This window comes from Elaeis guineensis, chromosome 3 (genome assembly GCF_000442705.2).
Source record: "Elaeis guineensis isolate ETL-2024a chromosome 3, EG11, whole genome shotgun sequence".
Classification (NCBI taxonomy): Eukaryota; Viridiplantae; Streptophyta; class Magnoliopsida; order Arecales; family Arecaceae; genus Elaeis; species Elaeis guineensis.
The window spans coordinates 76620576-76692664 of NC_025995.2; the positions used below are offsets into that span (position 1 = coordinate 76620576).

Here is a 72089-nt window from a genome sequence, read left to right on the forward strand (position 1 = left end):
AGGAATAGGAACACACGCCTGAACCAGAAGAAGAAGAGAGGCCAGAAAAGCTGAAGATGTTCATACTGGTGATTCTAAAATGGTAAGTATTTCAGCCTATCTAGATCGTGCAGCAACTATAGAACACTATGGAAGGTCAGTCAAAACAAATGATGTTGCAAGCATCCTTGAACAGAAAGTAAGAAAATCTGGCTCTTGGTTTATAAGATAAGTTGCAGCAAGAAGGTTCTTCGTGTCCTATCCAAATGAAAAAATGATATTAATTATGATGGTGGAGGGACATATCAGAGGAGATGGCTTTACAGCAATTGTAAACCATTGGAACCAGTTCAGCGAAGAAGTTTGACACAAATTAAGGTACAAAGTTTATGCCACTTTGAAAGATTCGCCTCTTTTCTGGTGGACGGTGGAGGCCGTTGCAGGTATTTCAAGATTCATAGTGCCTCATCGAGCAAGTAGGTCTAGCTTACATTGGAAAGACCTAACTAGCTTTGACATCATGTTCTTTTGTTAGGATATCTCGAACATCCCAAAGAAGTTAGAGGTAACTGTAGGTCCAGGTCCTTGCATTTACACAGTTGGAATTGTTATAAACTATGTCACAGAACAAGTGCCACCATTCAATGGGACCACCCCGAATCAACAAGGGGGAAATGATGATATGGATGATGATGAGTGGGAGTTTTGGAATGGACCAGAGGGTGGTCTCCTTCGAATGGTTCCTGGTGCCACCATCAACAATCATCGGACAACAGTCAGGCAATAGAAACTGAGAACAAGGGACAAAACACAAGACAAAGGCATCACAATTAAGACACGATAGTTCAAAATCAGAACCAACCTCTGATGATTTGGATGAAGCCAACTACGTGGAAACCAAAGGTAAACTCAACAGAATTTGTAAGAAATAGGATTCTATGAACTTTTCTTAGACTTATTCTCCGAGAGTTCTCTGAACAGATAAGTAAGGTGGCTCAGATCATGCCCCTAGGGCCAGATAGGTATGTAACTATGATCTCAAATTCAAACAAAAGTCTGCCATTACTGGAATACCGAGAAAAAACTACGGAGGCATTTATGACTCTCTCAAATGGTGGAGATTCTACCACAAATCATGGGATCACAACTGAGGTTTTCATGGACTCATTTATGGTCAAGAGGAATGCTATAGAGAAGCTATACCCACTTGGAAACCACCTAATCCTAGTGCAGAAGGTTTTCACAGGTATTTTGATGGCCCTACATGACAAAAGCCAGTGAGAGGGAAACAACACCACTTTGAGCACCGAAAAAACTCGGCAAACTACACAATTCGAGGCCAAACGGAGCATCCGCATACATGCAAAAGAGATAAGAATGTTGGGTTTATAGGAAGATATGTTACATAAAAATGAGTTCCTTTGCATCAACTCTCTCACAACAACAGAAGTCAAATATCTAGGCACTCTCTCTATGGAATCAAATTCAAAGGCAAAAAAGAGATCATCACTAGCAAACTGAAAAGATTGGAATTAACTAGATGCTCGTTGGCAAAATTATGGAAGGAATAGTCTTCGGGAGGGTGAGAAAAGTTTCTTTTTGTATAGACAAGAATCTTGGGATTCTATGTTTTGGGGTAAGTTCTACCACATGATCTTTTGTAAAGAGAGGAGGACAGCAATATTTTGTTTAACCCTCCATTTAAATATCATATGTATGGCAGTACTTTCGAGCACCCTTATAGTATTCTATATGCAAACGAGGTATATTGCTGGAATGAGAAAAGGACACTTCTCAATCAACAGTCATATTCATTTGGGTACAACCAAGTTACAAAGAGATGCTACAGTAGGCCAAACATCAAAACAGATGAAACTCATAGATAACCAATAGACCAAATACTTTAAGTAAGCAGAATGATATATAGGCAGTAAAAGACCACAGACGAAAATTAGATTAACCCAAATGACAATCCTTTCATGGAATGTAAGAGAGCTGGGCAAATCAAGAAAGAGAAGGATGGTGAAAGATCTAATACAATAAATCAAAGAAAAAATTATCCGCTTGCAAGAGTCCAAACTTAACGACATGAACCCAAGAGTAATTCGATCTATCAGGGAGACAGCCTATGACAGATGGACATGTGTTAATGCAGAAGGGTCAATAGAGGAAATAGTTACAATGTGGATGTCAGGAGAGGTAGAAGGTACCATATTTCATGAAGAAAAATATCCTGTTAGCATCGAAATCAGAGAATTCAATGAAACAAATGCTGGAAAATGGATGCTAACAAATGTCTATGGCCCGTAAGACATTAAAAGTTAAATAGACTTCCTCCATGAATTAAATCAGATAAAACTCAAATGGACAAGTCAATGGATGGTTATAGGAGACTTCAACATAGTCAAATTCCAACAAGAAAGAACTGAAAAAGGGAGGGACAAGAAGGCATCAAAACTCTTCAACACTTTTATCAATGATAATCAACTTATAGAAATTAACTTATAACAAAGGCACTTTACTGGATCCAACCACAGGAAAAATTTGATCATGGCAAAATTAGATCGGTGTTTAGTGTCAATGGAGTGGTTGGATTCACATCATGATAATGCGTATTGTAGCACACCAAAATTAATCCTACTCACTAATATGTAGATAGGATGAATCGAAATCGTATCCACAGAAATTTTAGACTGATTATTTCATAAATATAAATAAAAAAATAATAGATTATAAGAAACTAAGAAAGAAACAAAAAGATTGCAATAAAAATATTTTTATTGATTAAATAAAAAAATATATAATTAAAAAAAAATAAAAATTTGATACAAGAACAACGAAACCAAGTTGATCTTCTAGCTGCACCCGATAGTGGATATGTCTCCTTGAATCTTTCATCTTCCTTCATGCAGACAACGGCAGGATGGCTGGAAGGCTTGGTTTAGAAACTCTAAGGAAGAAAGGTAGATGGAAGAGGATATGTGGTAGAGAAAGGATAGTGGCACTATGATTAGGATCTCTCCTAAATTTTTTGAGATGTAGAAAAAAAATCAGTGGAAGAATATGGTGTCGTGCTAGGGTTAGTACCTCCCATAGACTTATGGAGAAGAGATAGAGGAAGAGAGAGAGAGAGAGAAAAGTTTGAAGAAAACTTAGAATTTGCTTGATTGGAGAAGATGGAGACTTTGGAGTTCTATTTATAGAGTGAAGAAGCTAGGATTTCATGAAAAGAGAGGTGAGAGCATGAATAAGGATCCTTGGATCTTCATGAAGAGTAATCTTTTAATCTAAGCCTTTGAGATTTAAGTCGTGTTCACATTTGGTTCTATTTATCTTCTAATCTGGGCTCTTGATTGGAGAGGCTGCTTCTTGACCCTTGATCTTTAAGTTGCGTTCATATTGAAATGAGAGCTGATTGCCTGGTTCACTCAAATCTAATCTGATTTGAGTCTAATTTGAATCGTATGAACCCAAACTCCTTATCACCTGCAAAATAGACTAGAGAGCATCAAATTTTAATAAAATAACATCAATTATTATAATATTTAGTACCTTTAGTGACTTAAATTAAGTATTTATCATACCTTCCAACTTGAACTTTATTCATCCTCGAGTAAAATAGATAATTAGCATTGTGCATCAAATTATCCTTGAATTGAAAGTTATCCTAGATATTCCTAATTGTAGTGGATATCTGACTAGATCATTAAAGAGGTACTTCATTAGATTATCAATTCGACCCAATTAGTGATTGAGTATTAGACATAAAAATTTTTAGAGATCTTCTTTCACTAACTTTTCACTCTACTTTTTAAGTCCTCTAACTGATGTGAGCAGGATTTATTGTCTTCTTATAATTTAATCTCTTTATTATCTACTTTTTTTCTCTTTCTTTTTTTTCAAAAAGAATATAGTGCAATATCTTAGTCTTTTGAGCCTTCTAACTGATCCTTATAGCAAGCTTTCAGTCAATGACTCCCAAACTAATTGGCTTTAGGGTATTAGAACACCTCTCAGATTTATTGATTCAAGTTCAAGAAAAACTACGAGGTGAGACAGATTCTATGACAGTCTTTTAGCATCCCCATCTTTTGATGCGGACTACAATGCTTACTTAAGCAAAGAAGCCCGATTACTCAGTGAGATAATACTAAATTTTTTTTTATTTTATATTTTTTTAATAATTAAAAAAAAATTTACATACCTCTATCTTTCCACCCATACCCCCATGAAGCAGATTCTTCATTGAGATGGTGGAAAAATGATTCTAAAATCGTTCCAAAATTTAGTATGATCTAAATTCTCTCATTAATTGGATGTTCTTAATAATTTTTTTCTTGTTATCTCTAAAATTATCTAGACCGTTAATCACTCATTGATTAGGGTCTCTAGTTAACTTCAAATCGAGATAAAATTTAGATACATAAAACTAATTATTTCTGACCATACTCGAGGACTTAATTAAATTAGTTATTCTTCCTTCAACTTAATTTTTATTGTCCCTAATGTAAGAAAAGGAAAAAAAATACAAAAAGAGGGATACCACCTGATTTGCTATTATTTGCAGGTTCTTTCATGTTTTTCAAGAGCCCTCATCAGATGTTGATGATTTTCTCTCCTCAACTTAGCTAGTTGTCCTTATTAGATTCCTACAAGATAAAAAAAAATCTGGATAACTGAAAAATAAAATATTGGGTTGCCTTCCAACAAATGCTAAGTTTAAGGTCTTCAGTCAGATCAAGCCAAAGTTCAATTGTAGACTGGATCCTGCAATTCAATTGAGTCAACTTGTTCGTCATCTCTGATTTCATTCACATAATGTTTTCATTATTGGCCATTTACTTTGAAGGTGTTTCTCTATTTCGGATCTTTGATTTCAATTACTCCATGAGGGAACACCTAAGTTACGACATATAGTCCATCCCAATGTGAATGAAATTTTTCAGAAAATAGTTGCAACCTCGAATTATAAAGCCATACTTTTTTATTAGATTCAAATATTTTTCATGAAATATATTTATCATTATAAGCCTTAGTTCGAGCCTTATAAATTCATGAACTTTCGTATGCTTCATTGCGTAGCTTTTTTAATTCGTTCAATTATAGTCTCCTATTACTATCCATATTTTTTATGTCAAAATTGAATTACTTTATAGTCCAAAATATGTAGTGTTCTAGGTCTACTAGTAGATGACAGGCTTTTCCAAACATGAGTCGATAAGGAGATATTTCTATTGGAGTCCTGTATGTAGTGCAGTAGGCCCATAATTCATCGTCTAATTATCCAAACCAATCTTTTCGATCAGGCCTAACCGTCTTCTCGAGAATTCATTTGATCTCCCTATTGGAGACTTCCACTTGGCCACTAGTTTGGGAGTGGTATGGTGTGGCAACTTTATGAGTGATTCTGTATTTCTTCATTAAGCTTTTAAAGTGTCTATTTGTGAAGTGTGCACCTCCGTCATCAATAATGGCTCTTGGGCAATCGAATCGACTTAAGATGTTCTATTGGATGAATTTGATTACCACCTTGTGATTATTTATCCTAATTGCGGTAGCCTCAACCCATTTAAATACGTAATCTACCACAACCAAAATGTATTCATATCCGTAGGATGGAGGAAAGGGACCCATAAAATTGATTCTCCAAACATCAAAAACTTTCATAATTAAAATGGGGGATAAGGGCATCATGTTTTTTCTAGAAATGTTCTCCATCTACTGACAGCACAAGCACTCAAGGTAAAATTTGTGTATCCTTAAACAATGTCGGTCAATAAAATCTACTTTATAACACTTTCGCGGCCGTTCTCTTTCTACTGAAATGTCCCCCGCATGCATGAAAGTGGCAAAAGATAAGTATACTTTGATACTCACTCTCAGAGATACAGCGTCGAATCACTTGGTCAGGGCAATGTTTGAACAATTCAAGTTCCTCCCAATAATAATATTTGATCTATGAGAAGAATCGATCCTTCTCCTATTTTGTCTAATAGAGAGGAACTTGTCTTGTTGCCAAATAGTTAATGATGTGGACAAACCATGAGATTTGGTCAGAAGAGATTGTAAAAAATTGTTCGTCAGAAAATTTCTTGTTAACTTCATCTGTACCCATCATATGATCAACTAAGATTCTAGAAATATGATCAGCGATCACATTTTCGGAACCCTTCTTGTCTCAGATTTTTAGATCAAATTCTTAAAGCAAAAGGATCCATTTGATCAATCGTAGTTTAGTATCTTTCTTTGAGAGAAGATATTTTAGAGCCGTGTGATCAAATACACTAGAACCTTAGACCCTAACAGATATGAACAAAATTTATCAAGGGCAAATATTAATGTTAGTAGCTCTTTTTTTGTCACGGTGTAGTTCAATTGAGCATCGGATAGAGTTTTGCTAGCGTAATAGATCACATGTGGCTCCTTGTTGATTCTTTGACCTAAGACAACCCCTATTACGAAATTGAAAGCATCACACATGATTTTAAATGGGAAGGACCAATCAGGGAATTTTATTATGGGTGCTATTGTTAGAGCTATTCGTAATGTGTAGAAGGCTTGTAGACATTCTTTATTAAAGATAAATAGTATGTCTTTAGCTAGCAGATTGCATAAGGATCATGATATTTTGCTAAAATCTTTGATGAAGCCTCTGTAAAATCAAGCATGACCTAGGAAGGATCGTATTTGTCAAATCGAAGTGGAGGGTGGTAGTTTTGAAATGACCTCGATTTTGACTTTGTCTACCTCAATCTCGCTTTGAGAAATAATATGTCCCAATACAATTCCTTCCCGAACCATGAAATGACTCTTTTTCCAACTTAAAACCAAATTTATCTCCGTACAGCACTTAAGAACTTTGGAGAGGTTATGAAGACAATCCTCAAAAATGATTTCAAATATGGAGAAATCATTCATAAATACTTCGAGATATTTATCCATCATATTCGAGAAAATACTTAAGATGCATCATTAAAATATAGCAGGTGCATTGTAGAGCCCAAACGACATACGTTGAAAAGCAAAAGTGCCATAAAGGCAAGTGAAGGTGATCCTCTCTTGGTCATCCGAGAATACAGATATCTGATTGTACCCTAAATAACCATCCAAAAAATAAAAAAAAAATATTGATCTGCTAACCATTCTATGATTTGATTTATAAAGGATAATGAAAAATGGTCCTTCCTAGTTACGGTGTTTAGTTTTCTATAATCAATGCACACTCGCCAACCAGATGGTGTGTGAGTGAAAAGTAATTCACCTTCTTCATTCTCCACCATAGTAATACCTAATTTTTTAGGTACTACTTGGGTAGGGCTGACCCATTTATTGTCAGATATGGGGTAGATGATTCCAACATCTAACCATTTTACCACCTCTTTCTTCACTACTTCCCGCATGTTTGGGTTCAGTCTCCTCTACATATCTCGATGGAGTTTGGCATCTGGCTCGTAATGAATATGGTGCATATAGATGGAGGGGTCAATTCTTTTTAGATCAATAATAGACCAGCTGATAGCCTCTTTATTTTCCTTCAGAACACCAACCAATTGTGCTTCTTGATCTAGGGTCAAGTCTGATGCAATGATCACTAGGAGGGTGTCATTAGATCCTAGAAATGCATACTTGAGTGCAGCTGAAAGTGGCCTTAATTCTAGTACAGGTGGTGATTCTGATGACGGGACTGTGGGTGTATTAGCTAATGCAGACAATGGCTAGTACTGGATTATCCAAGGGAGAGTAGTTTCAGTATTTGATGTATCAACTAGAATGTTTACTTCTTTGCTACCTCTCTATATCATAGTCATCCACTCCAAAGTGCGTCAAGTGGGTGTCTCGAAAATCATGTGCAAAAATCGTTGAAGTTGCTTCCTCTATAATGTCCTCGAATGTATCTATCTCGAAGCAACTATCCATTGATGGTCCCTAGGATATACTAAACACATTCAGTCTCAATTTTTTATTCTCAAATAATACGTCTATGACTCCTGTCCTACAATTGATGCACGTGTTTGCCGTAGCTAGGAAGGATCTGTCTAGGATAATGAGAATTTGCCTTGGATTGCTACTCAATTCTATGTCAAGGACTAAAAAATCAACTAAAAAATAAAACTCATCTATCTTGACCAAAACATCCTCGATCATCCACGTAGTACCTTAATTGATCTATCAGCTAACTGTAAAGTGACCGACATGGATTTTAGTTCTCCAAATCTAAAAAGTTCATATACCGAGCTAAGTAAAAGGTTCACACTGACCCCTAGGTTCAGGAGAGCTTGTTTTATGTGAAAGTTCCCTATAATACAAGAAATGGTAGGGGCACCTAAATCTTTAAGCTTTGGAGGGGTAGCATGCTGGAAGACAAAGCTAGCTTGTTCGATTACGCATACTTTTTTTGAAAGTTGTGATCGAGATTTATGTTTTTGGGTGCATAATTTTTTCAAAAATTTTGCATAAGCTGGGATCTGGTTGATTGCATCAAGAAGAAAAAGATTAATTTGACTTGCTTAAATAATTCCAACATCTCGTCGAGTCTTCCTCCCTTCTTATCCATAGGAGTAGGGCTTTTAGGGCACTCGAAAATAGGGCTTTAGGTAAGTAAGGTGATTCTGGTGCAGTTGGTTCATTATCTACTTTTGGGTCCTCCTTGTTATTAGGTGATTCGAACTTGGTCCAAGATCTAGGGTTGGTCTCATTGGTTTTACTCATGTGTTCAATGACCTTCCCACTTTTAAGAGTCATGATTGATTTGGTGTATTCAGAAAAGATTTTTGGAGTATTGGAGCTCTCAACCATGAATTACCCTCTCGGATTACTCTCAGATTGGCTAGATAATTTTTCTCTTTCCCTCCTACTGACTGCGATTGCTAGTTGACCTATTTGGATCTTTAGCTTAGCAATGGATTGCGTGTGGGAGTTAAGGATCTAGATGTTGACTTCTAATCATTCTAGTACTTTTAAAATCTTCTCTCAAAATTAGAGCTATGACCAGTGGTAGACGGTTGAGAACTATTTTGGAACTAGTAGTATGGTCCATGCCTATATGTCGAGTTCTGATAGTTGGGTCTAGCTATAGCAGAGCCAACCACTAGTTGTGGTCTCTAAAAAAATTTGGATGGTTTTTCTAGCCGAAGTTATAAGTGTTTGAGTATGGATTATTTTTTGATCTACGAGCTTGTTGGATTTGAGCTTGCTGGACCTGCTCGTGTATAAACTCAGAAAATTGAGGTGCGGTTGGGCATTTACTAACAAAATAGGTCGGACTTGCACACAATGTACAAATATCTTGGACTAGGTTAGGTAGAATTGGAGAGTGTCCAGTTTTCAAAAGATAGTCTAATTTTTGGAACAACTCATCTACCTTACTGTCGATATCCATAACATTTTCAATCTGATAGATTCCATCTTTTCTGTTGAGATATAGGTTATTCTCTAGAGGTGGCAAATATGTGATACAGAGAGTTCTCACTAAGTATTTCAAAAAGCTGCCAAGCCTCATCCTCACTCTTTAGTATGAATATCATACCACACGATGCATCAATCATTTATTGATATTTCTTCGATAGACTATCATAGAAATATTGAACAAGTTGCAATTTGGGAACAGTGTGGTGGGGGTATTTACGAATAAGGTCTCTTAACATTTTTCATATCTCATGAAAAAGTTCATCATCCAATTGAAAAAAACTAATGATGATTTTTTTAATTTGATTTATTTTTCTAATTGAAAAGTATTTCTTAAGAAATTTTCTCTGAAGATGGTCTCAAGTTGAAATGGTTATGGAATCTAAAGAGTTTAACCAATGCTTGGCTTTGTCCTCAAGTAAAAAGAAAACAGTTTCAACCTGAGGGCATCATCGGAGAAGTTTTGAATTTTTACTGTGGAGCATATCTCAAGAAATTCATTCAAGTATTTGTACGGATCCTCGTTCATTAGTCCATAGAATGATGGTAGCATTTGAATAATGCTGGACTTAATTTTGTATTATACCACTCCACAGAAGGAGGCTGGATACATAGCGAGTAGGTGTAAGATGAGGAAGTAAAATACTCTCTCAATTATTATGGTGGGTCAGTTTCGTATTTTGGATCCATAGTTTTGATTCGGTTTGTTCGAATCATTCTTTCTAGCTCTTGGTCTAATGGATGTAAATCAGGTTGTAATGATCGACATCCTAGCATGCATCCAAAAGATCTCACCAAGTTTTAATTTCAGTAAGTTTTTTTTTTCTTTTGAAAGAGAAGAGGAGAAAAAAAAGGAGGGGGAGAGAAAAGAGTTCTAAAGAATAGAACCTAAAAAGTTCTAAGGCTAAGAAGAGAGAGAAGAATTAATTAGGTTTGATATTTTTAGTTAACAATCAAGTAGTTCGATCAATCCTGACTATGGATTATCTTAGATCTAGATAGCTCCTAACTATCAAGATCACCTTCAAGCACTCCAAGTAGCACACTAGCCGCTCAACTAGCCACATAAATGTAAGGTTGGTGGGGGTCCCCTATTGCTTTCTTTAGACACCAACTGTGTTAGCCAGGTAAGCGAATGAAACCAATTAATAAATCACTTTCCTTCAGGATGTAATTCTTGAACTATTTTTCTAGATGCCAGTTAAACTGACTAACCTGAATCCGATCCAACTTTTAGGGTTCCTTATCCTACTGAGCTCGAGGATCTTTAGGGATCAATGTTTAATCGATTTTAAATTAAAAGTTTAGGTCAATGTAATTACAAGATGGTGATTTGTGGGTCAAGAAAGGATGATAAAATTCTCACCTTATGTTGATTTGGGTTTTGCCCTTAAGATTTTTTATAAAAATATGCAATGCAAAAAGAAAAAATATCCAAACATGTTAAGTAGCTTTTAAGATTTAATTGATTTATTTATATTAGTCAAGTATTATATGGTGTCTTTGTATTCTTTTTATATTTGTTATCTTTAAGCAAGAAGGAATAAAAGATAAGTTTTTAAATTAGATTAATTAGTGTGAGAAGATCTAGTTAATCTAACTAAATGAAAAGTAAATAATGCTAAGATTAAAAGGCAAGTAGGTAATCTACAAATAAAGTAACAAATCAAATCTACTTTTAGGATAATAAATTATTCTAAGTTATGAAAAGTAATAAATCACTAGGCTATAGAAAGCAAAAAAATTTTTTATGCATGTAAATAAATAAATCTAAATATAAAGTAGTAAATCTACCATATATGAAAAGCAATATAAAACAGAATTTTCCAAAAGAGTAAATAGAAGGTAATTAAATAATTAAATTAAATTAATTAATAATAATAAATAAATTATCAATTAGCAAAATAAAGTATGAAAAGAAAGAGTGCAAGAGAAAGAAATAATCAATTAGAAATATAAAGTAGTAAAGCATATAAGGCAGTCAAGCAATCTAAAGTAAGAAATAAAAATCTAAAAAGCAGTAAAATATTTTATTATTATTTTATTATTTTTTTTATTTTTTTTTAAATCATGTCAAGATCTCCAACAATGGTACTAAAATTTGATGTGTATCGTAGCACACCAAAATTAATCTTACTCATATCCACAAAGATCTTAGATCGATTATTTCGAAAATATAAATAAAAAAATAGATTGTAAGAAATTAAGAAAGAAATAAATAGATTGCAATAAAAATATTTTTTATTGATTAAATAAAAAATATATAATAGAAATGAAATAAAAGTTCGATACAAGAACAATAAAACCAAGTTGATCTTCGAGCTGCATCTGATAGTGGATATGTCTCTTTGAATCCTTCGTCTTCCTCCATGCAGACAGCGGTAGGATAGCTGGAAGGCTTAGTCTAAGAACTTCAAGAAAAAAAGATAGATGGAAGTGTTGTGATCTAGGTGGTGCTCCCAAGGCCCAGGGACCAAGGCTAAGGCCAAGGTCCATCATTCATGAGGGCTTCATGGAGGCTCTAGGGCTAGTTGGGCCCTACGTTGAAAGGCTGTGGGCCTTTCGGGTTCTTGAGGTCTAGGTTATGTGGCCTCAAGGGACCAACTCTTTATGGGCTAGGTCTGGGCCCAGGATAGGTGAGATTAGGTCGAGTCATGGGTGTACATGGGCTTGGGTTAACCTAATCTCCCATAGAGTTGGTCAAGGGAGTTTTGGGTTTGGGTCACTTGACCCTGTGTTTATATATACATGCACCGTATAGGTTTGATTAAACCAAGGAATACAAAAACTCTTTATTCTAAGTCTCTCTCTCTCTTCTCCCTCTCTCTCCATCTATTCTCCATGCCCCAGGAGCAAGAAACCCTAGGGTTTCTTGCCGTCAGGTCCCAAAAAGGCAGGAGAAGAAAGGGGAGGCGCTAGAGTTTTGAGCCCCCTCCCCCTTTGTGCCGCCATCCCTTTTGTCTCTCCCTCTCTTGCAGCCATCTAAACATCAGGTCCAGGATCTGAAATCTCTTGCAAAATGGTTGATACAAGTTCCTCTCAGATCTGGAGTTGATCTGAGGTCGTTTGAGATGCGGATGAGATCTCCATCAACAGATCTACAGGAAAGGCTGCAGCAGGACAGATCTGTAAGGTCTGGTTCTATCTACCTTTCTCCCTATCTAGAATATCTCAATTTGAGATCTATAAATTAGATGACCTCAGTCCGGGCTTGATCTGGTTGGGTACCAGATCTTGAATTTTTTAGAGGTGATCTTAAAGGCGTTCTTCATCTGGAACGAAAGGCTGATGAAGAAGACAGCAACCAGGCTGATTTCGTCAAGGGCCTTCGATCGAGTCCAGAAGTCTCCAAATTTGTTCGTTGCTGGTTCTACTGCACCCAAGGTCTGTGGGAGGAGCCGGGATCGTGCTCCAATAGTTGGTATCAGAGCCACAGTGGTGAGGAAGTGGTTTCAAGCACGAGAAGTTAAAGATCCCAAGTGCTAAAAATTTTCAGCAAGGTACCATCAAGGTATATTCTACACTTCTTGATTTTATATTGCTTGTTTGGCTTAGATCCAATCATGGGAAATAATATGAAGGTCGATTTCGAGAAGTTTGATGACAAGAAAAATTTTTTAATGTGGAAAATCGGGGTGGAGGATCTTCTGGTGCAAGCAGATCTGGATCAGGCTTTGGATGAGAAGCCTGAGGGAATGACAGATAGACAGTGGGCATCGTTGGAGAAGAAAGCATGCTCGGTGATCAGAGGATATTTGACGGATGCAGCGTTGTATTCAGTGCTGGAAGAAAAGACCCCGAAGGGCCTTTGGTCGAAGTTGCACACCATATATATGGGGAAGAATATGTGCAACAAGCTAATGCTGAAGAAGAGGTTGTACAGTCTTCGGATGCCAGAGGGATCTGATGTGATTGGCCACATTCAGAGGTTCGATCAGTTGTGCACGGAGTTGATGAATATCGGGGTGAAGCTGGATGAGGAGGACAAGTCCTGTTGCTTTTATGTTCGCTGTCAGGATCATATGACTCTTTGGTGACTACACTGCTCTACAATAAGGAGACTCTAGAATATGAGGACATGGTCTCGATGCTGAGGTCTAATGAGCAAAGAAAAAAGTTGACCAGAGATCGGGCTCCCCAGGAGAGTTTGGCAGTAGGAGAGAGGACAGATAGAGGCAGAGGCAAAGCAATCCAGGGGGTGGTCCAAGTCCAGGAAGGGAAAAAAGAGATGAAATACTTCAAGTGCAACAAGTTCGGGCACTTCAAGCGAGAATGTCCACTATGGAAGAGCAAGAAGGGAGAAAGAAGTGGCTCAGAATCAGTGAGTGCAGTTGCTGGGCAGCAGGTGGAGGATGATCTACTTGTGGTATCAGATGGTCACAGGCATTACACAGAGGAGTGGACACTAGACTCTGCATGCTCACATCACTACACACCACACAGGTCTTGGTTTGCAACATACACCAAGACAAATGAGGGATCAGTGACTCTAGGTGACAATCATCCTTGCAAGATGGCTGGGATAGGGACAGTCAGGATGAGGATGTTTGATGGGATTGTGAGGACATTGACAAATGTAAAGCACATCCCGGAGCAGGAAAAGAATCTGGTGTCACTGGCTACTTGAAGTGCAGTGGATACAGCTTCAGCAGTAGGGCTAGAAGTGGAGTACTGAACATCTCCAATGGAGCTATGGTAGTGATGAGAGGCAGGAGGTTGGACAATAACCTCTATCGCATGGAGGGATCTGTGGTGACCGGAGAGTCTGATGCAGCAGCTGCAGCACAGGACCAGCAGGGGGCTTACAGGATATGGCACTACCGCCTAGGCCACATGGGTGACAAGGGGCTGAGGGAGTTGAGCAGGAGAGGACTCATCTCTGATCTGGAGGATGGTGCTATAGGGGAGATCTGTGAGTCTTGCCAGATGGGAAAACAGAGGAGGATTCAGTTCAACATCAGTACAGCCCGCAGTGCAGTCCCTCTGGAGTTAGTACACACGGATATGTGGGGACCAGCTCCAGTTTCAGCTAGGAATGGGGCCAGATACTTCATGATCCTGATTGATGATTTCTCAAGAAAACTCTGGATTTATTTCATGAGAGAGAAGTCAGAGGTCTTCACCAAGTTCAAGATCTGGAGAGCTGAGGTGGAGAAGGAGCAGGGAGGAGCGTGAAGTGTCTGAGGTCAGATAATGGCGGGGAGTACACCAGCAGAGAGTTTCAGGACTACTATGATGAGTGTAGGATCAGGAGACACTTCTCAGTTAAGGAGACTCCACAACAGAATGGGATGGTCGAGAGGATGAACAGAACACTTCTGGAAAAGGCACGATGCATGAGGCTGCAGGCAGGGGTTCCAAAGACATTCTGGGTTGACACAGTTGACGCAGTGGGTTACTTAGTCAATCGGTCACCTCACACCAAGTTGGATGGCAGGCTTCTAGAGGAGGTGTGGTCTGGGAGGACAGTTGGGCTGGCCATCTACGGGTATTTGGGTGCACGGCCTATGTGCACATTGGAGCTGGTGAGCAGAACAAGCTAGACGCCAGATCATGCAAGACGGTGTTTTTAGGTTATCCGCGAGGAGTTAAGGGATACACACTATGGGATCCCTTGGAAAAGAAGGTCATCATTAGTCGGGATGTGACTTTTGATGAGGAGTCAGTCCTAGGAGGCGAGCAGGCATGGAGGAGCAGCAGGAGCAGGAGGAGGTCCAGCAGGACGCTGCTGGACAGCTTACCTTTTGATTTTGACTCTTGCAGGTACTACGACAGGACATGACATTCAGGTGGAGAATCTACCTAAGGTGTCTCCATAGGTGGAGAGGACTCGGACGGATGATCGAGGCGGAGAGGTCTAGCAGGAGCAAGCTGGACGAGAATGATATCGGTGTTGCCCTACACAAGCCCAAGAGGACCATCAGGCAACCGGACCGATATGGCTTCGAGGAGATGCTATCATATGCCCTGGTGACAGCGAATGGAGATCCATATATGTATCAAGAGGCTATTGAGAGCCAGGACAGAGAGCGGTGGGTCTAGTGATGTCCGAGGAGATGCAGTCTCTCCACCAGAACCAGACGTGGCGATTGGTGTAGTTGCCACAGGAAAGAGGCCCATTGGCTGCAAATGGGTCTACAGTCGCAAGGAAGGCCTTCAGAGTAGGGAGGTATCAGATTCAAGGTGAGGTTAGTGGCCAAGGGATACTCCCAGAAGGAAGGCATCGACTTCAGCGAGGTCTTCTCTCCCATCGTCAGACATACTTCCATCAAGTATTGCTGAGCATTGTAGCAGCTCAGGATTTAAAGCTAGAGCAGATGGATGTCAAGACGGCGTTCCTCCATGGGCATTTGGAGGAGAGGATTTACATGGAGCAGCCATCTGGTTTCAGGGATCCAGGATCAAAGGGAAATGTTTGTTTGTTGCAGAAGTCGCTGTACGGGCTGAAGCAGTCGTTGAGGCAATGGTACAAGCAGTTCGACTCCTATGTGCGCAGCATTGGACTTTTCAGGTGCGAGTTTGATCCCTGTGTTTATGTTCAGTCTCTTGAGGATGGTTCTAGGGTGTTCCTACTCTTGTATGTGGATGACATGCTTATAGCATGCAAGAGTAGGAAGGTTGTGCAGGATCTGAAGGCATCCTTATCTCGGAGTTTGAGATGAAGGATTTGGGCCCTGCAAGGAAGATCCTAGGCATGAAGATTTTCAGAGATCGAGCCCGGAGGGTGCTGCATCTATCTCAGGGGGGCTACATACAGAAGGTCTTAGAGAGGTTCGGGATGAAGGGAGCAAAGCCGGTGGAGCTACCACTTGCCGGTCACTTCAACTCTTGAAGACCATGGCACCACAGACTGAGGTGGAGGCTCAGGAGATGGAGATGGTTCCTTATGCTTCAGGAGTTGGGAGCTTGATGTATGCGATGGTCTGTTGTAGGCCAGACATCGCTCATGCAGTGAGTCAGGTTAGTAGGTTCATGGCGCAGCCTGCAGGGAGCACTGGAGAGCTCTGAAGTGGATATTCAGATACCTGACAGGTTCAGTTGGAGTTGACATCTGCTACAAACAGCGAGGAGGTGCAGTGGGATACTCTGACATGTCCAGGAGGCTCAGGGGCTGATTGGCGTTATGTAGATGCAGACTTTGGTGGAGATGTGGATACTCGGAGGTCTACGACAGGCTTCATCTTTAGCCTGTATGGAGGTCCTATTTCTTGGAGATCGAGTCTGCAACCTATCACGGCCCTATCCACTACAGAGGCAAAATACATCGGGCTGACAGAAGTAGCTAAGGAGGCAATTTGGTTGAAGGGTTTGTTGACGGAGATGGGCCTTACTCAGGAGGCCATTAGAGTGCACTGTGACAGCCAGAGTGCACTTCCATTAGCACAGAACTAGTCTATCATGCAAGGATAAAGCACATCAACATTCGTATCATTGGATCAGGGAGCTTGTGGAGGATGCGAGGTGGAGCTGGTAAAGGTACACACCAAGGAGAACCCAACTGATGCACTTACGAAGGTACTTCCACGGGACAGCTTTCAGAGATGTGTTGAGCTGATTCGGCTGATGGACAGAGTGGAGCTGGTTGAGGCCTTGGGACACAAGGTGGAGATTGTTGTGATCCAGGTGGTGTGCCCAAGGCCCAGGAGACCAAGGTAAGGCCAAGGTCCATCATTCATGAGGGCTTCATGGAGGCTCTAGGGCTAGTTGGGCCCTAGGTTGAAAGGCTGTGGGCCTTTCGGTTCTTGAGGTCTAGGTTATATGGGCCTCAAGGGACCAACTCTTTATGGGCCAGGTCTGGGCCAGGATAGGTGAGATTAGGTCGAGTCATGGGTGTACATGGGCTTGGGTTAACCTAATCTCCCATAGAGTTGGTCAAGGGAGTTTTGGGTTTGGGTCACTTGACCCTGTGTTTATATATACATGCACTGTATAGGTTTGATTAAGCCAAGGAATACAAAAACTCTTTCTCCAAGTCCCTCTCTCTCTTCTTCCTCTCTCTCCAGCTATTCTCCATGCCCCAAGAGCAAGAAACCCTAGGGTTTCTTGCCGCCAGGTCCCAAAAAGGCAGGAGAAGCAAGGGGAGGCGCTAGAGTTTTGAGCCCCCTCCCCCTTTGTGCCGCCATCCCTTTTGTCTCTCCCTCTCTTGCAGCCATCCAAACATCAGGTCCAGGATCTGAAATCTCTTGCAAAGAGGTTGGTACAAGTTCTTCTCAGATCTGGAGTTGATCTGAGGTCGTTTGTGACGCGGATGAGATCTCCATCAACAAATCTACAGGAAAGGCTGCAGCAGGACAGATCTGCAAGGTCTGGTTCTATCTACCTTCTTCCCTATCTAGAATATCCTGATTCAAGATATACAAATTGGAAGACCTCGGTCCAGGCCTGATCTTGTTGGATACCAGATCTTGAATTTTTTAGAGGTGATCTTAGAGACGTTCTTCATCTGGAACGAAAGGCTGACGAAGAAGACAGCAACCAGGCTGATTTCGTCAAGGGCCTTCGATCGAGTCCAGAAGTCTCCAATTTATTCGTTGCTGGTTTCGCTGCACCTAAGGTCCGTGGGAGGAGCCGGGATCGTGCTCCAATAGGAAGAGGGTATATGGAGAGAAATGGTAGCAGCACTAGAATTAGGATCTCTCCTAGATTTCTTAAGATGTGGAAAAAAATTTATAGAAAATATGGTGTCGTGCTAGGGTTAGTACCTCCCTTAGACTTATGGAGAAGAAAAGAGGGAGAGAGAGAGAAGCTTAAAGAGAACTTAGGGTTGGCTTGATTGGAGAAGATAGAGGCCTTGGGGTTCTATTTATAGAATGGGGAGGTTAGGGTTTCATGAAAAGAGAGATGGAGCGTGAATAAAGACCCTTGGATCTTCATGAAGAGTGATCTTTTAATCTGAGCCTTTGAGATTTAAGTCATGTTCATACTTGATTTCATTTATCTTCTAATCTAGGCTTTTGATTGGAGAGGCTACTTCTTGACCCTTGATTTTGAGTCGCGTTCACACTGGAATAGAGCTGGTTGCCTGATTCACTCAAATCTGATCCAATTTGAGTCCAATTTAAATCGTATGAACCTAAATCTCCATCACCTACAAAATAGACTAGAGAGCATCAAATTTTAATAAAATAATATCAATTATTATAATATTTAGTACCTCTAGTGACTTAAATTAAGTACTCATCATATGACACATCCCTATATGTCTTACTAGAACAACCTCAAACCATTGCCCATTGTGGCTGAATGGAAGAGAAGATAAAACTACAATAAATCATTTTGAGTGCAAGTATTCTGGTACAAGCTGTCGGGGTTCGACGATATGATTCAGCAATGGTGGGATACTGTATCTATTAAAACCGATGCTACAGCCAATTTAGTTGAGAAATTGAGATTTTTTAGATCAAAACTAAAAACTTAGAATGAACTATAAATGGGAACATAATAACCAAGAAAGAAATGATAAAAAGAGAATAGATTGGCTAGACATGCAGGAGGAGATTAGAAACTTGAGTGAAGAAGAAACAGAGGAGCGACAACAAACAAAAGAGTCCCTGGAGAATATACTCCAACAGGAGGAAATGCTGTGGCGACAATGGTCCAGAATCCAATGGCTAAATTGTGGAGATAAAAACACAGAGTATTTTCATCACTATGCAAGTGCTAGAAGAAGAAAAAATAATATGAGTCTTAGAATGGAATGGGGATGTGGGTCCAACTCATGATCAAATGAAGGATATGTTGCTTAGATACCATTCATCCCTTTTCAAGAAAGATGAACCAGCTGAATTAGAGGCTGACTGGAACACCCTATATCCATAACAAGCTACGTATCTATGAGACCTAGACAAATAGTTCACAGGGGAGAAAATCAAAGAGCGCATTTTCAGCCTAGCAAAAAACAAAGCTCCAGGCCCAAATGGATTCCAATGTCATTTTATCAAAAATACTGGGTAGTGATAAAACAAGACATTTGCAGAGTTTTTGAAGTGATATATAGAGGATCAATAGATTTGTCAAAGATCAACTATGCATATATTTGCTTGATACCAAAGAAACAAAAAAATAGATCAGTGAAGGATTATAGACCAATCTGCTTAGAAAATGGTTTAATGAAGATCTTCACTAAAGTTCTTAGCACAAGACTATCAAAATATTTAGATAGCTTGGTAACTGAAACACAGTCGGTTTTTATTAAAGGAAGACAAATAAGTGATAATTAGCTAAGTGCTTCAAAAATTATATCAACCTGCAAAAGAAACAAAGATAAGGGCCTTGTTTACAAGCTAGACTGAAAAAGCCTTTGATAACATCAGATGGGATTTTCTTTTTTTAATGCTCACAATCAGAGGATTCAGTTCATGATGGTGTCACTGGATAAAACAAACACTCAAAAATAGTCAGCTAACAATAAATATTAATGGAGAGATGTCAAGCTAGTTCAGAACACACAAAGGGCTAAAACAAGGAGATCCTTTGTCATCACTGCTATTCATCCTGTCGGTGGATATTTTGCCAAGGATTATGAAAAAAGCAAGAGAAAATAACATAATCAAAGGTATTGGAGAAGAGGAAATAGTTAGTAGGATACAATGCTTACAGTACACGGATGACACACTGATATTCTACAAAGCAAACTGAAAATATGTCAGAAACCTCAAATCAGCTTTATTGTTTCGAAATAATAATAGTGTTGAGAATCAACTTTGATAAAAACTCAATGGTGGGAATCGGACTTCATAAGGAGGAAGAGAAGTGGTTTGCCAGAGTTATGGGATGCAAACAAGTAAGTTTTCCAATAAGATATCTCAACCTTCTCCTATACTATAAAAAGACATGAGCATCAGATTGAAACTTCTTAATTGAAAGGATCGACAAAAAATTAAGCTCATGGAAAGGCAAACTGTTGAGCATAAGAGGATGTCTAATTTTAGTCAATGCAGTTCTAGGATCCATGCCAACTTATTGGATGTCATCAAGAATACTATCAACACAGGTCATTAAAAGAATAGATTTAATAAGAAAAAGATTTTTGTGAAGAGGTCACAACAAATACAGTATAGGTCATAGTTTAGTTAAATGAGAAAAGGTATGCAGACCAAAGAAAAACATGGAGGATTGGGAGTAATAAATCGGGAAATGATGAACAAGTGCTTAATGTTAAAATGATGGTGGAGATACTTTTCAGATAGATAGAGGCTATGGAAAAAAATAATACAAGAGCTATATTACAAAACAAATCCACCTAACACTAAAAAGGCAGCTAGTCAAGCTTCTCCACCCTGGAGAGACGTAATGAAAATACAAAGATGGTTCTTTCCGAGCACGTGATTTCAAATTAGTAATGAAAATCAAGTTAGCTTTTGGAATGATTATTGGCATGAACTAAGCCCACTATATTCAAACCTTCCTCTGAAATTTATACTGAGCAATAAAATAGATGTATCTATGGCAGAAGCGATCAATGAACCCAATAGAAATTTGAAAAGTATTGTAAAAACAAGCAGAAACCTGCAATCTTTGCTTGAAATATAACTGGATAGAAAGGATGATGAAGTAGACTGGAAATGGTCATTAGACAGAACCTTCACTGTTAAAAAGGCATACCTAGTCTTCCTGAATGGGGAACATTTTTGCAAAGACGAACTGGAGGTTACCACGACCACCAAAAATCAAAATTTTCAATTAGTTGGCATATCATAACAAAATACTAATGGCAGATAATCTAAACAAAAGAAAATGGCCAGCTCTAGTAAAGTGTACTTTGTGTGATGTAAGGAGGAAACAATGATACACATTTTCCTCGAATATATCTTCGCTAGGATGGTTTGGAGATAGTTTAGCAATGTTGCTGTTTCTTCGTTGACAATGAACACCATGGAAGAACTATAGACATACGGAAGATAGAGAATATAGAGTATGGAAGGACGAACGGCATGGTATTATTTTACATCTGCAGTGATGTGGTGTCTGTAGAATGAACAAAACAGAAGAGTTCTTAGAAAAGAAGCTAAAGTATCTATTAAACTAGTGGAAGAAATTACCACCTTACTGCAAAATTGGATATCATACAAGATGTCAAAAGGCAGGGAGAAAATTAGAAGCATCATCAATACAGCGATAAGACAATGAACCAAATAATCAAGACAAAGTAGCATAATTGGCTAAATATATGAGTAAATAACTCACTGAAGAGTTGCACAACCAAAAGGGATAGCTACAATGATACACCAGTGAATGATAGAAAAAAGCAAGAAAAATTTAAAGTTTCAGACTCTCTACTAGAACCTCCAGCAGCTCTGATGTTCTATTTTGGATGCCCCTATAGACTCTTTATAGACTCAATTAGGCAATGATACTAGATGTTTTACAGACTCCCTGTTGCCCTGTCTATCACTAAAAGGTGTTCAGAGCTGTCTACTGCTAAAAGGAGCTGCCCTATCCACCACTTTACAGACTTCCTGTTGCCTATCCACCGCTGAAAGGTATTTATGGTGTATCTTACTAACAATGTTCTAAAATTTGTATAAACTCAACTAAATTTTCCTGCCTAGGCCAACTTGGCTACAGGCAATTGTTGGGTTTACTGGCAAACTCTATAAACCACACTCCTGTATGATTTCTTTATATATATATTAATATATATCCTAGGTGGTCCTCCTCTCTTTACATCAAAAAAAAAAATTTGCTATTTAGAAAAGCACTCTTTACATCCATTTGGAATAATTTAAAGTTCATGTAATAAGCAAATACAAGCAATAACCTAATTGCTTCTAATCTTATTATAGGAGCATAAGTTTTATCAAAATTTATTCCTTATTCTTGGTTATATCCCTTAGCTACAAGTTTTGCCTTATTTCTTACCACATTACCTTTCTCATCTAGTTTATTCCTAAATACCTATTTAGTGCCAATAATGGGATGGTTAATTGGTCTACTTACTAATATCCAGACATTATTTCTTTCAAATTAATTTAACTCTTCTTGCATGGCAAGCATCCAATTTGGATCATTTTCAGCTTCTTTTATGTATTTAGATTCAATTTATGAAATAAAAGCAAGATAATCATAAATTTCTCTAAAGATAGATCTAGTTCTTATCTCTTGTGAAGGATCATCAATTATAAGGTCTTTAAGATGATTGTGGGCTTACCTCCATTCTTTGGGTAGATCACCATGCTGTTTGCTCGTACCTTCATCTTAGATTTCTTTATGATCATCATCTTTTGAATCTCCCTTTCATTATGATTGGGTTTGTCCTTTAGGTTGAGTTTCTTTATTCTTTTTTTTAAGCTTCTTACATTATCATCAAGAACACCTTCCTTTCTTAAGGATAAATTGTTAGTCTCATCAAAAATTACATAGATAGACTCCTCAACAACTAAGGTATATTTGTTGAAGACTCTATATATTTTGCTAGATGTGGAGTATCCAAAAAAAATATCCTCATCTGATTTAGCATCAAATTTACCTAGATTATCTTTTTCATTATTCAAAATAAAATATTTACCTCCAAAAATATGAAATAACAAATATTTGGTTTTCTTCCTTTCCAAAGTTCATAAAGGATTTTCTTAAGAATTGGATAAATTAAAATATAATTTAAAATAAAATAAGTAGTATTTATAGCTTAGTCTAAAAATATTTTAGAAGATTTTCTTCACACAATATAGTTCTAGCCATTTCTTCTAAGATTCTATTCTTTCTTTCAACAATATCATTTTATTGAGGTGTTCTTGGAGCAGAAAGGTTATGTTCTATGTCATTTTCATTATAAAATATTTTAAAATTTTAATTTTTAAATTCAATGCCATGATCACTTCAAATTTTAATAATAGTAAAGTTTTTTTCATTTAAAATTTTTTGATAGAATTTTAAAAATAAAGAAAATACTTCATCTTAGTGAGTTAAAAATAAAATCCAAGTAAAATGAGAGAAATCATCTATAATCATAAATCCATATTTCTTTCCTCCTAAGCTTGTGGTCCTAGTAAGTCTGAATAAATCCATGTGAATCAACTCAAGTGGTCTAATAGCTGAAACTATAGTTTTGGATTTAAAACTCCTCTTAGTTTGTTTACCAAATTGACATGCATCACAAACATGATCTTTTTTAAAATTTAATTTGGATAAATCCTTAACTAAGTCTCTTACAATTAATTTTGATAAGATATTCATGTTTGTATGTCCCAACCTATGATGCCATAACCAACTAGTTTCTTTGATCTTAGCATCCATAGTAACAAGACATTGATCACTTTTCATAGCTATCTCATCAAGATCAATCATATAGATATTGCCATACCTATGTCAATAAATTTGATACTATTATCAAAGAGACTAGTAACTATGCATAAAGATGATTCAAATATTACTTTAAACTCTTTATCACATAATTGACTTATACTCAATAAGTTATGCTTTAAACTATCAATTAATAATATATTTTCAATAAAAATGGAGGGAGTGATTTTGATTTTACCAATCCAATAATTTTTTCTTTGCCGTTGTCGTCAAAGATTACTACTCCATGCTCTCTTTCAATGGTGATGAATTGATCTTTGTCATCCATCATACATCTTGAATAGTCACTATCCAAATATCATGCTCTCTTGTTCTCATTGGCTACAAGATATTTCTGCAAAATAATCAAGTAGCTGATTTAGGTATCTAAATTTTTTTGGATCCTTTAGGGTTAGTGATTGAGATTTCTTTTGGAATTTAGATTTTCTTCATAGTTTTACCATTAGATTTGATGAGATTGCATGCATAGGTTTTATATCCTATTCTACCACAACTGAAACAAGTAATGTGAGAACTCATATTCAAGGAAGATGGCTTTGTAAAGAAATTTTTCAGCATCTTTTGCTTGTTGTTTGGTTTATATCCAATCCCGACTTTATCATAGACATCTTTTTGATTATTTAGTATCATTTATAGTTTTTTGGAATTGCAAGTAAATTTGTTAACTAATGGTTTCAGATTAGTTACTTTATTTTTTAGAATTAGATTTTCTTTAAGCAATAGTTTATTATTTTATAATGTTTCATCTTTTTTTTTTTATTAATGATGCATTCTTATTTTTAAATATTTATACTTAGTACTAATTTTTCTGAAATCATTAAGTAGCTCATAGAATGAATCCTGAAGTTCTTCAAATATAAAATCTGTAGATAGTTCAGAGGTTACCTCTTCATCTAGTGTCATAAGACATAAGTGTATAATATCTTATTTTTCTTCATCTAAAGAGGAATCATCATTGTCACTTTATATTGCTATCGTAGCCTTTTTCTTGGATTTCTTAAAGGTTTTCTTAAGGGTTGGACAGTCAACCTTGAAATGGCCTGACTTTTTGCATTCATAGCATAGTGGTACTTCCTTTCTTTATTCCTGTCTTTGCTTGATTCTCCTTTGTTTAGTGATTTTTTCTTAATCCTTATCTTCTTCTCCTCATAAACTTCTTAAATTTTCTTATGTGAAAACTATATCCTCATCATCTTCATCATCTTCCTCCTCAACTTCTTCATCAATTGCTACAGATTTAAGGAAAATAATCTTCTTCTTTTGACTTTTATCCTCATTGTTAATTCATGCATCATCAAAGATCCAATGAGCTCTTTCAATGACAGTTTGTTTAAATCTTTTGCCTCCTAAATTGTTGTGACTTTTACTCTCCAAGATTTTAATAAAAATCTGAGAATTTTTCTCACCAAATCACTGTTAGAATAAGCCCTATCAAGATTTTTAAATCTATTTATAATATCAGTGAAGTGTGTGAACATATCGATGATTATTTCACTAGATTTCATTTTAAAAAGTTCATATTGGTACACAAGTATGTTAATTTTTGATTCTTTAATTTGGTTTGTGCCTTCATGTGTAACTTCAAGTCTATCTCAAATTTTTTTTGCTAAATTACATATAAAATTTGATTAAAATCATTTGCATCCAAGGTATAATACAGAACATTCATAGCCTTGCATTTAGTTAAATTGATCTTTTATCCTCTTCATTCCAATCCTTTTTAGATTTGAGAATACTAATACCATCGACTACAATGGTGGATGTGTGCGGTCTATTGATTATGATACTTCACATATTATAATCAAGTACTTGAATAAAAATTTTCATGCGAGCTTTTCAATAGGTATAATTTGTGCCATTGAAAAGTAGTGGTCAATTTATGGATTGTCCTTCGACAAGTGAATCTCTCAATTATGTTATCATGATCTTTTTTTCTTGATTGTTAGATCAATATCTAGTTGAGAACCAAGCTCTGATACCACTTGCTACCTAGCTAGACAGTCCAAGAGGGAGGGTGAATTAGGTTATTAAAATTTTAACTGAGAAGTGTAGTAAATAAAAGTTGAACTAAGAATAGATTAAATAAATGAGAGAGCACACACACAAACAAAGCAAGTTTATAGTGATTCGGTGTACTTCAAGTACCTACGTCCACTTTCTAAGTGATCTCTTGAGAATTTCACTATGATCACTTGATTACATTGAGTTTATTTTATTCGAACTCATAAATAAATCTAATTGATTTTAGCTCAGATCAACTAATCAAAAACTTTACATGCCTTATCCTAAAGCTCCCAATCCAATTCAAGATTTGGATTAATCCAATCATTCAAGTTTCAGCTCCCACTGAAACTATTATAGAAATTTCAAAATGAAAGCAGTGTAACAATTAAAAACTCTTTGAATGGTTGATTTATTGTCATTGAAGCTTGCTCGAAGAAGCCTTGAATGCTAGCAATGAATGTACTTAACTTCTCTTTGATTGCACTTAGAAAATGTCAAGAGGAATTTTTTTGAGGTAAGTGAATTCTCTTGAAAGCTAATGAATGCTCAAAATGCTCTTTCTCTCTTAAATAGTGTCATCTTTTTTGTTCTCTTTTTTTCTTTTTAAGTCATATTAATTTCCTCCAAGTTCTGAATGATTTAAACCTAAAAGTAGCCATTTTTGATTGTTAGATGTGGACAATAGCTGTTGAAAATAAGTTTGGACAAAATTGGGCTCGTTGCAGAACTAGCCATTATACCTATTAGAAGCACTCAAGTTGGGTCGAAATGGTTTTGAGTCGGTTTGGTTTGGATTTGAGTTAGCTCCACTACTTTTTGAGTCAGCTCGACTTTGGCTCTTAAAGATATAGCATTCTGTTTCTCCAAGAGAGCCAGCTCTGATTTTAGATTGAGTCAGCTCAGTTCTCAGCAACCTAATTTTCAACCTTTTGTTCTACTGAGAGAGTTGGCTCCGATTTGGATCGAGTCAGCTTGATTCTCAGAACTTGAAATTCAATCTTTTATCTTTCTAAGAGAGTCAAGTCAAATTCAATCCAAATCAGCTTGGCTTCATGTCAAACCAATCATGCCAGTCCCTGTTTGTGTCGAAGTTAGCTCGATTCACAGGTGAGTCGACTCCGAATCTTCAATGAAGCTTTTCTTAAGCCGTTTGTCTCCAAAACTGATTTTTCTTAATTCAATTGATCTTCAAACATATTTTGAGCCTTCTAGTAGTATTTTCTTTATACAAAAATATTTTTTAAAATATTTGAGAGATATTAGTATCATTTTATACTCTAATATTTTATTATTAAATTATTAAATAAATTTATTTTATATAATTATTGCTAAGGATATCAACCACATACTTATATTCTATTTCAGATAGCTTGACTTGAGGATTTTGTATGGCAAAATGAATTAGAAGCAAACTTGATATCTTTATTTTAGATTAGATTTATTGAAGTTGATGAAAAACTACTAAATTTTATTTTGTAAGATATTTAATTTAATTATTTGAATTAAAGTTAAACATTAATTATTTAAATTTTATTCCTTTGTTGCTTTACAATATTACGATGAGATACCTTGAATACTTGTGGAGGGAGTTCTTCATGAGTATGCATAATTGCCATGACCTCTGGCTCACGATCTCAGATCAGGAGCATAATAATTTATATAGTGTTAGAGCATAAGTGGATAAATTATGACATATAAAATTAGATATAGATATGAGTATAAATAGATAGACATTAGAGATATTGGGATGATAACTTATATTATTTATGACATAACTTAGAAATCCTAAATTTGACACAAGTGTATTGATGGATTTGAATTAGAGTGTGCAACAGAAGCATAGTGGTCTAAATTATTTTTAAGTTAATCAAATTAAGCATCTAATTTGAAAAATATTATGATGAAAATTTAATTTTGAAAGTAGAGGATGACTATGAGTTGAGGTAAAAGTAATCTTGAAATTTTGAGAATCTAAGCAAAAAAAATTTTGATGATGAAATTTCTTTTAGAAGGAGAGAATATAATATCCCAACCCCAGCAACCACAAAAATCTCAAAGCACCAAAAAAAATAAAAAAAGGGGAGAAAAATAGAGAGAAGACTCCTAATGGGAGTCTTCTTCCCTTGTAATGGTAGACTCCTGATGTACTCAAAATTAGAGGCTAGGAGAGAATCTAAGTTCTCCCCCTCACCTCTATTTAAAGGACCAAGTCTCTTATGAAATCCCCCACTGCCAGCCTTCGGATCATCATTGGAGAAGCTCTCTTCTCTTTCGAGTTTGTCGTGACCTCTCACTATGCCTGTCGGAAATAGGTTGGAGAGCCTGTTGGCCCAAAGTAAGCCTCATCCCTCCTTCGTCTCTCTTTTCTGGTTCTTCCCATCACATTAGATAATGCCGCCAACCGCCAATTTCATCGAAAAATCTAAAAAAGAAAATCTCCTATTTTTTCTTTGCTTTTGCTCCTCCTCTTTCTGGTTTTTACGATGCTAATGGTCATCGCTGACTATCGATCTAGAATATTTGGGCTGTGCTGTCGTGGCCCTAGCTGCCGTCGACCATAGCCATCAGCAATGCTCCAATCTAAGGAACAAATGGGGACCTCCCCTACTCCATTAAGAAAAAAAGAAGAAGAAAGAAAAAAAAGAAGAGAAAAGAAAGAAAAAGGAAGAAAGAGAACTGTTGTGGTCAAAGGGTCGAATGACTTAGATGGTTGGCTTATGCCTCCGTATCTGCATACGTGAGGTATTGTCCGTTTTGACTCATGACCATCTTTAGGCTTCAGTAGGCCTTTAGGCTTCAATGGGCCTTGATCATTTAGAGCCTCACGGTTTTGTCCTTTAAAAAGTGCCTCACTTGGGAGAGAAGGTTTCAATCTATATAAGCCATATTTTCTCTTGACTCATAATCGATGTGGGACTAAAGAAGCCCTCTCTACACCACAACACAGCCCCCCAGTCAAAGGGAGTATGTGTGGATATGAGGCTTTTCCACAGACGGTGCCAATGTTGTGGTCATGGATCAAGGGGTTGAATGGCTCAGATGATTGGCTTATACCTTTGCTTCCGCATACGTGAGGTATTATCTGCTTTGACTCATGACCTTCTTTAGGCTTCAGTGGGCCTTTAGGCTTTAATGGGCCTTAATCATTTAGAGCCTCACGATTTTATCCTTTAAAAGGTGCCTCATGTTAGGAGAGAAGGTTCCAATCCATATAAGTCATATTCCTCTTGACTAATAACCGATGTGGGACTAAAAAGCTCTCTCTACACCACAATAGGAACAAATGAAAGAAAGGAAAAAAAAGAAAAGGAAGAGAGAGTTCTCTCTGTTCCTTTTTTTCTCTCTCTTTCTCTCTTTAGGATTGTTTCTCTCTCTATGGATTTTCTCTTTATAGAATTATTTCTCTTTCTAAAATTAATCCAGTGAAGGATTTTCTTTTGATGATTTTTTTCAAGCTTAATAAAGGATTCTGGTCTGCAGTGATGAGACAATATACTGATAACCACCTTGGCTAGATTAAATTCTTCTAGATTCAATTATTTGTGATTGCTGTTGAACTATATATACATTAGTTTATTCGTGATTTGATTAATTTGCTTTCATCGAATGGACTGGGATTTGGATTAGTTATGTTCTATTTTGATTAATTTCTTTCTTCTCCAAAATTCTCTATCTACTTGATTTATGAAATCAGTAAAAAGTCTGAGTTTTGTAGCTCTGAGTTCAAGTTGACCCAGTAGAGAGACTTCGAACCACCTAATTTGATCATGAGCGAATAAAATTATAATGATCAGATCGATCTAGACTGATGGATGCAACTACAATTCATTATGTTTACCTAGATTATTTGTATCTTTTTTTATTATTGAACTTAATTATGTATAGGGATGTAGTTGTCTCAATAAGAAAATTTTGAAAATAAATTTATAAAATTATGTGAATTTATTGAATACATATGAGATAAGTAATGCGACTCTTTTTTTCTAGATTTATTGGCAAAATATATAGTATTTATATCATTGAATTTTAAATAATATTATTTGTGATTTATGAATATGAAGCATAATATTTTTATTGGTTAAATCTATTATAGAATATTATTGATGCATTATCGAAAGCATTGATTTCATTATCGAGTTATGATCTATTGATTTTGATTTTGGATGGTTTTGTATATTATTCGATTGAAATATAAAACTGATTTAATCAAAAGGAAAGATTTGAATTAAGATGAATTTTGATTTGCACCAAATATCAGGATCAGCCACCTCATCAGCTTTCAATCGGCCCTTTGCTCGAACACCAACCAAGCTCGAGGTCAGACTTTACCGACCTTGTGATCGGATCTCACCAAAGACAGAAGACGAAGCCCTATGTTTGATGATGGATGGCACTCCTGAGCCTCGAATGCAGTCATCAGCATAAGGCCTTAGTCCAATTTTGGACCTCCAGCTCATTCGCCCATATGGGCAAAATTCACAACGACCTAACAATTTTGATGGGAAGATTCCCTATCTAAACAATCTATCAGAACGTGGCCTAATGACCTAAAGAATCAGGCCTAACGACCTATGGATTTCAGCTAGCGGCTGTGGCTCCACCTCAATATAAAGAGGTATGAAGATGACCTTCAGGTAAGCCAAATCGGAAAGAAGAATATCACACCTCCTACTCTTGCACTCATCATTCTCTCTCTTTTCTCTACTATTTTCAAGCTTAACGATCGGAGGGTCCTCTACCGTAGAACTCTCAATATGAATAGACTTGTTTTGTAAATTTTCTTTTAGTGCCTCCCTCCCTGATTGGCATCCTCTCTCTGCTGCATTTGCCTCGGACTGGAGTCTTGCAGCAACATCTTATATTATCTTGATTTGTTACGCTCTTCCAACTTTTGTTTCTTTTTTAAGTTTTTAAGAGAGATTTAGTTTTATATTACAAGTGAAAAATAGTTGAGAGAGTAAGTTTGGCTAGTACGTAATTTACCCTCTAATTGCATGAAAGAAAGAGAGAATTTTATCAAACAGTTCACGCCTACTTATTTTACTCTGTAAATAGGTCAAAGGAACCATTCTTATTCATTGGCTTTTGGGCTTCTACCCTCCGCTTAGACTTTGCAACAACGATATTGATATGGGCTACCAGGAGCTAGTTGCACACATTCAGCTCCAGCAAAGTAACCTTGATTGTTGCAAGCCGTGGTGCAATCCCAATGATAGCTTTTACATGGTCCAATGCAGAGTTCGTTTGGAGGAGGTCCAACACCATTCACAGCTCCAGCTGCAGCTGATGAGATATAAGCAAGCACTTTTAATTATCTAATCCATTTATAAGCAATATAAAAGAATTTTGTGAAAATGATCTGCTTTAGTTCACCTTTTGTAGATGTAGACTACTCATAATTTTAATCAACAAAAAAATGTAATATAAAAATTTTGAATGCTTTTGCCCTTCACTCCATTAACAACTCTAGCCACTCAAACTATTGAAAAAAAAAAAAAAAAATCATGTATGTATCATAAAATTATGTCGGTTCACTATAAAAAAATACATTCATTATAAATTACTCTACTTAAATATACATCTGAAGTCTATCCACCGGGTGGGCAGGGTGGGGTTTGTGAGGAAGGCATTTGAAAATTTTTAAAACAGGGCTATTATTTCCAAAAGGAAAAAATTTATTTCATAATTCCTATGATATAAAAATGTTCTTATGCACATAAACTACAAATATAGAGTTCAGTGGTTCAACAATATTCTAGACAATTCATGATTATTAAGCAGATAATTCCTAATAAATTCTCTCATCATAAATTATTTCATAGAACTAGTTAATCAATCATTTGAATCATTTAATATTTCTTGAAAAGTATTTTGATTAATTTGATAGCTAAAGTGCTAATAAATCACAAATTCAAATAATAGGAGTTGGCATGAAAAGTATTAAAAAAATCATACAATCCATGTGCAAGACAAGATACTAACCTGATGCTACAAGGAAGATAACTAACACAACAGCAAACCAGAACTTTATAGAGGCAAATGTAGGATTTTTGGGCCCCATTTATGACCGTCCTCCACTCTATTCGAATTATGGTGCAGGACATGGTAGAGGCCCGACTATATATACCCCTAGAAATGTTTTGATGTGATAAGATAGTAAATCTTCTAAATGTATACTCATATACACTCCAGTGGGCATGGTACATTTTAGCAGATTGCTGGTAAATCTTTTATAAATTCTTAAAATTAATGCCGTGCAATGGTAAATATAGTATTGGATCTTTTGTAGATTCTCAAAAGCTCATGCAATGTTAAATATGGTATGAGATCTTTTATAGATTCTCAAAATTAATGTGCATGAAAAGGTAAATATGTTATTAAATATTTTATAGATTCTTGAAAGTAATGCCTATGCAATGGTAAATATGGTGTTAGTTAAGTTATTGGGACTGCAGTTTTGATTATAATTTTTTGTGGTTTGGGTTCGGCTACTTTACTAATACATGCCTCTTAGTCTCTACTTTTCTTCTTTTCTCTTCTTTTCATGCTGGTGGTTTTTGCTTTATTGTCTAGCTGTATCTAATATGGTTTCTAATCTAAATAAAAAGGCATAAGACTCACCAAGTAGCTACCCCATAATTTCTACAATTTTACCTAATTTACTTTTCTATTTATTTCCTAGTATATTTTTGCTTTCATAGTAGAAGTAAGATGTTCTTCAATTCCAAGCATACCAAGCACATGAAATGCATATCAAAAAATTATAATAAAAATATAAGTACTCCACTGAATTCAACTCACCAAAGTTTTGGTCCCAAACTAGCTAGATTAGGTATGTAAATTTTATCATCCATCTTACTCTATGTAGGACCACAATTTCTTAAAAAAGGAACAATATCAAATCCTTTCTTACTATTTCTTTCTATGTGATTTTTGTTTTTCTGTACCCTATTGTCTTCTATATGTATCAAACTACCCCTTCATACTGGTGCATTCTTTAACCCATTTATATATATTTGAATTATCTACGTTATTATTTTTTCAATTTATCATCAATTGCTGTCATCTCGACCTTTTAAAAATGACTTCATTTCTATTATATCTTTTCTCATATTATTACACATGCATCTAAGATTTTAATTTTGATGACATTCATCTTGTGCACATATTTTTATTTGCCTAACATTTTGTACCAAAATGCATAGCTAGTTGTATTACTATCATATAAAAGTTTTCCTTCAACTTGGAACATATCTTGTGATCATATAATGTCCTAATTTTAATTATCTATTTTATCCATCCTACTTTTATCCTATGTATATGTATAACATCCTCTTTAATCTCCCTTTGTTTATGAATAATCAATTCTAAATAATTAAAATGATCATTATTAGGAATTTCATGATCCTCAACCTTAATGCTACCTTTATCTTTATTTTTAATCCACTTATAAGTTATACAAAAGAATTTTATAAAAATAATTATTTTATTTTACCTTTTGTAGATATGGAGTACTTTTAATTTTTATCAAGAAAAAAAAATGCAATCTAAAAATTTTTGAATGCTTTTGCCCTTCACCCGATTGACAACTCCAACCATTGAAACATCAAAAAAATGCATGCAACTATCATAAAATTATGTTGATTTGCTATAAAAATATACATTTATAATAACTCACTCTACTTGAATATTCATCTAAAGGGTTTCCACTGGGTGGGAAGGTTGGGGGCTGTTAGGAAGCCATTTAAAATTTAAAACTAGGCTATTATTACAAAAAATAAAAGGATGGTTTTAGATTCCCATGACATAAAGATGTTCTTATGCACATCAACTACAAATACAAAGGAATTTCAATGATTCAACAAAATTTCAGACAATTCACCTAATAATAGAGACCAGATACATCAAAAAAAAAAGAATAGAGATATTTAAATTTTGAAAAAAAAGGAAAAAATTTGGCCACAAGATCTATTTGATCATGGCTTTACTACCACAATCAGCAGCAATAATAGCATTATATATTAACAATCAAGATTATTAATATTTATCACATGCACATTAAATGATTCATTAAAGAGATCCAACATTTGGATGAAGATAGTAAAGATAAAGAATACATTTAACCACAAGATCTATTTGATTATAGCTTCACTTCCGCAAATGCAAAATTTGAATGGAGATAGTAGAGAGAGAGGGAGAGTTCTTTGAGTAAGTCTATTTAACACATGCACATTATTTTATATATTAAAAAGAAAGAAAATTTGAATAGAAACCATAGAGGCAGAGGGAGAAAGAGATCCTTTAGTACGTCATTGATAGCTCATGATAAACCTTCAAGATTATTAAGTAGATAATTCCTAAATCAACTACCTTATCATCAAGTATTTGGGAGAACTAGTTAATCAATAATTTGAATTATTTAATATTTGTTGAAAAGTAATCTAATTGATTTGATCAAGTCTTTCTATTCCCTAATTCCAATAGAGAAAAGGATTCTAGTGCATATTGGTTTTAGGCAAAACCCTAGGAGTTTGTCTATAAAATCGATCTTATTGCCCGCTCTAAGCATTCCACTGTTGAAGCCTCCTCCATTACCACCAATCATCGTGTTTTCTTGATTTTCTATTATATATTTTCACCGAATTGCCATAAGATCTCGCTCAAAATTGAGGGAGCCATCACTTGGATGAGAAGATGCCCTAGTTCTCAGATCAAGAGTGGATTGGTATATTAGTATTTGAGTTAATCATTAATAGAAGAAAAAATCCTTCAAATAATCATCTACATGATTATGTATATCTTATATACATCGACATGTGTATTATGCATCACTAAATTGATGCTGCATGGATTATAATGTTATCGAGTCTAATTTTGTATGAAACTTATTAATTTGTACTTAATTATAAAAATCATGTAGAGTAAGAAAAATATGACTTTAACATAATTGATAGGATACGTGAAACATCTAGTTGGTAGGTCATGCAAACAATATGGTGTACGTGCTAAGACAGCTCTGGGTTGAGGTGCAGTATTAATTTCATCTATCAAAGGTTGGAGCATGACTGTAACTAGTTTAATGCCAAAAAGTTAACTCTAGATAATAAACTGTATAATTTTTAAGTAATTACAACTCTTTATATTTATTATAATATATGATTGAAGAAGAAAAATATCTTTCCATGTAACAACAAGAATTCTTTTAGTCTAACTCCAAATGTGGCTCTATTTTTTACCATATCCAAACTATTTTTACTTCTATTTCGTTGCTGTTTGTTTTCATTTGCTACAAGGTGATTGCAATGCCCTAATCACAACATCCATACCACCTCCTAGATGCATCATATATATATATATATATAATATATATATATATATATATATATATATCCAATTCCATCATCTTTTTAGATTTTTTTTCTTTTTCGTCCCAAGAAGACTTTAGATTTTTTTTTTTTTTTTTTCCGTCCCAAGAAGACTTCAATCTTCTTGATTTTTCTATTTGCCTTCTTAAAACTCATCTAATGCATGCCACTTATGGAATACTAATAAGTAAAATATAGGTCTACTAATAAATCACATTCAATTATTAAATATTTATTTTATTGTAAAAGACCCTTTCTACCTCCCAAATAAAATAAAAATGACGCAAGAAACATTATAAAACAGTTATAACGGCTCCGCTAACACCAAAAAACAGCCGACCGTCTACAGTTATAACGGCTCCGGTAGCACCAAAAAACAGCCGACGGTCGACAGCATGCACAACGGCGATGCTCCTGAAGACTTGAAAGGTAATTTACATGAATATAATAACATGAAAGGCCGCCCATTCCCACTCGTCCCACTGAGAAGAACAGAAGGAGAAAGAAAAGAGAAACATAGGGTTCCCTTCGCTCCATTTTCTCCTCGATCGACGAATCGAAACCCTAGAAAAAAAAGGAGAAAAGAAAACTTCCCTCGGCCAGAAAAAACCCTGTGCCCGCCAAGTAGGAGCGATTTTACTCCGTTCTTGAACCGCTCCCACTTTTTCCCCCAATGGCGGATCCGAGAAGCCGTGGGGAGGGATCCTCGGCAGAGGCGGCTGGCGGCAATGCTGCGCCATTGCTTCTGGCGTCGGGGATGTTCAAGGGGGAGAATAGGTCGGCGGGGGCGCCCTGGCGAAGAGCGCCGATCCGGGCGAGCTTGGATGCCGAGGAATTCATAAATCTGCTGCACTGATCGGATCCGGTCAGGGTGGAGCTCAGTCGGCTCGAGAATGAAGTCAGAGGTGGGAATGTGGTCCGAACGCGTGGATTTCGATTGTCTCGTCTTAGTTTCGTCGCCTCGTAGGCTCCGGAATAATTGGATTTTTTATGTTTGATTTAATTTTTATTCAGATAAGGAGCGGGAATGGGGGGAGGTTCATGCGGAGATTAAGGCGCTGAAGTTGTCAGAGCGAGCCAGAGAGAAAGCGGTGGAAGATGTAGTTCTCTCTTACTTCCTCTTTATTATATTGGGCATTCAAACGAACATAAACTTTACTGAATATTTGTTCCCTTCTCTTATCATTACCTCATTTTTTACGGAAGTCTCTTTCGCTTGTTTATTTATGCGAGTCTTATGTGAATGACGATTAGTTTAGGCCTTTTTCTCTGGTATCATTGTCAAAGTTCCTTCTTCCTTTTTTTTGTTCTTCTTTGTAGATTGAGTTCGATTTGGAAAGTTCTCAATTTTCTGTTATCTTTTATAATATTTAGTTTTATTGTCTAGCATTTTATCATGAAAATTTTCATTTAGATATGGCGGAACAAATTGATATGCTTTATGATCAGGTTCCTCTATGGAGATACTTCTTTGCATATTTCTCTAGCTGTAAGAACTGGATATAATGCATGTTATTGTTCCATCTATCTAGATCAGAGAGATCTTATTTAATCTCAACAATTCAGTAGGAACTAGTCTCTGGAAATTTAAGCTGTACTTATTGACTCCAAGAAATAAGTCATAACTTGATACAATTTATTAAATTGGTACTGAAGACTTCCTTTAGTTCATGTTTGTCTAATATTTCTCCTATTTCCCCCAAATTACCATTTTTGATATAGGTAAATAGCAAACTTAGGTTTGGTTCATTGTTATAAGCCTTGCTATAAGAAAAGTTGTAGAAAGCTGAGTTTTGCCTATTCTTGGATGCAATTATGCTATCTTTTCTGCCAGCTTATGGAGCAATTGGCAAAGATGGAGGAGAAGCTCAAGTTAATGGAATCTCTTCTAGAAAACAAAGTACCTACAGGATATCTTATTTTCGTTCCCACTATTTTTAGTTATCATGTGGAGATAGAGGTTGATGAAACACAGAATTCCACAGAATCTTGAAATCAAGAAGATAAATGATGAGAAGAAAGCATCCATGGCTGCCCAGTTTGCTGCAGAAGCTACTCTTAGAAGAGTTCATGCTGCTCAAAGGGAAGATAACATGCCTCCTCTTGAAGCCATTCTGGCACCAGTTGAGGCAGAATTAAAGCTTGCCTGCCAGGAGGTATTACATACCATGGTCCTGTACATCAAAGCTTTCCATTTTGATCCCCCTGGTTATCAGAAATTAAAATGATGCTGGAGTATGCCATAGGATATATTTTCTTACTAAAATGCTCTTGGTTTTAGAAATTTGTGGACCGTTCAAGAATTGCTTGCAAGCTTTTAAATGTTATGCTGAATACTGCTTTTCTTTTTCTCCTAACGTACATATTAGTATATTACTATTTTTTTTTTACTTCATTTATTTGTACAACATTTCCAACCATAGTAGTGAAACTGGACTTTCTTATAAGCGTCACCTTCGCCAAGCTATGTAGTGAATGCTGGTACAGTGGCTTAATTGGTGCTTTTGTCTCCTCACTAGAAAATATACACAGGACCCTGTTTTTGTTTTATTGTTCATCTGATATAATATAAAATCTAAAACAATCTGTCTGTTAAAATAATGCCAAATAGCAAATATATGAAGACAGTTTTGATTTCCCTGAGTTCATATATGGCATTGCTCCAAAAGAGCGAACTGCAAATGGGGAAGGACTGCCAAAGCTTGTACCCACACTTGTTGATATGCTCTTCGTGCATGACCATGAAGTGATGTCAGGGCATCTTGCCTTCTTTAGTAAATCATATGTAGCATTGTGAGGACTACTTTTGGCTAGCAATGTGACAGCTCTGATGTGCTTTTCCAGCGAACTAAAAGATGTCCTGTAATTGCTTATAATGGTTTTACTATTTGAGTTTGTCTTTTTACTGCGAATAAAAAGTACAAGACAGCACAATTCACTAGAGCTACTATTTTGCAGATTGTGAAGCTGCAGGATGACAACAGGGCATTGGATCATCTAACCAAATCACAGGAGGCAGCATTGCTAGAAGCAGAAAGAACTGTACAGATTGCTTTGACAAAGGCTTCCATGGTGGATGATCTACAAAACAATAACCAAGAGTTAGTGAAACAGATTGAGATGAAAGGATGACTGAGCCTATTTATTATAGAGATGAATTTGGTGTTCGAGTTGCCTATCTTTTGCATTTTTAGGAAGACAACAAGATATTGGACAAATTACACCGTCAAAAAGTTGCAGAGGTTGAACAGCTTAGCCAGACTGTTCAAGAGCTAGAAGAGGCTGTTCTTGCTGGAGGTGCAGCTGCAAATGCTGTGAGAGATTATCAGCAGAAAGTTCAGGAGATGAATGTGAGCCATTTTCCTTTCATGCAGATTTTGGAATTTGACACAGTTCTTTACGTTACCATTTTAGTCCCTGCCAGGATTCAAGAACCACCTGTAGTGCTCTTACTCATTCACAACCTACCATGTTCCTCAATATGCATTATTTATTTAGGAAGAGAGGAAAACCCTTGACCGTGAACTTGCCTTTGCAAAAGTTACAGCAAATAGAGTTGCAGTCATAGTAGCAAATGAATGGAAAGATCCTAATGATAAAGTCATGCCTGTTAGACAGTGGCTTAAAGAGAGAAGATTCATGCAAGTAAGCTGTAATTTTTTACTGTATCTCTTACTGATCCGTTCCATTCAAATATATGTCATAAGATACTTCTTTATGTCATTGTTATTTTTCCTGGTTATATATTTATTATACTATTTTCTTGAGGGCGGGTCTTGGTGCCACGATAAAGTTGCTCTAACATGACTTGGGTGTCACTAGTCAGAGACATGGAAATATCCTGTCTGTATATAGAAGTAAGGCTGCATACATCTGACCCTCCCTAGACCTCACAGTGGTAGGAACCTTGTGCACTGAGATGCCTTTGGTTTTTAATATTTGTACTACTTTCTTGCAGCCCACCTGTGTACTTTTAGTGTGAATAAGGAATTATTCTACTTCAAAATATTTTTTGCAGGGAGAAATGCAGCAGCTTTGGGATAAGCTTTATGTAGCACAACGTGCTGCAAGATCTGAACCTCAATTAAAAGTAAAACTTGCAATCATACCTCTCGATTCTGATCAGATTTGCCTTGTTAAGTTACATGGAAACAATTACATTATCATTCTTTTGATTTCTCAGGAGAAGTTCCAGTTGCGCATCAAAATATTAGAAGAGGGATTGAGAATGTCCCCTAGTTGTTCCAGCCACACCAGTGTAGAAGGGAAGAGTGCAACTAATGGTCCTTCACGTCGCCAATCCCTTGGTGGAGCTGAGTGTGCATCCAAGTCATCTCCTAATGGCTTTCTGCCTAGGAGATCATCATCTTTTCAATTGAAATCCACTTCCTCTAGGAGCACCAGTGCAGTGCTGAAACATGCAAAAGGAACATCAAAGTCATTTGATGGAGGCACCAGGTCACTTGACCAGGGCAAAGTCCTTGCAAATGGAATAGGCCATTCATTGAATAGATCTTCTGATGGTATTAGAGACAGCAAAACAAATAACAGTTGGAAGGAGAATCCAGATGAGAAGCCTGTGGAATTAACTAATGCTGACACAAATGATAGTCTCTGGGTTGTTGTATGACATGTTGGAAAAGGAGGTAATCACCTTAAGGAAAGCAGGCCATGAGAAAGTTCAAAGCCTGAAGGACAAGGATGATGCAATTGAGGTACATACTCTTTTGGCATTTTAACATTTAAGCATTGAGGCTTTTCAAAATCCACCTAACTTCTTGGTTCTTTTATATTGGTATGAAGATATTGGCAAAGAAAGTAGACACTTTGACTAAAGCAATGGAAGTGGAGGCTAAGAAAATGAAAAGGGAAGTTACTGCCATGGAGAAAGAGGTTGCTGCTATCTGGGCAGAAAAAAAGCAAGACAACAGGGCCAAGCGGCTTGGTAGTTCCTAAGGTTCAGTAAATACATCACAGATGCTTCCTGGAAGGTATGTCTGATAAGCCATTATAGTGCTTCCAGTATACTGTATTGAAGTGATGCCTGTATGACTGTATCAACTTTTAAGATTTTGAGGCACCTTAACTCAACCTATTTATAATGGAAAAGAGTTGGAGGTTGGCTTAATATGGTTGCCTACCAGATTCCAAAGCATTGCTTTTCCTGTGCACTGTCCACAGGAGATGGAGGAGAAAAAAGAATAATGGGAAAACGGAGGAAAGAATAAGAAACAGGACACCTATCCTCTGTACTTACCCTTTCCTTCCATGCCATGTGATCCATCTTGAAAAATAGGGAAAAAAATGTGCATTACAGATGCAAGACACTCCTTAAATGATGAAATTTTTCCAGGCTTTTATTGATGATCTTGCTGCGGGTTTTGTCATGACCCTTTTTTCATTTAATTGTCTTATCACATTGAAACTGATTAATATGCAAACTCTTTGTAGCTTGCCCTGTGTGTTTATTCTTAATCGAGTATTATGTATAATTGATCATTATTACCAAATGAGATCCCTTTATGATTGTCAATATATGGCATGCTTAATATTTGACATCTAGGATCAGTCAAAGATTCAACAATAGCCTATGGTGGCAAATATTGTTATTATTATTGATACAATATTTTGTATGATGATCATTATTGCCACTGTCTCTAATCATCTTTGATCTTCTATTGGTCTACAAAATAGCTGGGGAACATTAATGTAGTCAGGGAAGACATTGGATGTTGATGGCTACAAGTAGGAAGTCTCAGTTCAATAAGCTCATAATTGAAAACTATTTGTGTTGTTCTTTAGTTAGTAGGGGACTACAATTTAACAAGTGTAGGCCCTTCTATGGCAAATTTTAGCAAGTGGGGGCCTGCCAATTATAAGCTAATGGCAACAGGTGGTACTTTCTGGGTGTTGTCAGGCAAAATCTCTTGCCAACTATCCTCTCCATCCTGTTTCTTGTCTTGCCAATGAGCCCCTATTTTCTTCAAGGATGTTATCATTTGTCTTCCTTATTTGGATAAAATCTACAAATCTCTTTCTTTGGAGAGTAGTCCCAGTCAAGTAAATGGAGGCTGTTTACTGTTTAAAAGAAAGGGAGGTTGCTGCAATTTGGGACCATCTGCCAAAAAATAAAAAAAAAGAAGGAAATCCTATATTATTTTCAGAACAGAGTTGAAGCTTCTCTCATTTGATATTTTGATTTAGGAATTTCCTGCAGGCTGTGAATTCAAACCACCTTGCTGAATGTGAGAAAAGATCAAAATTTGTGGTTTAGAATTAGATTTTGAACTTGAAAACTCAGATTTACTTGATCTTTGATCTCAAGCCACATTTGGTCTCCCCCCTTATAGTGGGATGAGAGGCTGCAACAAGATACAGCAACATGACAGTAATCTAGACTGCATGAATCATTGTACCATTTGCTTGGAGAAGTCAATGGATGATTGATAATTGAGGTTCAATGATTTTTATCCATATTGAAGAGAAAAAGAAAATTGTAGTTCTGTCCTAATCACTTTTAGAACAAGTGATCATACCAAATATGCCAAATTGAGTTTTCATGTCCTCCAATCATCACATGAAGAATTATAGGACTAATGTTGTTAGGAACAGCATTAAGTTGTAAATCATAGAGGGGATTAAATTGGATTGATCATGGATATGATCATTGATCATTAGATTTCATTTCATATTTCTTCAATTTTTTTTAAAATGTAAAAGTTGACAAATTAATTAATTATAAAGTAGATGCATGAAGAATAAAAAGCCATTCATATAACAAATCTAGTTTCCACCATCGTATACATGTCAATGAGACAAGCATCATTTCTGGTTATTCAAGATATTTATATACAACCTAATGACCTATCAATTCAGTTATCCTTTTAGGTAGAATTTTTTTGGCAAAAAGGAACCAAATTTCAACAAATTGATTTCTTTTCATATTTCTTCAAAAAAATTTTAAAAATGTAAAAGTTGAGAAATTATAAAGTAGATGCATGAAGAATAAAAAGCCATTCACATAACAAATCTAGTTTCCACCATCATATACATGTCAATGAGACAAGCATCATTTCTGGTTATTCAAGATATTTATATATGACCTATCAATTCAGTTATCCTTTTTGGTAGAATATTTTGGGCAAAAAGGAACAAAATTTCAACAAATTGTTCAAAATATGAAAATCTAAATCTTAATTCTGCAAATTCTATTTTTTCTTTATTTTGTACTCTTTAGAAGCCAAAAATTATGACAAGTGCTAATTTGATATGCTTGAAGTTATAAAGGATAATTAAGTAATTCTAAAAGCCATAGCCCAATAAATTGTATAAAATGGACTTCCACATTATGTAATATGTAAACAACATGATCAGGTTGAATCTTACAAGCTAAGGGATTGCATGATGCATGATACAGCTCTAGATCTTATAATCCTAACCAATCCTCATCCAAGAATGAGATCCAAATCATTTACTGATTTGCCAAGTCAAGAATAACAATCTACTGTTTCCTCAACTTGTGAGCATCCCTTGCATGCTCCAAGCATTCAAGATTAGCTATGGGCAAGTTTATGCAATGCAAACAGCCATAAATGACATTTGGAGCATATAGACCGCCACATTAATAGTGAAGGGAGAAGAAAGCAAGAATCATGCTTTATAAATACTGGACAGCAAGGAGGGTGTTCTTAGTGATGGCAAGTTTAAAAGGATTTCACATGATCAACCATGCCTTTGAAATTTGAATGAACGAAATCTAAAAGGGAGAGAAGGAAGCTGGATGTGATTGAAAAGTACATTCACAAAAAAGAAAAGGTTTTCTTCAAGTTTAAGATTGCAATTAGACAACACTTTTATCCGAGGTTATCTAAGTAAATCTGGAATGATATGAACTGCATAATTGGCTATGTTGCCTTCGAAAGATCATTGTATGGATTTCTTTTTTAAGAAAAATAATACTATGAAGTAAAAGTGTTATTATTTTTATTTTAAAAAATGCTGGATTCGCTGAAGGTATTTTCATTTGGATTATAGACTTGATTTAAGCCCCTATCCTCCACATCACCCCCCCTCCCCGGTCTCTCTCTCTCTCTCTCTCTCTCTCTCTCGCTCGCTCGCTTTTTGTCATCTTTTTCTATCTGATTTGAAAAAAGGATTTTAACACCATAAAAATAAGCATGATAGAACAAAGAATAGTGGTTTGCTTCTAGGATGCAAAAAAGAGGACATGCTTTGGACTTTTTATTGGAGTTATGGTAACATCAGTCTAAGATCTGGTTGTGTCAGCTAAATAAGAATATATGGTATAGATGTCCTATTGATGCTTTACTTGCCAGTCAAATCAACCAAGTTGGGAAGGTAATTGAAGAACCAGATGATGTATATTCAGCTTCTGATGGCTTTGAAAGGAGATCTCTAAAGATCTAGAAGTAAGGGTGATGATGGGAACAGATCGGGTCAAACAAGCCTCAAGTCATACCTGACACATTTATGACCTAGTTGAAAATTGTCTAACCCAATTTTCTTATATGGATCCATCAACCAACCAATCCAATTATGGCTTCAACTATCAGTTTATGTACATTAACAAATTGAAGAAGAAGACAACCAGAAAGAAGGATCTGGGATTCTACATCAAATAAATTGAGAGAAAGGTAAGATGGAGCATAAAACATGTTGCATCCTGAACAGTTATTTGTGTGACTTTTATTTTCAGCATCTTTTTGTTCTTTCTCGTAAAAATAAAATGTACGGCCTTCTGACTCACTACCAAGTCCTGGGTAGTGCATAGCGCATTGCAATATTACCAGCATCCTTGGGGGGCCTAGGTATGTGATGGAGGGTCTGAGCAACCCATATTCACCTACAGGATGTTGGTGCCAAACCTGAACTCAACCCATTTACGATTGACGTAGTCTCATTGAACCAAATTCAAGCTGACTGTAAAAGACTCTTCACCCAAATTCATTTATTTAGGCAGCTACAGGCAGATTTGTGGGTCTGGGTTAGAAATTGCCAACTTATATCTCACATGCAGTTGATGTGTTTTTTGGGTGATGAGGATCAAATCCAGGTAATCAAAAAAATATTTCCTTGACTAGTTGGAATTACTTATGTGCACCATCCAATGACTATCCTAGAACTTGTGGTTAGTAGTCATAGGTAAACAATTCACAGTCTAATAGTCTAATCTTATGGTGCACTTAAATGTTTGTCACGCTATGTTGGATACTGATGTTTGTCATCTACCCGTTTGGTGTAGACTTTAAGAAAACTGTCCTTTTTTCTTGTCCATTCATACTCTTAGATCTGATTGATAAACAGAAGTTTACTTTATTGTAAATCAGATCTTCAGATTTATTTCTAATGATTCCTCCTTTTTTATGCTGTCTACTTCTCAGTGCTTGGATTTTAGATGGTTGGGTAGAGAACTTTGTTCCACTTAGTTGTTTAACTTTCACTTAGAAGGATAGAAGAGATTGCAAGTTGAGGATCAAAGAGATTGCTAATTGTGTGAGTTGGACTCCGCATCTTCTTGTAAATCATAAACTTCTTTTGCTAAGAACAATTGACGATACTGGAAACCAAGTGATTCTTTTATCCCGTTTTATTTCTTTGTTGTGATCAGTTAGTTGTTGTATGCTTTCTAAAGAGCTCAGGTGAGAAGGTGCTGTAGATAAAGTTCTGATGGAACTGTTATCTAATCTGTTTCTTTTTCAAATCAGTCTGATTGGCTGATAATCTGATATCATGAGGAATATGGGGTTCCAATTGTTTCATGAGCACTCTCAACTCAGAGAAAGAGAAAAAAAAACAATGGTTTCTGACCATCCTTTAGGATAAAAATGAAAAAGACTGGAGATCTCTTTTTTTTGATAGAATGCTTTGTTTTACCACTCAGAGAAAAAGGGTGGACAAGATAGTTTGTATTTAAAAAAGGGTGGAATAGGGGCAATAATTTTTTTACCTATAATCTTTTTTCCTCTTTCTTGTTCATAGTTGTCTAGAGGCATTTCTATAAGCTTGTTCGGGCTCAAGGTTTTCCACATGTAATAGTGGATTTAATTGCTTACAATCTTTTCAATCTACAGTTTGCAATTTCTTACAGAAAAGTAGATCGAAGATCTTGTCAATGAGGATCAACTAACACAAACGTAATATGTTTATGGTCAAGGAGATGTGCATCGAGTTCATCTATATGATGATGAACACAAGACATGGATAGAGGATTAGCAAACAACAAGGATGCTTGCATTTTCTCAAGACGGGAAAAGACAGCATCTAGGGCTTGAAGTAAGAATTCTATTAAAAATGATCCAACACAGAATTGTACTAAACATGATCCAGTGTCTTGATTAAATGTGCATATGATCTTTTCCACTGGAAGGATGATTTGTGCCAATCACTAAGATTGAACAAACAATGGAAATTTCATCGGTGAAGACAGTTTGACGAAGCCTGCTTTTGGCTTTTGAAGAGCCAATGACATAAAAATCCATGGGAGAATCCTCTGTCAACTCTGGCAGTAGCATCTATTTAGCATATGCTGTGATCTATTTAGGAAGAAAAAAATCATGACTTATAAAGAGAAGGGAATTTCAAGTACGGTTCATCTCAGGATAGCTTTACAATGGCTGACCGCCATTTATAGTTGTTGAACCCTTTGAGCCTAACCTTGATATGTCTACAATAATTTATGGCTAAAAGGGAAGGAGATTTATCATTGTGGAAAGAAACAAGGGATTATAATCTCTCCTGTAATCCATCAGGACTGATGCTAGATCTAGATTATTTTGATGTTGGGTTGTCTTCATTAGATATTTCCAAGTTCAGTTTGATTAGGTGATGAGCACTGCAGAAGCCTTGTCTCATCAAATGTAATGCCATATAGCAAGCTGTTTGTACATTAGCAGCTCACTTTTTGCTCTAAACTCAGCATCAACTCGCTTGACTAATAAATGATCTGAGCTTGAGCTAGGATTTTAAGCTCAAAATATGAACAAGCTAGACATTAGCTTCCATGTCTGGCTTCATTAAGTGCCACCATATATAAATGAACAACAGATAAGTATTACGAATTTAAATTTATTTTTATCAATAAAATATTTATATCAGTATTTTATGTATTACATGAATAACTTGGCATATAATGGAATTTTATTGGCTGTTAGATAACAACTGAAACATTTATTAAGTTCAGCCATCAGATGGAGATCTAGTTTCTGGGATATAAAGACCTTGGATCATAAGCAAAGATCCAACCATAATCCTCCCCCACCTGAAGTTTCAAATAAGGCCTCTCTCTTTGTTTTGCTTTGTCATCCATTTACCCCATTCTCCTCCCTGATTAGCTTGTATTCACATCTTCACCCTTATACCATTCAGAACTAGTTGTTGCAGCTGCCGCAATCTCCAAAATTTTCACTACTGCTGCAGTGTTCATAGATAAAGGCAGCCCCTTGCTGTTCAATGTTCACTGCCATCCTCCCCCTCTCTCTCTCCTCCACCATGCCGTCACTCCCTTTTGCGATATTCTCCGAACCCTTCCCCTCCCCTCCTCAAGCCCTTTGATTAGTGCTGCAAGGTTGATGTAGTTCTCCATGTTATACAGTGCCTTATATCCTCTTCATATATGCATTTCAGGTCTAGTAGAATTTTGGATTCGCTTTTGTTTCTATCCTTCATTCGCATCTTGTCAAACTAATGTTATCACATCTAATTGTTCTTCTTGCAGTAAACTTTGCATTTCAACTTGCAAATCAGAAATAGTATCTTGCTGCTGCAGTCAAAAGAAATCAATTGACAAAGGGAAATCTTATAAAGTCTCAAATCCTGTAATGCTGTATATAATAAAATAATTAGCAGATATTCTTCTCAAATCCTGATGGTGACTCTGGATGGTGTTCTTTTAAATTGAATTAGTTTGCTATTTATACCCTTACAGACTTCTAAGAGAATTTATGATGTACAGGAACATGGATGATGCGGAACCTTCAATGACAATGAATTCAAATCGAAAGCAGCTCAGGATTCTCAAAGAGATCCATTTCTCTCTTTTTTGTTTTTTTCTTTCTTGTTTCCTTTTACTTTGTTCTTCCTTCATTGATTTGATGGTCAAAATCAGCACCGATCACCCTGCGATCATCCAATTTGAGGGTGCAAAAATCAGAGTCAGTCTGCATCTGACATGACTTGCTGTAATGCAGTGGAAGTGATGCTGAAATTTGGCTAATCTTATGACGCGCAGTCTCTTTGATAGGGTGATGCTTATTGGGTTGTTGTGTAGGTTGAGGGCCTTCATTTTTCTCCTATCTATTTGTAATTTTAAGTGTGATGGTCTCCTTTTCTCACCCCAGTTTGTGCATATATGATTGTAGTTTAGATGAGGATGCATGATATTCACCCTTGTTGGGTTCACATTGATTTCAGATTTCACCTTTTGCTCCTTTGCTTTTGTTGTGTTCATTCAGAACTAGAAGCAGATCCAAGAAGAGTTCATTTAGGTTCTGAAAAGGCAGTGATGTTTCACTAAGAGAATTATTTTGATGTGGATGCAGTTGCTTGTAATTATGCTTGGAAATGCTTGATCACTCGATACAAGGCAATTTGGAAGAATGATCTTTATGGCTATCACCTGCATTCCTCAGTATGTTTTACAAGCTTAATTGGATGCTTGGATATCTTAACGGCTGATTTATCTCCTGTGCGTTCATAGCTGCAGAGGCCATAGCTCCTGCTATGCATAGATTTTGGAGATTCCCAAATCCATTTTAAAAGGTGATCTCTATCTTGTGACTATACGGATTTGTAGACTTCTCATGATCCTCCAACTTTTATCTTTCCATATAAATTTCTTTGCATCTTTTCATTCACCTGATAATTGTCCTATAGTGAATGCTCCTACAATTTATTCCAAATCCTTCAGCATCTGCTGCAACGCGTTTCATTCATTTCAACTATGCTCACGGAGTGCATCCAGATAATTACCAATCAAATTGCTGTTTTCAAGTGTGCCGCTTGTAGTGCCTTTGACTGGTTTTTTCTGCTTTACCTCCTCCTTATCTTCTGTTATATTTTCCTGGAAAACCCTAAGGGGGTGTTGGACGTGAGACGGATGGCCAGTGGTGTAGCCTCAAATCCTTGTACTATTTTTTTTTCTTTGTTTTTTCGCCTTCTTTTTTTTTTTTTTTTTGTCAGTTTTTGCGAATACAAAAGGTACTCATTTCAATAGGGCCATGGACACTAGGCAAAGACCTAAAATGGAAGTGCTTGAGAAATTGGTTAATAGATCGAAATAATGAGGTTCAGAACTGAGAAGTGATGCATGGCAGAAAAAACTTTGTTCATCTGTGCTTTCTTTTTCCGCTGATGGACTGCAAAGAACTCTCCAATTATTGAAATCTCCCGTTCAGTAATTACTGCGGTTTTCATCTTATCTTTGTTCTCAGCCAAGTTATTCATTTGCTTCAAGGGGTTGTGCGAGGGAAAACCACTTGGTTTTTTTCCCTCTAATTTTCTTTTTTTTCTCTTTTTCTTCCCAGAAGCATCATGTTTTCATCTTTATCGGACAATTTATAACCCCTTCATATGAGAGATCCGCGCATTTGTTTGGTGATGGGAGCAGGGTAGTGGAACAATAAAACCCAATCAAAGCATTTTCTTAAAAAAAAAAAAAAAAAAAGAAAGGCTTCAGTGCACATGCCTGACTGTCATAAAGCTGAACAAGCAATCGAGGGTGGTGTAAGATGGTGGTGTTCGAATATAAGTAAAACTTTTTTTCTGCAAAAATAAAATTGAATGGAAATATTCTGAGAAGAATCTCCTCACATCCATCATCCGTGATACTTGTAAGGCACTCAGCATGATACATAATGAAATATTGGCTCTTAATATTTCAGCCAATGTAAAAAAACAACAGAAAATATTATAATGTATCAATTGGTCTCCCAATTGACTGGCTTTCTGGTCTCCCAAATGAATACCATAATCATGATCCACTAAGTAACTATTGTTGTTTCACTCATTTGAGCTTTTTGATATTATTAATGGTGACATCCCTGGCATCACTCGGCTCCCTCTGAAATTCACAACTTTTTTTTTTTTTTTTTGTGAGATGTATGAAATTCTAAACCCATCCAACCCACTTTTTTCCGTGTTTGCTCGTGTTATTATACTTTATGCTGCTTTCACTGTTACTTTTAGGGAGAGAGAGAGACGACAGATGCTCATGTCTAGACCACATCTAGCAAGGGAGAGATCCTATCATGGGAATTTAAAAGAGCCTTCCCTGTGCAGTGCTTTGGTAGAAATCCTAAATATTGTATGTTATAAGAGGTGTGATAATAAGTTATTATTATGACTTCTAGAGTTTTGGTTGCCTTATATAATGTAGGACGAGAATCAACTGACCTTTTGATCCAAAAGATTTTGACTACACTTCTTAAAGTATTTGCAGAAGACAAGTAAAATGAGAGAAAAAGAGAGAGAAAATACTTTATAGTTTTTAATTATATTTAGATTATATATATTAGTGTACAAACTTCATCTCAGAAAAATAATATAGACTAATACAATATCATGCTAACAAACAAAAATATTATAGACTAGTATAGATTGTTATATGATCCTCAAAATTATGTGATGTTTGAAATCATATAATATCTAAAATTATGTGATCATCTAAAATCATGCTAACATCTTCTTAAACTCAAGATTGTACTCTAGGTGCCAACTTGAGTTTGGAAGCCAAATTGCGAACATACTTAAAAGCTAATATGACAGATCAGAAACTAAAGTAATAACTCAAAAGCTGAGGTAATAGAGCAAGAGTTAACGTAGTAGCTTAAAAGTTAACATGATGGTAGATTAAGAGTTGATGTAGCAGCTTAAAAACTAAAATGAGAGTTCAAGAGCCAACATAGCAGCATAGAAACTAATGCGGTAGACCAAGAGCTATCATAGAAGCTCAGAAGCTGTTATAGTATTAGGAGTTGATATAGCAATGCAGAAGTAAATATGGTTATTGATGTGACAGTACAGAATCTAGTATGACATATTAGGAGCTCACAACTTAGAAGCTGATATGGCGGAGCAAGAACTGATTTAGTAGTTCAAAATTTGATATTATCGATTGATGTGTTACGCTAATATGATAAAAAAAAATCTGATATGACGGAATCGGAGCCAACATAGCAGCTTAAAAAAAAAAATTGATATGGCAAATCAAAAGTTGACCTAGCAACTTAGAATCCCATATGACAGATTCACATGTCAACTGATGTGGTTGACTAACATGGTAGATTGACGTGTCATGGTAGACTGGTGTGTTTGTCGACATGTCTGATTAACATGACAAATTGATATATCTATGGATATGGTTTATTGACATATCTGATGATGTAGCAAATTGATGTAGTTGACTAGGATACAAGATTTACAGTATCACACCAAATGGATAGTATGGGGTATATAGGTTCGAGATAGTATGGAACCATATTGGTTGGATATTGGTATGCGATATGGAGAGCATACAATATTTAGTATGTCGAACAGCTTCATACTGATATAATAATAGGTTGGCTTCGGTATGGAGCCGAGATGGCAAATTTTGCTAATATATTTGATGATATGGATTGTTGTGTCTTATTAGTAGCTAACATGACTCTTACATTATAATGATATAGCAAAACAATTGATGTAGCATGCATTGCAGCTAGACAAATAATGATGTGGTAGGATGTTGTGTTTATTTATGTTAATATAGCAAACTGAGATGTCGTTTATTGTGGTTGCTTTATGTGATGTGGCAATGAGAAGATAAATGGTTGGGATAGGGGCTGATGCTCAGAGAGGTGGTTGCTGAAGGTCACTAATCTTTGTAAATGGAGGCACTATGAAAGAGTCGAAGGTAGCAAGTAAAACCAAAGATGGAGAGAGAGACCAAGCAATGATAGGAGAGATGATAGAAGATCTGAAACTAAAAAAAAAAGTAATGGAGAGGAGCTATGGATTCATCAAAAAATAAAGGATCTTTAGATATTAATCTACTGAAAAATAGAGATTTTACAAATCTACTAAAAAATAAGGGATTTAGAGATTGATAGATTGGCAATAGGAACCTTCAAGGCTTCTAAACATGGCAATGACAGTTATAGCAAAGGCGGAAGAGATGGTAATGGCATATTAGATGATTGGTCATTCTGATACAATGTTAAAATATTTGCAAAAGAATAGTAAAATGAGGGAGAAAGAGAGAAAGAATAGACTTTATATTATATTTCAATCATATTCAGTATATTTAAGAGGTTATATATACTAGTATACAGTTTCTATACAAAAAATATAATATAGCCTGATACAAGATTATACTAATAAAGAAAAATATTATGGGTTGATATAGATTATCATATGATCTCTAAAATCATGTAATTATCTATAATAATGTGATTCTTAAAATCATATGATCTTCTTAAAATCATGTGATCTTTAAACATAAATCATGCTAACGATACTGGTCTACCATGAACTTAAGCAATCCACACCTTAACTTTGGCAATTTCTTTTTGAGCCAATCCTTCATGATTTTTGGATAAGGCTCTGACTCTAAATAGCTTCTAAATTAGTGGTGAGTTTCAAGACTCTTTAGTGTTAGATGTATGCTCTAGAAGTCAATCATGACTGATGCATATCATAATTTTAGGATATGATTTTGTACTTAATGGATATTTTTAATTTCATTCATATTGTATGTGTCCATAAATCATCTAAGAGATTAACAAGATGATGACATATATTCTTAAATAGTTAACAATTTGAAGCATGTATTATTAATGGTTAATTCTTAAATTACTCCTGATCATAGGATCATCATGGGAACGATGATTGATCTAGACCGATCGATGCACGGATCGTTTCTTTTGAACAGATAAGTCTCAAGTCTGTAATGTAAGGATACTAGAGCAAGAGTGCAAATGATTGTTAGAGAATAACTAATACTGAGTGTGACCAACATGAGAAGTCACATGGATGTCACTCACTCGTTAGTGACTTTCTCGATGCTGCAGTAGGGTACCATAGTTGCTCATAATGAAACTGCTGGAGTTTGACTACACAGAAACATGGCCTCAATGAGTCCTTGTAGTAGATGTTGGCGACAGTTGATCTACTGTTGGAGCAAAATAAGCATGCAGATGGGATCTATCGATCTTAGTGAAAAGGAGTAGTCCTATGTGATTTACGAGACTGAGTTCAGAAGTTCTTAGTCAAGATAGTATTTTTAATGAAAAAGAGTTTTCATGGATATTCACAAGATGAACTCGAATCGAATAAATCTTACATACGACTGACAATAGAGTTTGATGAATTTTTTATGACCTCCATCTAGTCGGGACTCATGATAGAGGGACTATATCACATGTTAACTGCACCTAGAGGTTCATCACTTTTATTCTATTAAATTACCACTACATACTGCTAAGTGTCACTGGTGGATTGTGGGGTCCATGAGCATCATCTTGATGATCGATAATTCTTGATGGATAGAGTTGGAATGGTTTCAATCCATTGAAAGAAGTTTCAATGATATTATGATAGAGATCATAATATGCTTCACTACCAGATAAAATAGAACCTATAGGATCGCACACAAAAGAGATTTTTGACTAATTAGATAGTTGATTTGTGATTATGAATCATAATAGAATTTAATTATCAATTTGATTGATGATTAAATCAATACAAAAGTTGCAATGTTCAATTCACTAAGGGTTAGTAAATTTTTGAAAAATTTAATTTACAATTGGATTGCAATAGGACTCAATATGATTGAGCTATAGGGTTCAAATTAGATTTAATTAAATTTGATTCAATTTAATTTGATCTGAGTTTAATTGGATCAAGCACTATTGGATAACAAGCTTGATTGGATCAAGCACTATTGATTATGAGATAACTTTATATCCAAGAAATCAATCTCTAGTTTGATGAGGATTTGATTCAATTAATTTTCTAATTGGATTATGGTCTAATTGGATTTCTAATTAGATTAGGATCTAATTAGTTATTTAATTATAACTAATTTCTAAGTTAGTTAGGATTGGTCCAAGAATTGGTTAGAATTTGAATCAAAATTCAAGGAAGTCCTAGTTTGACTAGGACTAATCTCTTCCTAACCACTTGCCTCATCTCCATGCCACACTTGGTTACACGCCACTTCCTCCATGCTAAAAAGGGTCTCTACGCATTCTCTTTTATTTTCGTGAAGGAGTTCACACTGAAGAAAAGCCACCCCTTTTTCTTTCTTACATGCTAAAAGGGTGGAGGCATCCAAGAGTTGGATGCCCCCTAAATCTCCTTTAAAACCCTATCCAACACCACTTTGAAAAGGAGGTCTTTAATATGAGAAAGTAGTAGGTTTTAAGGGTCAAAAATTTGTTGAAGAGCTATGGGTTTTGGAGAGAAAAATCAGAGATCTTTGGGCAAGCAAGAAAGAGAGTTTTCAGCATGCAGAAATCTGAAATTTTTCAGATTAGGTGTGAGTTTAGGAGGGCTTTCACGTAAAGAAATATGATAAGAGATCAAATCTTTCTAGTCGTGAAAAAGAAAAGGAAGAGTTCCTCTTGAAGGCATTGAAAAAGAAGAAAAAGATTTTTTTCTAAGGCATAAAGAGAAAAGAAAGAAGGAAGAATTCCTTTTTCAATCCAGAATTTTTGAGGAAGAGAATGTTTCTCTCATGCATGGAAGAAATAGGAGAAAGTGTTCTCCTTATGATCTCTGGCGTAGAGATCTCCATCTTCTTACTCTTCTTCTTCTCTAAGAGTGTCTTGAAAGAAAAAAAGAGTCTTTTTCAACCATCAAGATGTGATCTCTGTAAGAGAGCTAGCATCCCGGTGAGATCAAAAGCTTCTGATCAGATCAAGATCTTATGTGGATATCCGTAGAGGCTAGACACTATGTGGCTTCAAAGGGACCTGAAAGACATCTAAAATTATCGCTTCACAGGAGAAGATCGACTTGCAGTAAAGTTTCAGATTTGATGAAGGAAAAGCGAAATAGGTATCCAATCTGATTATATATTTATTTTAAATTAAAAATTAGATCACGTTATTTCTGCATATGAATTAGATTCTTAGGTGTCTTCATATAATGAATGCATGTTATTGATTAAAAAAGTTTTAATCTATCATTCCACTATATTTTGGTTTTAAAATCTACATGCACAAGTATTTAAAAAAATTCGATAGTGGTATCAGAGCTACGGGTTCATATGTATGAAAATAACATGCATGATTTGAAAAAAAAAATTAAAATCTAATTTTTAATCCATATGTGAGATGTATACATATTTGATTTAGATATGAAAAGAGTTTCGAGATCTGATTTTGATTCGTATATATGATATATGAAAGTATACTTAGGTCTGAAATTAGTTTGTATGATCTGAATTTTATTCATGTATGTGATATGTGATTGCATGTTTAGATCTGAAATTAATTTATATAATCTGAATTTATTCATAAATGTGATATATGATTGCATGCATGATCTGAAAATTATTTTTAGATCAAAACTTATTTTTTCATATAAAAAATTTAGATATGAAAATTTAGATTTAAGATCTGAAATTTGTATTTATGCATGAGGGATTGGTTATAGGTAGATCAAATTAGGTCATATAATTAGATTACACCTAGGGTTTTAATTTGATCATATTGGGTCAAAATTGATTTAGCGATTGATTAAATTGAGTCAAGTGTTGATTAGGATTAGATCAATAGAGCTTAAGATCATATAATTATTGTAGATCGAGTCAATTGATATCCATATATAGAATCAATTAATCTAAAGATCTAATTCGACTCTGAGGCTCGAGCTTGATTTATCTAAGCTAATCTATTTGAAACCAATCGACCTATTGATATCTAAGGCAAGTATTTGAGAGGTGGTTATTTAGTTAGGACCTTTGATCCATTAAAGGAGAGCCTCCCACTGATCTCCAGTTATTTGGCCAATTTGAAAGATTGAGTCTTGAATGTGATTGTTCGATGGTTTGGTTTAGCCTATCCAATTAGATTAGTCATGTGATGACTGATTAGATGCGACCTAAATTAAATCTCTCCATAAATATTAAGCATATCGATCTTCTATCATTGTAGATGTGCAGATGTGCTACCAGCATTGATTGTTCTCGACTGATCACAGTGGTTCACTTACATCGAAAACACGCAACCACTCTATTAGCAAAGAGCTACTTTGGGACAAGGATGGGATTGGGTCCAATAACTGTTAGGTGAGGGATCAAATGACGGCTTTGCACCAATTTGTGAATGGTGGTCAGACTTAACTAAGGAGTGTGGTCAATAACTGTTAGGTGAGCCCACATAACTTAGAGATCAAGTCGCTACAATATGCTTAGAGAAGTATCTAAGCAAAGAGTTATCCATACATTAGTGTATGTGTTATCAATAACTGTCAGGTGAGGTGTATGACATCAGTAGGACCACAGCACCCACTAGAAATTTATTTGTCATGTTAGGATTTTTGTTTCTCCATCTGAAAAGTATGAGGGATCCAATAAAATAGTGAGAGTCTATTTATTTCTTAAAATTCCTAGAGCAAATTATAAAATAAGTACAAATATTTAATTAGAATCTTTATTCTCTGTGATTTATTATGTCAGCTTCCAACCCTCTAGCTCGAATTCTAGATATCAATCGTTTAATCAAAACCAATTGCATACACGGGCTTAGAAACCTAAGAATCGTTCTTAATTTTTGAAAAATTAAATCATATTCTCGATCAGATTATCCCAATGTTATCTGCCCATCTAATCCAAAATCTATAAGCAATATTTAATAAGTAGATGGGCAATAACAATAAAGATAGGTGTTGTATGTTGGCGTCCATGTCTGATGAACTCCAATACATGCATAAAGATATATATATTGCCAACGACATACTGATTCATCTGCAAAAATTATGAGGTGATCAGAGTCGCACAGCCCATAAGATGCACGATGGGTAGTCAGTTCATGACCACTGTTTGACAATGATCAAAGGACATTAAAGAGCTTGCGAAGCTCGATATGACCATGCACAAGGAATTGCTAGTAGATATGATCCTGTAATCTCTTTTCTATTTTATATGGGCAGTTTATGGTAAATTATCATATAAATAACCATGATAGCATCTTATCTAAATTGGTCAATATGTTGGTAACTAAGGGACTTTGAAAAGTTCAGAGGTACATACCTAAAGAGCATAAAGAAAAGAACATATTTTGGGAAGGCATGTCGGAATTGCTCAAAACTGATTCTATGGTTTCTTCTTCTTCCAGTTGAGTATTATACTTTAGTACATGTTTATGCACTTTAGTATAGGATCTAAGGAAATGCAGAGGGCTGAGGAAAGGTAAAGTAACCCTTTATGTCGGCAATAGGATAAGAGTTGCACTATGACCATGGGCACCTAACCTCTGCGATTACCGTTTGGATTTAGTTCTTAGAGATAGTTTCTATCATTTACATGGTAATACATCTGTGAATATATTTGAGCAAACAGTGAGTATCATTGAGTCTGAAAGATCCAGAGTTGAGATCAATTTGAAGTATATGTGGTACCTTAGGCTTAGTCATACAGAAGAAAAAATGATTTACAGATAGAAGAAGTATGGGCTCTTGGGCTCATTGACTCTTTAATCATATCTAATCTGTGAATCATCTCTTTAAGAATAAATGATCAAGATGCCTTTTGTGGGACAAAGGGATAAGACCACTGATATACTTATCCGAGTACACATTTGATGTGTGTGGCCATTTGATGAGCCAGACAAGGGAGATTATCTCTACGTCACTACCTTTATCGATGATCAGTCATGGTATGGGCATGTATATGAGATACAAATTTAATACCTTTGAAAAGTTTCAAGGGTTTAGATATAAAATAGAGAAGTAAATCAAAAAAATTCTAAAGATACTTCGATCAGATCGAGGAGGCAATGCCAAAGTAAAAAATTTTTCAGTTATCTCAAGAAAAATGTCATAGTTTCACTATAGACCCCTCATAGTAAATCTCAGCTCAACGGGATATCTAAGAGGAGGAATAGGGCTATATGAGATATGGTCCGGTCCATATTGAACTTCACTGATTTAACTTTTATTTCTTTAAAGACATACTTTAAATTTATCTATTGAATAAGGTGTCCTCTAAATCCATTCCTACCACACTGTATGAGATATGCCAAGATAAAAAACTGAGTCTTGATTTTCTCAAGATTTGAGGATGTCTAGCCTGTGTCAAGGACAGCAGGTGGATAAGTTAGAGACTAGATCTATGAGAGCTCATTTCATAGGGTATCCTAAAGAGTTTGGGATATTACTTTTCTTTCCAAAGGATCATAATGTAATTGTGACCCGTTATGCTATCTTCTTGGAAAATAATTTATCCAAGATAAAGATAGTGGAAAAATAAGCTTAAAGAGAGAGTCTCTGAGAGCAATGAGTCATAGGACCTGTAGAATCTATTCATAATGAGCTAGTACATGTAATACCTCCTACACCTTGTAGATCAAGTAGGATCTCCCATCCTTATGAAAAGTACTTAGTATGCTTACAGAGGATGTAGAAAAAATATTTTTCATAGGAGATAGAAAACATAGAAATAATTCCAAGACCTACAATGAGGTGATGTTGGACATCAATTGTGAGAAATAGATGTGTAGATAACCTTCTTGAATACATATCTTAAGAAGATATCTATATGAAATGGCTTATGGATTTTACTTCCAATGATAGAGATCACAATCAAAGATCCATATATGGACTTAAGCAAACATCTCGAAGTTGGTGTACTCATTTCAATGGTGTGATCAAATTATTTGATTTCATCGAGAACGAGGACTCATGTGTTTACATGAAGGTCAGTGAGAGTACTGTTTCGTTTCTCATATTGTATGTGGATGACATCTTCTTGATTGAGAGTGTCCTATGTTGACATCGGTTAAAATATGGTTGCATATAGAATTTTCATAAAGACCTACGGCAAGCATCCCATGTTCCGAGAATAAAAAGGTCTATAGAGATAAATCTAAGAGGATGCTTGAGTTTTCACAAAAAAGTACATAAGAGAGATGTTGAAAGGATTCAGCATAGAAATCTTCAAGAGGGGTTTGCTATCTTTTTGGATATTAGGGTATGTCATGCTATGTATTCGACTTGATATAGCCATTACTGTGAGTGTCACGAGCAGATATCAGTCAAATTCAGACTAGGAGTGTTGGATTGCTGTGAAAACATCCTTAAGTACTTGAGAAGTACTAAGGATTTATTTTTGATCTTTGAATAAGGATCAAAACTAAGAGTGGGAGGATACATCGATTCAAATTTTATATCTGATACTGATAATAGAATATCTATATTAGGGTGTGTTCGTGATCAATATATTAAAAGAATTTCAAGCAACTGATCAATGGAAGCTGAATACACTGTAGATGTGTAGAATGTATTCTGGTTCTTATGTTAGTTGTGAAATTAGATGTCATGCCATCAGATGTCATGACATTGTACTGTAAAGATAATGGTGCCCATAGCCCTTGCTAAGAAGTTTAGGTCTCATTAGAAGTTCAAACACATAGAGCAGTGGTATATGCGACCACCTTAAGCAAAAATATATAGAGGTGCAGAGAGTAGACTCCACATAGGATGTGGTAGGCCTAAGTTACTTAGCCAGTCGAAGATCGAAGCTTATCTTGAGAAGATGGGGCTTAGGTAAATGGTAGATTGGCTTTAGTGTAAGTAAAAAATTATTAGATGTATGCTCTAGAAGTCAATCTTGACTGATGCATATCATAATTTTAGAATATGATTTTACACTTAACGGATACTTTTAATTTCATTTATGTTGTATGTGTCCATGAATTGTCGAAGGAATTAACAAGATGATGACACATTCTCAAAGAGTTAAAAATTTGAAGCATGTGTTATTGATAGTTAATTTCTAAATTACTCCTGATCATAGGATCATCATGGGAACGGTGATTGATCTGGACAAATAGATGCATGGATCATTTTCTTCGGATAGATGACTCTTGAGTCTGTAGTGTAGGAACATTGGAGCGAGAGTACATATAATTATTAGAGAATAACTAGCACTGAGCGTGACCAACACGAGAAGTCACATGGATGTCTGCTCATTCGTTAGTGATTTTCTTGATGCTGCAGTAGTGTGACTGGTCCTTTAATCTGCGTGCCATGGCACTCATAGTGAGGCTGCTAGAGTTTGACTATACAGAAACATGGCCTCAATGAGTCCTCATAGTGGATGTTGGCGATAGTTGATCCACTGTAGAAGCAAGATGAGTATCTAGATAAAATTTATCGATCTTAGCAAAAAAGAATAGTCCTATGTGATTTATGAGATTAAGTTCAAAAGTCCTTGATCAAGATAGTGTGATTAATGAAAATTTTTTTTTATGGATATTCACAGGATGAACTCAAACCAAATAAATCTTACATACGACTGACAATGGGGTTTGATGAGTTTTTTATGACTTTCATCTAATCGGGACTCATATAGAGAGTGTATCATACATTAACTACATCTAGAAATTCATCATTTTTATTCTGCTGGATTGCTATTACATACTGCTAAGTGTTACTATTGGATTGTGAGGCCCATAAGCATCATCTTGATGATCAATGATCTTTGATGGGTAGAGTTGGAATAGTCCAATCCATTAAAAGAAATTTCGATGATATTGTGATAGAAATCACAATATACCTCTCTATCAGACAGAATAGAATCTATAAAATCATACATAAAAGTAATTTTTGACTGATCAGATAGTTGATTTGCAATTATAAATTGTAATAAGATTTAATTATCAATTTGATTGATGATTAAATCAATGCAAAAATTATAATGTTCAATTCGCTAAAGATTAGTGAATTTTTGAAGGATTTAATTTGTCATTGGATTGTAATAGGGTTCAATATGATTGAGTTATGGGGTTCAAATTAGATTTAATTAAATTTAATTAAATTTAATTTGATTTGAGTTTGATTGAATCAAGTCTTATTAGATAACAGGCTTGATTGGATCAAGTCCTATTGATTATGAGATAACCTTATACCCAAGAAATCAATCCTTAATTTGATGAGAATTTAATTCAATTAATTTTCTAATTGAATTAGAGCCTAATTGAATTTCTAATTGGGCTAGGACCTAATTAGTTATTTGGTTATAACTAATTTCTTAGTTAGTTAGGATTGGTCCAAGAATTGGTTAGAGCTTGAATCAAGATTCAAGAAAGTTCTAGTTTGATTAGGACTAATCTCTTCATAACCACTCGCCTCATCTCCATGCCACATTTGGTTACACGCCACTTCCTCCATGCTAAAAGGGTTTCCACGTGTTCTCTTTTATTTCTGTAAAGGAGTTCACATTGAAGAAAAGCCACCTCATTTTCTTTCTTACATGCTAAAAGGGTGGAAGCATCTAAGAGTTGGATGCCCCCTACAACTCCTCTAAAATCCTATCCAACGCCACTTTAAAAAGGAGATCTTTAATGTGAGAAAGTAGCAGGTCTTAAGGGTCAAAAATTTGTCGAAGAGCTATTGGTTTTTGAGAGAAAAATCAGAGATCATTGGGCGAGTAAGAAAGAGAGTTTTCAGTGGGCAAAAATATGAATTTTTTCAGATTGGGTGTGAGTTTTGAAGGGCTTTCACATGAAGAAATCTGATGAGAGATCAGATCCTTTTAGGCATGAAAAAAGAAAAGGAAGAGTTCCTCTTGAGGGCACTGAAAAAGAAAGAAGAAGAAGGCTTTCTTCTATGGTGTGAAAAGAGAAGAAAGAAGGAAGAGTTCCTTCTTCAATCTAAAATTTTTGAGGAAGAGAAGGTTTCTCTCATGCATGGAAGAAATAGGAAAAAGTATTCTCCTCATGATCTCTAGTTAGAGATCTCCATCCTCCTACTCTTCTTCTTCTCTAAGAGTTTTTTGAGAGAAAAGAAGAGTCTTATTCAACCATCAAGATGCAATCTCTGTAAGGGAGCTAGCACTCTGGTGAGATCAAAGACTTCTGATCAGATCAAAGTCTTGTGTAGATATCCATAGAGGTCGGATACTTGTGTGGCTTCAAAAAGATTTGAAAGACATCCAAGATCATCGCTTCATAGGTGAAGATCGACTCATGGTGAAGTTTCAGATTTGAAGAAGAAAAAGCGAAACAGGTACACGATCTGATCATGTGTTTATTTTAGATTAAAAAGTCAGATCATATTATTTTTGTATATCAACTATATCCTTAGGTGCCTTCATATGATGAATGTATGTTATTGATTAAAAGAGTTTTAATCTATCATTCTGCTGTATTTTAATTTTGAAAAAAATTTAAACTCTACATATACGAGCACCTTAGAAAACCCAACATTTAGGTCATCATAAAGGGCATGTTATCATCTAGATTTAGTTATAAATGCCTTTATAACGATAGTTAATTAGTCCCTTCAAGTGAATAGAATAATTAATTAGAGTTTGCAGGCAATTATGGTGGAGGAAGAGCAATTAGTCTAGAGTGATGACTTAATCCATGAAAATTTTTTAGCCCTTCTTCAATTAAATCATTATAACATAAAACGTTCTGACGAATAGATAGGAAAGAATCATCTTTCCATAATTAGTTAAGAGAAAAAGTAATTTATTTAAGGTCTACTCTCAATTGGCTATGATGTCTACTATTTGATTATCTTAGCATGGTACAAAAGATTCTCACTATCACTTTGCTAACTTTTAAAGAAATCAATATAGATAAGCATAAACTATTTTAACCTTCTTAGTCAACGATTCCTAGATGCTATTATCCTAGGTGTATTGATTTTGTCTACAATCTTGTCTAGCACCATGAATCGAATAACTAAACTTGCATCTTCAAAAATGACTCAAAGAAATCATCTATCGCATGCTTTAAGATATTCAACTGAGCATTGAAATGCAAACTCTTAAGTCATAAGCAAGTTCCAATTCAATCATCACATCAAAGTTTTTATCTTGATAAAGATCATATTGGTTTGTAATGGTATTAGACTATTGATCATATTTTTCCTTTTCTTGTATCAACTGATGTAAATCTATATTTCTTGATGTATCAATAGATGAATGGTAAAACGTGGGCTGTCATTTCATAATAAGTCTCTTCATGATATAAACTTATTTTAATAATTAAGTATTTTATTTAAAAATTTTTTGATATATCCTTTAAAAATCACTATTTTTTGTATATAAATCTTTCAAATTTTTCTACTTTTGCAAGGATATCTCTCTCATTGGATTTTTGATTGACATATTAATAAAAAATTATTTTAAGTATAAAATAACTTTAATATCCTTTTGCTCTAATACTCTTAAAAATTTTATGAAAAAATATAACCCTTTACAATATAACTCAAATATAAATTTCTTGAAAGATATTAACATAAAAGGTAGTACTGTTCTTTTATACTTAAAATGGTTTCCTTTTGACACTATTAGTCAAAAATATAAAGAAAGATATCACTATGTAACAAAATGATTTAAAACTTATTGTATAAATAGTGATTTTTTAAGGATAAATATGCAATTAACCATATTTACAAGATTAGAAATGCAATAAAAAAAAAAGTTAGTTATTTATTATGTTAGTCAAGATTTCAACAACTTTGGTTCCTAAAATCTTAGTCTTTGATCTTGGAATATATTATCACCTCTTCTTTTTGGTAAGGTGTTTCGTCTCTCCTTCGCCTACATGTTTCGATCTTGTCTATGTTTCACCAAGACATCTTTTACATCATGATAGGCGATCACCGGGATGGTTGACATCTTCAACCAAAAACAGAAAAGAAAAAAAGACATGTAAGTAGCTCTCTTCCCATCCTGTCTCAAATAATTACTAATCTTATCTGGAAAAAAACTAGTCATGTCCGAATTAAATGAATTCATATAAAAAACTGGTTATCTCAATACCTCCATACCCCAAACAGTCCCCTATGCCAACCCAATTCTCCCACCCTCGCCTTTACCATCTCCCAATAAATGGCAAAACTCTCAAAAGATGGTAAACGATGACCCCGCCAATCTACAGCAACCACCAAACTGCACCTCAATGGACCCCACCTATTCCACTCCACGTGGACCCTACGGCATTAAGTTAGAGGGTGCAATGTTGAGTGCACAAGAGTCTCGTTAGATATCCATATTAGAAAATTAGGATGCCTGATAAAAATTCAGACAAAAAGGTCAAAAAGATCAGCCCATATCCTCTCCGCCAACCCGGTTAGAGCCGTGTCTAAAGACGCACGCGCAACCACTCTCTCTCTCTCTCTCTCTGCGATATCTTCTTCTTATTATAAGGAAAAAAGTGGCCTCCAAAAAGACAGCTTACTTGGGGGCCATCTTGCCTTCTCCACTGCCGCAATCTCTCTCTCTCTCTCTCGCGTTCTTTTTTCCCTTCCTCTGGACTCGTCTCTGGTCTTTGGTCCTTCTTCCTCTCCTTCTCTCTCTGTACGGCTTCCTGCCCACCATTTCTGACCGCGAGAGAGAGCTCGGGATGCGTCAGAGCTCTTCGGAGTGGTTCAAGGTGATTTCGCCATAGATCTAGCTTCAATTCGATGTAGAAGGGGTGTACTCCTAGTTCTCCGGTGGAAGGATAGGTTCTTGCGAGTTTGGAGCGATCTGGAGTGCTGGATCTGGTGGAGTTCCAGGAAGAGATGGATCTGGTGGATTTGGGTTTGGTTGGTAAGAGGAGGAGGGAGTTGAGGTGGATTTGAGGTGGTAGGTTTTGGTGTGTCTGAAGGGAGATTTGAAGTGATGGCTACTGTTCAGAAGTTGCCGGGGTCGAGCACGAGCACGGCGAGCAGCTACGGTTCTTGCAGGGTGGATGATGAGCAGTTCCCTGCGGGGCTGAGGGTTCTTGTGGTGGATGATGATGTGACTTGCTTGAGGATTTTGGAGCACATGCTGCAGAGGTGCCGATACCATGGTGAGTTTGTTCCTTGCCCTGTACTTAAGTGAGATATGTTTTTGAGTTTTTGCTTAGCATGGTGGAAACTGATGGCTGCTGCAAGTTTTTGACGCATGGTGGACGGCATTGGCTATCATAATTTAATGCTATGGATTGATTATCTTGCTGCAAAAAAAGACTATGGCTTGATAACCTGATATGATATTCTGATGACAATGTGTAGGCTATATGGATTAGATCTACCTCAAAGTGTTAAAATAAAATAATTAAACCATGAAGTAAAGCTAGAACTTGGAACACTACTTGCTGATGTCATTAGCTTGTTGGTACCTGTATCTTTCGCTATTTGTACTCGAAGGACATTCAAGTATCCTACAATGCACAAGCACATCCAATTTCATCCCGGGGATAATGAAGCCGAGGGTAAATCCTGGTACCTGTATCTTTCTCTATTTGTACTCGAAGGACATTCAAGTATCCTACAATGCACAAGTTCGTCCAATTTCATCCCAGGGATAATGAAGCCGAGGGTAAATCCCAGAGAAATGATCTTTAAAAGTTGAGAATCATATCTGATGGACCCTTTGACCCTTCCCATCATCTATGGAGTGTATTGACTGTCTTGCGAGAAACAAAAAGATCTGTTTAACTTTTCTCTGGGCATTCACAAACCATGCAAAGATTAGTTGGGATCCACAGGTAGCATAACTCTTTAAGCCTAGGTGATTGTTTAAAGTATCCATCGATCATCACATTGTGCTATACTAAACTGAAATGCTTAAAGACACGGGCAAAAAAATTCAGTACAATGGAGAAGAATGCTAATTGTTCCATCTTAAGTAGACTCTGATGCATAAGAGCTTATAAATGGACAAACTGAAAATATAATTTTTCTCACAGAGAAGAATGCTTAACACTTTAGAAGTTGCTACCCCTAGAGAGTGGAGAAGAGAAAAGAAAAATTGTTTGATTGATGAAAGATTTTGGATGTTGCACTAAAAGTGCAATTTCATTCCCAATGAGTATGCAGATTTAAATAGAACTTCCTCCAGAGATAGAATAAATCATGAAGATCTAGAGACGAAGAATTCTAACATTTCAAGATAATAGTTTGATGTGAAACCAAACAAGAACCCAAGGTCTTAAGGCACTAGGCATGAACCATCTAAAGCTTTTTTTAGACTTCATATTGGATTTTAAGGATTTCTGAGGTGATAACTGGAGCTTACCTGATTAGGTGGACCTAGATGAGTGCATTGTAGCTTCCAATAATAAGACATTGAAGTTTTCAGCCTGAGGGAACCCATTCATAAGATTCTTAGATTTCCATAATGAGACATTTTGGTCTATGCTAAATTCAGTGTATTTGTTCCATAGCACTTCCAACTACTAGAAAGGGCCTTCTAGAATTTCCAAGTTCAATGAATTTGATTACAAGCCTTTTATTCTCCACCAATGAGGCCCCTGAATTTTTTGGTATGGAGAATTTAATCTGAAGCCTCTCAGTCTCCTACAAAGTGGCTTTTTGTATGTCTATTTTTAGTGAATTTGGTTATTGGTTTCATATTCTACAATTGATGAACTTAAACATGTGCATATTGGCTTCATTCCTAAGGCTATAGAGATCCTATATATGATGAACAAGGATGCATGCGCTTGCGACTCTCAAACATTTGTAGTTAACAAGTAACCATGTCCATAAGCTTAAACCCGAAGTCAGACAGTTCTTGTTCTGTGGCTCAAACCCGATCATAAGCCACATGATGATGTTCATGCCCTATATATTATCGAATCAGAAAAACATATTCTCCAATATATTATGTAATGAAGTCAAGCATTGGCTTGTAATATGTGACAGACAATAAAGGGACTACTAATGCCTAGACGCTTAATGGCCTCCTTAACACCAATTGGTTCTTCGCTCCACATGTGGGTTAGAACCCCTTGCAAAGCACCATTGGGTTAATATTTACCAATAAAATATCACATTCATTGAGGGCCTGCAGTACTTAATCTGGACTTCCTATACATTTCCCGATTTCTCTTCTTTGTGCAAGTAATTTAAGGCACACTAATCCAGTGATAACCTGCTTAGTCTAACTTTGAAACTCATGTTAGATCATTTGGGGGGGCTTATTCCTAATAATCTCATGCCCCATATATGAATTTGCCCAATGAGTTTTTTTTTTTTTTTTTTTTTTTTGAGTTAACCAAAATTTGGGTATGCAAAATATTTCTTGTTAATCAATATTGACTGACTCACTTGTAATTTCTTTAGTTGAATAGTCATAGTCATTGCAAATAAGTCCTAAAATGTGTTCTGGGCGCTCTTCAGTCCTAAAAATCAAATCTCTAATCTGTCAGGGATCCAGATGAATTCTACTAATCCAAGTTAATGATTTCTCTACTTAATATTAATGGAAGCAATGGAAAAAACTCCACCAGGTCTTACCTGATCCAGCCAACAACCTCAGGCCCTTTCTGGTCCCAGTCAAGCCTGTCAAATAAGAACTTGATTGGTCATTTGGACTTCAAGTTGCAGTAATCACCTAGCAGTTATACCAGATTAAGATATCTGAAACAGACTAGGCTTTAAGAACCTGACTGGTTAAATAAGAGCTAGTTCATGTTTACACCTGAGATTTAGCTACTCAATATTTTCTTTATTGTATTTCCCATTGTGTTTGAGTCCTTATAGGCCTTAAATTGGTAAACCATACTGGTTAGTCAATTCTGTTGAAAGTGGGAAAGAGCTGATGAAAACATGAAGTTACTGGAACTTTGTGAGAGGAAAAAAAAGAGGAGGAACACGACTCTTCTTCCATTCTCTTTCTCTATTATTCCTTTTTCCCTGCTTTCTTCTGTCAATAGCTTCTCTTACTTGCGTTATCTTATATCCTACCCATGTAGTTTGTGCCCATTGCTATTGTACAATAGGAAGGAACATTTTTGAATCAGATTAAAACGTTTTCTTGTGCTAGAATCAGTAAAGAGGTCCATTGCCTCCATGGAGGTTACATCAAATGGCATTACAACCTTGTTGTCCCACTTCAAGAATGGGTAGTTGAACCTTATGCTGATGCAAAGTTTTGAGCCCTTGTAAAAAGGGTGGCTCAATTCATGAGGCTCCTGCCATTGTAGGGTCAGGGAGCGTCAGATGTATGCAACATTATCCCGTGTGGAGAGATCATTTCCGTGTTTCAAACCCATGACCTCTTAGGCACAATAAAGCAACCTTACATTGCACGGAGGCTCACCTTCAGTTGTGAGCTTGTCATGAGAATGAATGAATATGGTAGCGGCAATGGATGTCAAGGCAATGAAAAAGCTATTGGAGCAGTGAAATATGACTGAAAACTCAACTCTGGTTCATCCTTTGACTGCTAGAGAAACCTCCAAGCCAAACATGGAGGATAAATGTCAACTACAAATTTAAAGGAGATAAAAATGAATTCTCCTCCAAAAATTAGTGTAGTTGTTACAGCATATGAAGGAACTAAGGAGGCTGAAAAGCATCAAGAAGGTGCTCAAACTTTTGTGGGACAACATCAATTTGCGATGGAAAGCAGATATTATTGTAATCTTCAATCGGAGAATCTTGAAACATTGTCAACAAACTAGTAACTCAGAAAGCCACATTTGAAGTAAGAGGTGTCAAAACTTGGTCTCTTTTCTGGAAAGACAATGCAAAGATGGAGTGCTTTGTGTTCAGTTTGATGATGAAGGTTTAATTGTGCATTTGTGCTGTATCATATCCATGATACACTGTGTCTGCAAGCTTTTGGCATGATATAGGTTGCATACCTATGTTACCATCTGTGCCCAATTGTCATTATTTAGAAGAATATGTACTAACACATGTTAAGAAATGCTTTTTGATATGGACTATGCATGGTGATAATTTGTTTTATCCTGTAACCATCTTAAGCAATCTTGTTTCAAGATGGTTTTCAAACTATGCCACAATAATACTATTATATATGCTTCATGCATGAACATGCTATGCCAAAAATATGTTATGGTGTTGTTAATATGTGCCTATAATTGAATGTCCGCTTAGTTGTTTTTTGTTAGTTTTGAGATTTTTTTGTTGTATTGTGCACAAATAATTGTTTGACATTATTGAATATGACTACTTACTTGGAACTATGAAACGCACATAATAAATAATGATCCAAGGAGATATTAAAGATGATTTATGTGTCTAGTTCCACAAACTAGTTAAAGACTAACTGTACATGCTTAGCATTTTTTGTGCACCATTAAGCAAATAAAATTGGTTAATGTTAAGGGGGAATTGATTAAAATAGTGTAGGCTTAGTGCATTAGTTGCATATTTCTTGGGGAAATTGAGGTCTACCGACTTTTTTGACTACCTTTTTACATTTAGTCCTTGTTGACTTGAAACTTTATTAGAAGTTCCTGGATTTTAGATTAGTACCGCTAAGCATTAGGTGAAACAAGTAGTTCACCCGAACCAGAGTCCACAACCTATCTATTCAGTAAAATATGTACCTTAAAATAAAGACTGGTAAAATTTGGTACCTGAATCCTGCTTAAGCACATTTTAAATGGTCCTTTTTTGAGCTAGTCATTTTAAGCATACATAATGATTTACCATGCGTAGCTGCTGGATGCTATTTAATGATTTCAGTCCAGTTGTGAATCCTTCTATAATTTGCTAAGATCACATAATACTCGATTACTGGTGCATGGTTTAAAAGATAATCTTGTTTGTAGAAAGGGACTGTGAATAATTTATCTCTTGTTCTCTTTGGAAGCTAATTCATTTTATGCACAAAAAACCTGCATATTTTTGTGCCTACTGAACTGTGATGTACAATCTCATCATTGCTTCCACTTTCCAAAAGGTTGCAATACAAGATTTTTTTAGACACTGACATTTCAATCTTATGTTAATAGACCATTGGTGATTTAACTTATTTTCTGAATTTATAATCAACTAATTTGATCATTTCTTAATTTCTTTCACAAGGCTATAGCTGCTTAGCAACATATTGATGATAACTTTCAATGCCTTGCAGTTACAACTTGCTGTCAGGCTACACAAGCTTTATCCCTTCTTAGAGAAAGGAAGGGTGGTTATGATGTTGTGATAAGTGATGTTCATATGCCTGACATGGATGGATATAAGCTACTTGAACTTGTTGGACTTGAAATGGATCTTCCTGTTATTAGTGAGTAATATTCTGTTTACATTTTCTTTTTTTTTTTTTTTTAGTTTCTTTTCTATTAGGATATAACCTGCTAGATTTTCAATTGCAGTGATGTCTGCTGATGGGAGAACTAGTGCGGTGATGAGAGGGATAAAGCATGGGGCATGTGATTATTTGATTAAGCCTGTACGCATAGAAGAGTTAAAGAACATATGGCAGCATGTTATTAGAAAAAAATGGAACGAAAATAGAGATCTTGAACATTCAGGTACCATGGAGGAATCTGATCGTTTTAGACGTGTTGTTGATGATACTGAGTATGCTTCATCAGTGAATGATGGAACAGATGGTACTTGGAAATCCCAGAAAAAGAAAAGGGATACTAAAGAAGATGAAGATGATGGTGAACTGGACAATGAGGATCCTTCCGCATCAAAGAAGCCACGTGTGGTATGGTCAGTGGAGCTCCATCAGCAATTTGTCAGTGCTGTGAATCAACTTGGCATTGACAGTATGAACATCAATCACCCATGATTTTTCCTTAATAGCCATATAATATAATTTAAATCATAAGACATCTTGCTGGAGTCTGAAAACCATCTTGTACATATATACCATCCATGCATGTGCAAAAATACATATGTAACTGAACTTGGTTCTGTGATTATACATAGAAACACATGCTTGCAAATATGTACTTTATGCATTGTTGATGGATTTTTCTAAACTGTGCACAGAGGCTGTCCCTAAGAGAATTCTAGAATTGATGAATGTTCCTGGCCTGACTAGGGAAAATGTTGCAAGCCATTTGCAGGTCTGACTCTAACTTCAAATGATTTTTTTTTTTTTTTGGAAGTAGATGATTTTAATTCTGTCTTTGTTCAATCATAGGTAAGTTATTTCAAGCTTTGATAAGTAAAACTGAAGGGGTTATGCTTATTGCATTCTTTTTCCTGTTTACAATTTGGACTGTATAATATTTTGATGCCATCAGATATCTCATTGACCTAGAGTTTTATTCCCCTCTTTTTTGAAACTCTGGTGTCTCAAATATTCATTTGTTGCCATCAGTCATGGAACAAATGAAGTTGGATATTGTGATCACTGATCAGATTCTCCAAGAACATGATATATATTTCTAAACAGGTTTGCCAAGAATGCTAGTTGGAAATATACGTCAGATGATTGAGGGTATTTCATGTGTTGTTCAATAGATCTTGGTGTATGTTACTAATGCATTACTTGCAAAAAAATATTCTAGAAGTTCTATTCCTATGCAAAACATTGCCTGAAGTGATTCTTGACCAATGTATCCTTTTATTGAACTATGGTTCTGTATTTTGGTGAAGTATCTGACTCCATTTAAAGTTTAACATGGTAACTTGAGCCCAGAAACTAGCCTGCGGGCAGGGTTAAGAATACCACAATGTGACCAGTACTGACTCTTGAATAGCAAACTTGGTCCGTTAATGGGATCCCATAGGTTAAATTCCTTTAAACTTCATCAACTTCCACAAGGTAGCTCCTATTTCATTTAAATTGCTCTAGCTTTTTATGTAGTTCTAGTTGGATTGTCAAATACAATGTCATTGTGAACAAATAAATAATGTATAACATTGATAAAATCAAGATTTACAATCTTGCTATTGGATGCTATATCATTTACTTATCAGTATGGGTCTGGTATGGTATGCTATTAGAGTTGGCACAATAGTTGTACCATGTCTCTGTCATTAAAAAGCTATTTGACAATTTAAAAATATTGGGTAGTATAATGTAGCATCCATGATATCCATTCAACAAATTGTGCCTTTCAAAGTGGATAATATGCCTATTTGACAATTTAAAAATCCTAAGACTTTTATAAACCTATTGTCACATGAAGAGGAAAAACAGATAATACAAGTAGTGATAATGTGAGTGATACACCATTGTACTTTGGTAATGTTAAAAGATGATATAGTTACTATTAATATACAATTTCATATTGGGCCAAAAATAAATTAAGCATGTGATTTGATGGATCTAGTAGCAAAAGCCAGTACAATTATGATTACAAACATGGGAAGTTTCTTGTGCATATGTGAGCTAGGAACCATGGCAACATCAAAAGTGCAAAATTATGACTTTAATTGCATAATGCTTGTGAAAATGGACACTGGAAAATTAAAAAACAGGATACTCTGTATCTAATAGCTGTTATATCTCATGAAAGACCAGATTATGACAAGAGAATGATGTTCTGAGTTTAAGCCTGAGTGATCGCAACATTTAAAGTACTCATCAATTATATGTAACTGCAAATGGACAATGAACATTCTTCCAAGAGGGAGAATCATGGCTTGGAAGCTGGAAATGGAAAGCTTTCCTTGTCAGTACCTAATACATACCTAGTGGATCAAGTAGCTCTGGCTATATTTTCAAAGGTATCAATTTGGTTAGTTCTATGTTGATTTTGTGCTTTTCATGCAAGCTTGTTTAGGATTTGTATGAAAAGGAGAGATTGATGAGAAAATCACACAGAAAGTTTGAAGAAGCTCATTCATGATCTGTAATTTCCTGTTCAACTTTCTGTTATGGTTTCTTTTTGTGTCATTGAGTAAAATTTCTAAATTTTGAGATATTTTTTCCTAAAACAGTTGGAGTATGTTAGTTGATTCATGATGCCAATATTTTCCTTTTCTTCTTCCATCCCATTGGTGAAAAACATTGAACAAATTCATGCCATTAAATGTCAAGGAAGACATTCTCCTTGCTAAGGGCCTTTCTGATGCAGTCTTATGGTGGAATTTGATTTAAATATCAAGTTAGCCATAGTTGAAGGTACAGCTTTCAAAGTTAATTTCTATGCCTTTAAGTGTGTGATA

At 35.7% G+C, this 72089-nt stretch overlaps 1 protein-coding gene and 1 pseudogene across 1 annotated transcript in view; both read left to right on the forward strand.

Moving 5' to 3' along the window:
• Window positions 1-35448: 35448 nt before the first annotated feature.
• Window positions 35449-46648, forward strand: LOC105042115 (microtubule-associated protein 70-2-like; annotated as a pseudogene).
• Window positions 46649-63472: 16824 nt separating this feature from the next.
• The window catches only part of LOC105042113 (two-component response regulator ORR21), a 17917-nt gene continuing 9300 nt past the window's right edge, over window positions 63473-72089 (forward strand). Inside the window, exons 1-4 of the mRNA XM_010919217.4 lie at window positions 63473-64063; window positions 69091-69243; window positions 69332-69733; window positions 69960-70036. Of these exons, the coding sequence (XP_010917519.1) occupies window positions 63892-64063; window positions 69091-69243; window positions 69332-69733; window positions 69960-70036 (804 nt within the window). The 5' untranslated portion in view covers window positions 63473-63891. The remainder of the gene's footprint in view (window positions 64064-69090; window positions 69244-69331; window positions 69734-69959; window positions 70037-72089) is intronic.